The sequence below is a fragment of the Centroberyx affinis genome, unplaced genomic scaffold, assembly GCF_046629955.1.
Source record: "Centroberyx affinis isolate AG114_WGS23_722 - 3 ecotype Tasmania unplaced genomic scaffold, CSIRO-AGI_Caff_v1 ptg000031l_1, whole genome shotgun sequence".
Lineage (NCBI taxonomy): Eukaryota > Metazoa > Chordata > Actinopteri > Beryciformes > Berycidae > Centroberyx > Centroberyx affinis.
This window is the reverse complement of record NW_027278745.1, coordinates 1-68,317: the sequence shown is the minus strand read 5'-3', so window position 1 is coordinate 68,317 and position 68,317 is coordinate 1. Positions and strand designations below refer to the sequence as shown.

General features: G+C 42.7%; 1 protein-coding gene across 1 annotated transcript; it reads left to right on the top strand.

Moving 5' to 3' along the window:
- Positions 1–25,623: 25,623 nt before the first annotated feature.
- Positions 25,624–38,474, top strand: kcnj5 (potassium inwardly rectifying channel subfamily J member 5). The gene is made up of 3 exons (XM_071515721.1): positions 25,624–25,686; positions 27,990–28,863; positions 38,071–38,474. The coding sequence occupies exons 1-3, from the start codon at positions 25,624–25,626 to the stop codon at positions 38,472–38,474; spliced, it is 1,341 nt and encodes a 446-aa protein (XP_071371822.1).
- Positions 38,475–68,317: the final 29,843 nt, after the last annotated feature.

Genomic DNA, 68,317 nt, shown 5'->3' with positions numbered 1-68,317 from the left:
AATTTCAGATTTCACCTGAGTATATGTGTGTAGGGCTGACAACTAACAAACTGGAGATTTTCCAAGTGGTGAGATTAAGATAATCCATAAATAAGTGTGTTGTTTTTGGTATTGTGGGATTTTGTGATTCTGTTTTTTCAGGTATTTTTTGTTTCACTCTGTCTCTTTTTTTGTAATGTATGGTATGCTGTTTGTCATTTCACTTAGGCTTTTATCTGGAAGGAAATCTACTAGCACCTGGGGCAAAGCTTTGTTAAGGTGTTAAAAAAGGAACATCCACACACTTACATCAATGCAGGTTTCACATTTATTAAGCTTTAGGTTTATAAAGAAGTCTATGCTCTGACGAAGGTCATACAGAGTGAAAGCTTAGCCAAAAAATGTGAAACCTGCATTGATTTAAGTGGATATTCATTTTTGAAAAGTTTTTATAAAATCCATTAACCTGCTTGGGGACTGCAGGTGAAATTTAGCCTCATGGCTAAATCTGGCACATTTACAGTAATGTTTATTAATGTGCACTGACCCTGTTAAAATAAACCAAATAGAAATTGACCACACTTAGTTTAAATTGGACTCAAATTGACCTGAAGAGAAATTAAAGAAATCTAAAAGGTGAAACTTCTCAGCATCGTTTACAGTTTTCTCTGTCCAAGCAGTTTAGTTTAGCTCCTCCTACAGCCTCTAGACATTTTCTAGACACTCTCTGCTTGGAAAATGTGAAAAATGCTTTGACCATGGGCAGGTTTTGTCCAGTGCTCACAGATTATATGAGAATCAACATCCTGACACTTGCCAACTCCCACAGAGAGAGACCAAGTGAGAGACACTGGTTCAAACTGTGTCTAACCACCAGCCACCGATGCATTGTGACCGATTAACAGAAGCAAGCTGTGGTTTGATTATTAGGGTTGGTGCACAATTGCAGAGACTTTCAAAATGTCTGAGAATGGCTCATATTACAAAATTACACTGTTCATTCGGTAGCAGCAAATATTTAAGGATGCCCCCCAAGACTTGCAACAGCCAATCTTTTTTTTTTTTTTCCTCCTTTTGTGATTCAACGTTTTATTGATGTGTGTGCAAAGTAAATAGGGTACCACCAACAATACTGGAGAGGTACATACCACCAAATAATTTTAGGAATAATAACACAATAACCCAATGAAACACTGTCACATCAGACTCAGGTGTGCACAGGAGGAGGAGTGGTTGATCCTATGTAAGGCATCGGACCACCATTCATCATTAACTCAACTCTGAGTTCTGACTCCCATTTAATCTTAGTCTTGGAAGCAGAATCACTACCCATAGACATAACGTTACTATAGATGTTAGAGATTAATTTTCGAGAGGTGTGCGACAGTTTGAGAATGTCCTCCCAAACCAAATCAAGGGGACAACATGGAAAAGAAGCGAGCTGAAGTGACGAATCTGAAAGTAGCGGAAAAGGTCAGAGTAAGGTAGACTATATTTAGACCTTAGCTGGGAGAAACTACAGAGTACTCCATCCTCAAATAGATCTTTAAAAGTGTTGATTCCTAGCCTGCCCCAATTACCAAAAGTTGAATCTATGTAGTAGGAGGGAGTGAACATATGGTTGTTGCTTACAGGCCCTAGTAAGGAGGCCGAGCGAAGATTAAAATGGTGCCAAAACTGAAGATTCTAGAGTAAACCAGTCAGTGCTAGGGGAGTGCAGCCAGAACAGAATTTTCTGGATATTGGTGGACCAGTTGTAGGACATGAAGTTGGGCAAAGCTAAACCTCCAGCAGATCTTGATCTTTGAAGCACGATTTGCTAATTCTGGGATTTTTACCGGCCCAAATGAAAGATGAAATTGCTCTGTTTATGTTCTGAAAAAAGGACTTTGGGATGAAGACAGGTAAGCACTGGAATATATAAAGAAATTTGGGGAGAACATTCATTTTCACACATTGGACTCTGCCGGTCAAGGATAATGGGAGATTACTCCATCGCCTAAAGTCTGCTTTCATGTCTGATGCTAGTGGAGGTAAATTGGCTTCGTACATGGAGGCCATTGAGCGAGTGACAACAATACCAAGATATTTTTATTTTTTTTCAAAACATAATTAAGAAGACAATAATACAATAACCAATACAATAAAGTAAAACACTGAAAAAAAAAAAAAAGCCGAGATATTTAATGCCAGAGGAGTTTAAACGAAAGGGAATGTCCGATTGATTTATCTGAGAGGCTTGCTCGTTAATAAGGAGAAATTCGCTTTTTTGGAAATTCAGTTTGTAGCCCAAAAATGAGCCAAATTCTTCCAGGATGGACACCACTTTACGGGCAGAGGATCCTGGATGGCTGAGATAGAGTAAGAGGTCATCTATGTATAATGACACCCTATGCTCAACACCAAAGCAGACAATGACCTTTAAAACTGGGGTTGACTTAAGAGCAATTGACAGTGATTCTATTGCTAGGGCGAAGAGCAAGGGTGACAAAAGGACACATAGGCAGGGTGACATAGGCGAATACTACTTGAGGTAGGTATTTTGGCCAGTTGGATTTTTGTTCAGGGGGAAGGGTGCGCAGGAGGCCATGGAGTGGCCTGTTAAATCGTTCACATTGGCCATTACCTTGGGGGTGGTAGGGCATGGTGTGTGTTTTCCGGACCCGATAAAGGTTACACAGCTGCTGTATGAGAGCACTCTTGAAGTTACGGCCTTGGTCCGAGTGGATCCGAGATGGAACACCAAACTTATAAAACCACTCCTTGACCAGCACTGCAGCAACGGTAGATGCCTTCTGATCCCGGGTGGGGATCGCCTGGGTAAACTTAGAGAACACATCAGTCATAATAAGCACTTGCTCCTGTCCACTCTGAGCCCGTTCCAAAAAAGTAAAGTCAATAGCTAGCACTTGATTAGGCTTAGCAGCCAGCAGATTACCCATAGGGGCACTGGAGGTTGGGTTGACCTGGCTACAGCACACCGTTCACACTTCTGGCACCATTCTTTGATATGTTGGTACATACCTGGCCAATAACATTGTTGCTTCACCAACTCGGTTGTTTTCTCGACCTCTTGGTGCCCATGTCCCTGATGCAGCTGGTTTAAGACATCTCGCAATGACTCTGGTAGTAGCAACTGGTAGGCCTCCTCCCCACCATCAGACCTGAAAATGCATCGATAGAGGACACCGTTCTTTTCTACCACCCTGTCCCACTGCTTAAACAACCCCCTCACCGCAGGGCTAAGCAGTCTGTGCTCGGCATCAGTAGGGCAGCTCTGGCGTCTCCAGAAAGGAAGGAAGTTGCTGATCACTGGGTCATCCTCCTGGAGGTGGATCAAGTCATGGTTAGAGTGTGACAGCAGGACAGAAATGGTCAGCTGGCTGTCCTTATGGCGGCTGGAACGAAAGTCCCGGGGAGGACATCTTTGAGAGGTGCCATCTCAGTGTGGACAGGTTGCCGTGAGAGAGCATCTACGGTGGGGACAGGTTGCCTTGAGAGAGCATCTGTATTAGTATTACTTCGACTAGAACGGTATCTGATGGTAAAATCGAAGTCTGCCAGGGCTGCAGCCCAACGTTGCTCAGTTGCTCCTAACTTAGCTGTATTCAGGTGGCTGAGTGGATTGTTATCTGTCCATACCGCACACTTATGGCCCAATAGATAATCCCGGAACTTTTCAGTCATGGCCCATTTTAGGGCGAGGAATTCAAGTTTCATGGAACTATAATTAGACATATTCCTTTCAGAGCAAATAAGGGGCCAACTGGCATATGCTATTGGCTATACCTTACCCTCCTGCTCTTGGGAGAGAACGGCTCTCAAGCCATCATGTCTTGCATCCACCTCCAGGATGAAGGGAAGCTTGAAGTCTGCATAGGTCAACACTGGAGCTACCACCAGACAAGCCTTCAGTTCACCGAAGCGTCACAGTCTTTGGTCCAACTATCCCCCAGTGGCCTAGTTGAGCCCTTCTTGGTCCTGGTTCCTACCAGGTCAGCAGCAAGACGGTTAAGGGGAGCAGCCAGCTTAGAAAACCTGGGGACAAACCGCTTGTAATAGCTGGCAAACCCTAGAAATGATGCAGCTCAAAAACAGTGTTGGGCCGTGGCCAGCTAGCAAATGCAGTGGTCTTGTCAGGATCAGTAGAAACCCCCTCCCTTGAGACAATGGCTGCGGTCGAATAGTCAAAAAAATACGTCCTAACTCCTATTCCTAAGCACTTTTCCTTGACCTCGTTGGAAAAGGGACGATGTGAAGGAGAATTCATAAGGGCTTAGGAAAAGACAACCGCGGTGTAGAGAATCCGACTGCACTTACACTAGGCTACGTAATTATGCGACAGCGGATGTTAACGACGTGGGTCTGCCGTGGTGAAACTACAATGCTCCGAAGATGGACTACTAAAAGGGCATCTTAGATACTTCGCCCCGTGTGTTCTTACCGTGATGTTTCATGTAGGCTATATAAACGTGGACAACCCGGTGAAAAATATTGCTTCATCACCGAGGTTGGAATTGAAATAAAAAAGGAATATAGGCTACCAGTCACAAAAGTGAAACGAAATGGTTGTCACATTGAGAATGGTTACTCACGCTCACCCTCCTGTCCACTCATATTTATCGACATGAATCCCAATTAGTATGATTGTATGAAAATAACTGTTAAATTCATGCAAGATAGGCATAACATGTTAGGCCTACAAATCTACTAATGTACATATCATCATTCTTAAGTTTCAAACATGAATTAAAAACATCATCTGGCTAAAAACGTCTCATATCCCTTTTTCTTGAAAGACAGACTTCTGTGTTATGGTCGATATGCTGATTATAAGCCTATGTATATAATAGCTTAAGAACCACCACACAACTCAGTTAACACCTTGAAATGTTGACTTTATTGTGCTTTTAATTTGTTCTGGCTGATACAGGCCTTTATTACAGCAAGGCAAGGGTTTCAGCATCTGTGTAAAATTAATGAATGATATTCCTAAAGGCTGCAATACAACAACGCTCAGAATGAAATAACTAATGCAAACTGAGAATAGGTTACGCTGCAACGTTAACTTCACTTTGATCAGTTTACAACAGCAACGTAATGTTTATAGTTTGCCTATGGGTTTAACATGTTGTTTAAAGTTCAAAACATATTAGCAAGTTATGGCATAAGATGGAAAATGCTTAATAAGCAACGGTAACTTGCATGTTAATCTGCGTCCCTTGTCGGTCATGATCGTTTGTTTTCGTGAACGGCCGAATGGTGCGTCACAAGGAATTGTGGGGCGGCAATATCTCCTTTCCTTCCGTAAAGGATGGTCCAGTGTATCCTATGCTAAAGGAGCTAAGTAAGGAAGCATTGAAGCACCTTTCCTTAGCATTTAGAGAATTCGAACAGCTCTTATCATGGCTAACACTTAGGTACTTCCGGGTCATTTCACTCAGTTAGGAACCTTCCTAAGCAAAAAGACTATTCGACCACAGCCAATATGTCCCAAGTACTTCACCTCAGTTTGAAAGAAGTGGCACTTTTCCATCTTTGCCTTCAATCCCTCTTGGCCCAATTTGCTGAGGACTGCATCCAGAGGTTCCAGGTGTTGATCTACAGTAGAGGAGAAAACAACTACATCATCAAGATACAGGAGCAGAGTTTGGAAATGCTGGGACCCGAACATCCGTTCCATTAACCTTTGGAATGTGCTAGGGGCATTACAAAGGCCGAAGGGCATTCTATTGAACTCAAATAGGCCAAATGGAGTGCAAAAAGCTGTCTTCATTTTGTCCTTTTCTGACACCGGTACCTGATTGTAGCCACTGGCGAGGTCCATCGTAGAGAACCACTTGGTGTCGGAGAGGGCATCCAATGATTCCTCAGTCCGGGGCAGGGGAAAGCATCGTGTCTTACTGTTAAGCTGGTGGTAGTCAACACATAGTCGAAGGGTCCCGTCCTTCTTCTTGACCAGTACTATTGGAGAGGCATAGGGGCTACAGCTCTCCCTGATAACCTGACTCTCAAGCAGCTAGTTAATATGGGACTTGACAGCATCATAATTGGATGGGGGGGATTTGTCGATACCGCTGACGTACGGGAACGTCGTCCAGTAGGGGAATATCGTGAGAAATCAAATTTGTGCACCCCAAGTCCCCCTCATGTGCTGAGAAAACAGACTCATGTTTAAGCAGCAAGGAACTAACTCTGTTCTGTTCAGGTTCGGTCAGAGCTGACAAGTCAATAGACTGAATAAGCTCCTGAACACGACTAGCCTGAGCCTGCTGGGAGCTTGAGGTAGCGGTTACCCTTGCCTTGGAGTTTTTGCCTACCTCGGTGACCCCTGTAGGTGAACTCACTACCTCACCCGGACTGAGGAGCCCTAGTGTACAGCGTGGGTATAGTGTAACATCAGCTACCCCTATGTTTAGTATGGGAATGTACACTGTTTCTCGGTTGGCCTGAACCATTGCAGGGGAGATTAACAGGCCAGCAGGTAAAGCATCTACCCGAGTCAGGGGCTCAAAGAGAGTGGAACCTGTGTGGGCTGAGAGTTGTTGGGAGCATGTGGCAGCTACAAATTTGACCGTACCCCCAGGGATGCGGGTTGGACGCCTACCCCATACCCTAGCTACACTGGTCCTCGGGTTCGTAGGACTAAGTTGTACTCTCTGGCAGTATTGAAGAGCTTGCTTCCAATCTTCGGGGCCCAGTTTAATTTGTGGTAGATTAAAAAGGGAGAGCCCGTGCTCCACAAACAACTCCCTATAGCACTCACAGATGACATTCATACCGAGTACACCAGGTGCTTTGGGGGCAAGTAGGGGATTAGGTGAATCTTTGACCACTAGAATCCCCCGTCTAGGTATGACCCTACCCAAGACCTCTACATCAAGTTCCGCATAACCACTATAGGGTATGTTAGCAGCACTTAGTTGCAGCCACTGGCAGGGTTTGAGTTGCTCTCTAAAATGCTGATTAAGGAAGGTTTCCGTAACTGTGAACACCATGGACCCAGTGTCAAGCAAACAGGGCACCCCCACCCCCCCAATTGGGACAGTAACCTGTGGGCATGATCCAATTAACTGAGAAACATCTGGATTTAACTGACCTCGATTGTCTGAACTTAAGGTGGTCCCATCTGCTGTGTGGCTCTGCATAATGGAGGGGATGGAAGTGCCACCCGCCGGCTGGGGATTGGCCTCCCTCCATACTGGGTGAGATGGGGGATGTTGGACCTGAGGAACAACCCTCTTATTGTCACACTGGCTAGCAAAATGACCTGGTTGCCAGGTCTCTTAAGGGGCTTCTGCAGCTGTTTAATGCAGTCCAAGAGCTGACTAAGCTGTTCCTGTTGCTTTTTCATCATTTCCTTTAGCTGAGCCAACTCATTAGCATTAGGGTTTACAGGGGGGTCTACCTGCATTCGGGAGTGTTGCATGGCACAAAAAGAAGGCACAGAACAACTCCTGGTCCGAGTTGTAGAAGGGTTACCCTCTTGCTCCCACCTCAGGGCTTCACTGCGGACATCAAGCAAAGTCAAATCGGGATTTCTACGGACTTTCTGCTTCAGTGCCCTGCAAAGGGCTGGGTCAATAACATGTTCAACAAATTGGTCTCCGAGCAATACAGCAGAATTAGGCACACCACCAGGAGCACGCGTAACAACCTTCTCCATAAGGCAGAATAAAGCATGAGTATTCCTGTAATGACTCTCCTTCCAGTTGCCTCCTGGAGAAGAAATCCTCCTGCAAAGAAACATGACTGGTTACACCCATACAGCTCTTGGAGGACACTGAGGATCTGCTCCGGGTTTTCCCTGTCAACTCTGGGTCGGTACCTAATTTCATTCTTAGCCTCCTCGTCTAAATGGTCATAAATAAAATAAGCTTGGTCAATAGGAGCAAGGTGCCTAGTCATCAAGCCATTCACTTATGCCCATCCCCACTGTACCCCTAAAAATGGGACACTTCCTCTCCCGAGGTATATACAGAAGGCGCTCAGGTGCCACACTTGTCAGTGTAGGTGGCCTAGGGGGACCAAGAGAAAAGTCACTGGTGCCTGGAGTAGGTGTCGGGTTCTCTGTGCGTTGCTGTCGGAGCTGCTCATTCTCCGCCCTTAGCTGCATCACCAAGTCCAGAGTTCAGAGTCCATAGCTGCAAATCAAAAGCTTCAGAAATGTAAGACAAGCAGGCAACTGTAGAGGGGCGGTGGCCTTGTCCAGCAACCAAGCTGCTCCCTCGACGGTATTGTTTAGCCAACTGCTGTTTTGCCCTACAACCTACCACACAAAGACAGTTACAAAGAAAACAACCAACTGCCAAAAAAAAGAAAAACTTGGAAGCCAGTCTCTGCTTTACAACCTCATCCTGCCGACAACACCAGAGTGTGACCATAGAGTGCGAACAGAGGGAACCTCTGGCGTAAATCTGACAATGCCACCCTGGGAATTGCGCCCAGAGAGTTTTACCAAAACCTCACACATGAGAACACAAGTTTGTAAAGGAGGAGCAGGTTTCCAAGGTTAAGAAAGATACTTTTATTTAGGAATAAAAGGATCAAAGGATGCTGCAGGGGAAGACCAAATGAGTATAAAAAGATACCATTTATTTGGTCATAAAATAGTTAAAAATATAAAAATGGTTTAACCAATAAAGAGAATTTGCTTTAGTTGGAGCGGGAAATTACCGACCAAGGCAGGCGGTATGCCGGAGCCGGGGGGGGACCAAAGGCACACACTGGCAATGCTATGGTCCAACTCAAACATATAAGGGCTGACTGTCCATCAATCCTGTTTTTACCTCAACTTATCAGACAAGGGTCAAGACAACGCTCCTTGTGTCTGGTACTCTGGGCAGGGGCTGCGATCCACTCTAGGCTAAAGAAATGTTAGATATGAGTGGCTACCATGACAAGTTGGAAGGAGATGGTGCATGCAATATGTTTAACTTTGCCAGTGGGCCCACAGATACTCCAGCAGGTTTGCTGCAAGTCAGGGGAACAAATAGCCTAAAATACATTAAGAACAGTAAAAAACACCAACTGAAGTGCAAACAAACAGCCACAGGAAACATTACCTTTAAAAGTAGAAAAATACTGCTGCCCAGTTTGAGGGAAAGGCCATACCTAGTCTGCCTAGCAAACTGACAGCTTATATAGGGGGGAGGAGAAGACACACCTGGAACCTGTTAGGAGGGGAGTACCCTTTAATGTGGACCCATGTTCTTAAGGTGGACCAGTTCACCCTGTTACATATAAAAGTCTCACGTCCCAGTTGGGAGCATAAACACTGACAAGCAAAACTGGTTGTTGAAAAAGGAGCCCAGATACAAAAACATATCTACCGTTGGGGTCAGAGGTGATGTTATTTGGGATAAATTGAATTTTTTTGTTCACCAAAATGGCTACCCCTCTAGCTCTAGAGTTAAAGTCAGAATAAAACACCTGATTTATCCAAGCCTTACGCAGCCTCCCATGATCCTTTTTTAGCAGATGGGTTTCCTGGAGAAATATGATATCTGCTTTTATGTTTTTCAAGTGGGAGAGGACTCTTGTTCTCTTCACTGGACCCCGCATTCCCTTCACATTCCAAGAAACAAATCTGACATTATTAAATTGAGAGGAATTCAAGGTATAAGGAGAAATAACTTCAAAGGAGAAATAACCCCACCCCCCACCCCCATGACAGGCGAACAGTCCTAGGATTCCTATCCCACAAAGAAACCCGCAGGTAAACAAAAACAAATGACTAGCCAATCTACTGCAGTTCTTACAAGCAGAGAGCTGCAGTTAATGCAACTGTTCAGTTATTCACTGCTATACTTGTTTCCTCCACACAGTGTCACTGTGTCCGGGCTGCATGTAGTCTCAAGACCAGACCTGAGATCAGTCACTTTCAATTCACTCAATCAGAAATAAGGGTTTTATTGTCACTTCTTTTAGTATTGAATGGATTAATAGCCTTTATATAGCAACAGAGCCACAATATTTTAATTCTGAAAAAAAATCACTTTCTGAATAGAAGCAAATTGGTTACAACCCTGTCTCACACTTTCCTCTGTGGCATTGTACAATATGCAGATGTTCTGGCTGGGTTTCCCCAAAAGTATCTTTGCACATATTATCATTGTTTCATTGTAATTCAGTAGAACAGAGATTTCCCTTATGCCTAGATGTTTTTGTAAAACCAAACTCTGGTAATTTATGCTTGACTGTTAAACTTTTTCAAATAATCTTTGTTCAGCAGTTTGGGTTTTGTGCTGTTCAGCCCCCTCATGCATTGTTATAGCTATTTCAGTATTTAAGTATGAATTTGACTATAGCTTTTGAAAAACTGCTCAATAGTCATGGAATATGAACTTTCATGCCTGTACAGTACATATTTTATTTTAAGACTACCACTGAGGATACTTCAGTGTTCTGAACCATGAGATAAAAACATGTTACAGCAGCTTTCATAGTTCTAAATTAATTATGTATTCACATATAACAAGCACAGAGCTGTACTGTAGATCGTCACACTCACATAATTCATAATTTAAACACTAATAGATGTTCTCATTGCCCTAAAGTTAAGCTTCCCTTGAATGTTACTGCATAGATACACGGTTAATGAGTCCATTTGGACGACCCAAATGTAGTTGCTGCTGTGCTCCTAAATCCTCTTCCATTCTTTTCATTTAGATGATGATCTTTATGACCAATATGTGGAAGGTGATGAATTTGTTGGAGTTAAATCGGCACCAGCTAGCTCAGACGGACTGTTAAATATTTTACACACTTTCCATTGCAAACACACCTTGCTTCTTCATGCGTTCACCAGTTCTTCAAGCTATTAACTTTGGTTCACAGCTCCGCTCTTTGCTTAATACCAAATGCAAAACAGTCAGTTGGTAGAGCAGTTAAATATTTTAGATATTAACACAGAGAGCTGCACCTTAAGAGCAGCTACAACTAAAGCTTGAGCATGGCCGCTAAACCATTCACTTAGCCAACACTTTAAGACAGACTCCCACCCACACCCACACCCACACCCACACACACATACACACACACACACACAAGTCCCTCCATTATGCCCTTGTAGTGATGCGTTTATTGCAGATGTCCTTGGCATCCTCCGATGTTCATGCCTGCTCCCCCTTGTTCCTCACTGCTAGAAGCATTTCAGTTCATTGAGGTGTCATAAGCTCTGACAAGAGGATCAATCAGAGCTAATGAAGCCTGGGATGAGGTGGGAGAAAGCAAAGAAGGATGGAGCTAAGGAGGGAGGGGGGGGGCGTGAGGGAAGGAAGGAAGGAAGGAATTGCTGGAGGAAAGAGAATACTGTAGCCAAGGGAGCAGAGAGGGGATTAAGAAAAATGACAGCGCTCATTCAGAATTAGTTCCTCCTCGCTCCTTGCTGGGCTGACCTTTGAAATGATCATTCCTTTGTAGGATCTTCTCTGATGACTTCTTGGCTTGACCTACAGGATGAGCTGTGGCCTATTGCGGACCAGTCAGGATGTTGTTGGTTTGGACTGAGGCCTTGTGTGTGAGAATCTGTACGGTTAACTTCACTGATATTGCTATCCCCTATGAACTGTTTCTGCAGAATGGGCAAATCAATTATTTACATCACGTATTTCCCTTTTTTTTCCAACCACAGTATCCACTATTTGTATAGATTTGAGCTATGGTATACACACACTGCATTCAATGCATATTCATTTTTCGATCTGATATAGGAAGCACACCAGAATAGCGCAAATCTATAGTGAATATAGGAGATGTAATTCATATGGAAATGTCTGCATTGATGAATATTAAGTTAGACTCAGAACATATATGGCACTGCTCCATTTGCAGCAGGCCTCACTATGCTGTGCAGCTTTGCAGTATAGGATATAGTACAGTTTGAAGATTCTAATGAGTCATCTGTTAATGGACCAATGAAGAGCTTGTCCTAATGTCTGAGGCATATCCCTTGGCATTATGCAAATTAGTCTGCACTGTACTCAAGTTTCCTCCGAGCACTCCTAATAATGAATGTGTCAAGAAGCTTTATTAATGTGAGATGGTACAGTCAAATGAATGGATTTCTCCGCAGGACAAACAGCAGAGGCAATAAGGTGGAGAGGGGTGGGGGGGGGACTTGGCTTTGATCAATAACGGTGTAACCTCAGGAGGGGAAATTATTACACATATCCTGGATCTGAACAGCAGTGGGGCGGGGGGGGGGGCATCCACAGGCATGGCTCACATACCCACAACGCAATCCAAGCAGGAGCACGAGCTGAATGAATTTCTACAATTAAGATCACCGAGACTTCCCGGTCACTGATGAGATCGCGCTCTGCTACCATGGGAGTCATGCCTGAGCGTGAGCCCAGAAACTCCTCGCCCCCCGGTCGAATCCCCAGCTCCTCATTACCGCAGCCCGGCTCCTTGATGTTCCATAATCCGCTGTCATTGGCTCCCTCACCAGCCGGGGCCGGGAGAAGCAGAGGTATCTCCCAGCCATCTCCCGCTCTGCCCTTGCGCCTCGGTGGGGGGGCCCGTGCTGTAACAAAGGGGGCTGCAGAGTCATAAATCACCTCCCCAACTCGATGCAGGAAGCACATGAAGACGTCTCATAGGCTGTCCGCCTGTAGCCACGTCACAGCCGGGCCCCTGCTTCGCTTTGCTCTCCCTCTCTCTCTCTCTCTCTCTCTCTCCCTCTCTCTCTCTCTCTCTCTCACTTATCTCCATCTCCCTCTATCTATTTCTATCTCTTTCTCTCTGTCTCTCTCTCTCATTTCTCCTCTCCTGTATACTGATGTATCTGTGCAATATTCTCCATGCTAATACCCTTCAAGTCTCAACCAAGTCTTTCTCTCTCTCTCTCTCTCTCTCTCTCTCTCTCTCTCTCTCTCTCTCTCTCTCATGTGCGCACACTCTATCTGTCCCACTCTCTCTTTCTCCATGATAGACGAATGAAAACACACAATTCCCAACCCCCCATAGCAGTTGCTTGGACAGAATTCAAAATGTGAGCACAAAAAAGAGAAATCTGAGCCCACAGACTGCATTTTGTTCCCAAGGTTTAAGAATTTATTATACACCCAAACCGCGGCTTTTTGGAGCACACTGCTCGTCATCGGTGCTAATAAATGTATATGCCTTGGGAGCAGAATGCAGTCTGTGGGCTCATGTTTTTTTCCTCATATTTTGAATTCTGTCCAGCAATGGCTCAGTGTGGGAGTGTGGCCATGTTCAGGTCAATTCACTTTCATTTCAATTTACTCAGGAGGCGCATTTTCTTCCAAATTAAAAATTATATATATATATAAATCTTTGATCATAATAAAAGATTCTTTTATCATTTATATTAAGGAATTACTGGGAATGAAGGCTGTATTGCAATTTCAATTTATATTATAAATGGAGTGAAAGTGACCCCAACCCTGTCTTGCGGTCTGTAATTTTTCCTCCTGAATTCTCTAATGTCCTTTCTCAGGGGAAATCCTGGGTTAAAACCTCTCCCTTCCCCTCATTTTCTCTCTCCCCTCCTTTTTTGCACTTGCTCCCCTCAGCCTCATCTTGTTAACTCCCCTCTTCTTGCTCTCTGTCTCTCTCTCTCGCTCCCTCTAAATCTGTTACTGTCTCCCTCTCCTTCTCAGTTTCTCACTCTTGCTCTGTCTGTCTGCATTTTTTTTTTTGCCTGGTTCTTTTCTCTGCTTTGACTGTATATCTCTCTTAAACCCTCAGGGCCTTTTCTTCAACTGCAGTTTTAGAGCAATTGATTATACCGCTCTCCTCTTCACCATCTCTCTCTCTCTTTCTCTCTCTCTCGCTGTATTCGACTCTTCCAAGCATATTCCTCTGCCTTTGCCTGCAGAGGGAGGTGAGCCATGTGGTAGACGTACACACATTGATGCTCTGTGCAAACGGGCACACACACACACACACACACACACACACACACGCACGCACGCATGCATGCGAGCACACACACACACACTTACACAGGACAAATCCTGAGAGACAAGAGGTCCGAGCTCTGTGTGGAAGTGAGAGAAAAGCGGGGTGTAGCGTTCATGAGAGAGAGAGCACACACACATTCACATGCTCTCTCTCTCTCACACTCTGCCTCTCTCTCTCTCTCTCCCTCACTCTCCCTCTCTCTCTCGCTCTCTCTCTCTCTCATTCTCTCTCTCTCTCTCTCTCTCACACAAACACACAGACCCCCTCTCACACAGGAGTAGATAGAGAGCGGTGAAGAGCAGAAGAAGCTGCGTGGCGGCCAAGAGGCAGGAGGGCTATCGTTGAATAAAACCAGGAAAGGAGTGTGGAGTCCTGGGGAGAAGAGCAGCTGTGCGATGCCTCGAAGGGAGCCTGACAGCTACTCCTGCGGAGACCTGAAGGTAAGCCTCATGCTCCACTGGTGGAGAAAAGCGCAGGAGGAGACAGAGGGAGAAGAAGGGGAGAGAGAGAGGAGGGGAGGGGGGGCAACCAAAAGCGGAAGGGGGTGATTTTAAAGCCGCTGATGCATGGTACTACCGTGGTTCCACATCCAAGCTGCCTCCTCTCGATTTGTCTGTGGACGCCGTTGCATGCTGTCATTGCATCATGCGTTTCATTGCACATCCACAAACCCCATCTGGAGTGGGAGCTTACCAAATGAAAAGTGCACAGTAGTGGGAAGGAAGATCATAAACTATGGGGTTGTTTCGCAGCGAGCGATAGTGCGAGAGTGCGAGAAAGGTAGCTGGATAGAGAGAGAGAGGATGTGAGAGGATGCGAGACAATGCGAGAGCGAGAGAGCAGAGATTGAGGAAAAGGAAAGTGGTGGAGGAAACTGATTACCCCCCCCCCCCCCCTCACACCCTGCATGGCTTGTTCCTACATCCTATATCACTGATGTCACTGCAGTGATAGATCATCACCATGCATTTCCTTGCCCTCACGGCGGGGGCAGGGTAATCAAAAAAAAAAAAAAAAAAAAAAAAAGAAGAAGAAGAAGCAATGGATTTCTCTGACGCAAGCAGAGAAAAGCCTGTCAAGACTCCTTCTGCTGCTTTTGGGTACTTGCGTACCGCGCTTTAGTCCTCTTAGTGCAATGCAGGAGGCTTAACAAGCGCAGCAGGAGCAAGCCTACAGCGAATGTGCGTCTGCATGTACAATATGTGTGTGTGTGTGTGTGTGTGTGTGTGTGTGTGTGGAGGAGGGGATTTGTATACTACAGAGACACAGCACAGCGTGTTCCTGCTCTCACACATTTTTACACGTTCAATAAAAGTGGGAGATAGATAAAGGGTCATGGGGGCGGAGGGTAGCTGTTTGCCTCTAGCCATTTGATGCATATTGGAGACTACACCAAAAGCAGTGAGCAAATCATTTATATTGATTCCCTTGAAGCGCTCACTCTCCCGGTCAAGGATTGGAGCCACTCGGTTTAGGGTCTGATGTAGTATACTACTATTGTCTGCTGTTTCGCACTCGCTCCGCTTGAGTGCACTCTGCAGAGCACACAGCTTGCGAGTTGTTGCTGTAAAACTTTGATGACAATGCAGTGTGGCCACGCTTATCCGCCGCCGTTCTCCCCCCCGGCCCCCGTCCTTCGCGATATTCCCTCATCGGGGGAATGTCAAGACGGCGTTCTGGTGTTCAATACTCGTGTAAGAGTGTGGACCCGGTCATTATTTTTTTATGCCTCTCCTCTGGCACAGCGTGGAGGAATAACTTAACAGAGGAAGTGTGCTACAAGGGGGCCGGGAGGTGCAGGACAGAGTGAGCCATCTCTGCTCTCATCAGCATTGCCGCGTTTTTTTTTTTTTTTTTTTTTTTTCTGTACAGCACATTCTCTCAACAGTGTAGGGATTGACTCACCCCCCCCCCCCCTTGAGTAAAATGTAAGGGGAAAGCACAGGCAGGGAGAGTAATTTGCTCACACATTTAGTAACAAAACCTGCTTATTTGCCACACTTCAGGCTACATGTATCACTTTAATCTATCGTGACCCTCCGCCAGAGCTGCTTGAACCATGAATGGCTATTTAATGGTTGCAGGGGGGAAGTGCGAGTTGGCGAGATGTAATGGGTTTTGATGGATGGCCTTTTGACCTTATTAACAGCGCTATCAGTGTAGCTGCAACTCCTCTCCACAGCGCAGCTATCTCCCCTCCTCCTCGGATCCTGCCGGCGTCCTCGTCTCGCTCACACGTGGACAAAGGGGGGCAAAGGGCGGGCGCAACGCTCAGCGGGATCTAAGGAGCCACTGAAATGAGAATACACTGTGAATAATTAATTGGAGCTGTTTATTTAGTCAAGACCGCGCGTCTCTGGGGTAGGTAGGCAGAGCTCCATTCTTAAGGCAGATCCCCGCTCTCTTCTATTGCAGCGGCGCATTTGTGTCAAGAGCTTAGCTGAGCGTGAAGATTTTTTTTGTACGAAGCGCTCAGGAAAATGTGTGTGCATGTCAGGGTATTGGATCAAAATGCTTTATATAGGCTTTAATGGTCAATTGTGGGTAGAGCTACATGCGGTGGCTCCTATTTATGCAGCACTGCTGAATAAGCTGTCATAATTGGAAAAAAGGCAAATATTCTACTTCAGTCTGTGAGATTGTGCTCCAACTCAATTTGAATGTAACTTTTTGTATGACTGAAAGTCATAGCCCAGCACTTTGTGTGCTGTGTATGAACACAATCCCAAATCCTAGCTTGGTAATTGCATAAAACAGATAAGCAGAATACATTTTCCAGCACAATCTTGTCAGCCCCCAAAGAAAATCTTTCTATTTCTGCCCTCATAAATCTGCGACCATTGCAAATTCTGTATTTTAAAGTGTCTCCTACAATGTTTATGTACCAGATTTATGGCTGTGACTGTGCCCAGCTCACTGTTACGGCAACATCCTCACCACGCATGTATTCCTCCTACCGCTCTGTCACATATAAAGTTGATACATGGAGCTGCAGCGCTGGCCTGTTGGCAGCACAAACACACCTTTACCTTCTTGTTATATAGGTTTGGTAAACAGAGGTGACTGCTTCAGGGATCACTTCTTTGTCCTCTAAATCCACCTCCACATCTGAGCATACATCAACACAAATGGACAGTAGCATGTACACACACACACACACACTGCCTCCCTCTTGGATAAGAGGAAGATAAGGGAGTACTGGTGAAAAAATAGCAGTTAGCTCTAGGGGCGTTCATGTAAATGGCTGCTGTCTCTGTAAAATAAACAAAGGAATAAATAAGTAAAATGAATCCTAGTTGTTCCAGGTCACCTCGCCCACAGTGTTCATGTGCGTCTGTCAATGTGCTTTGTTTGAGTCTTGTTCTGCAAAACTATTCAGGTGGTTATAATCAGCGTGGCTTGGGAGGGATGAATTGTATGTAACAAGATTACAGCAACCTGATTACCAGAAAATGGAACTAGAATCACATTTCCTGTGAAAAAACAGATGATTGCTTGGGGGATTACTAAAGGCACTTAGATTGGAAGATTATATACACATAATTTTGCACATCTTGAAATAATGGTTGATACTGCTGGATGTAGATGATGCTAGAACGCAATTAAAATTAATAAAACAGATTGTAGTGGAATATATTCTGTGGATTTTGGGGGGGAAAAGTCATCTAAATGGAATTAGGTTACCAAATTTGAGTATTCCTATGGATTACATTACTAATTATAAATTTCAGCAGTAATCTGTAACACATTACAGTTTCACAGTAACCTTCTCAACCGTGATAATGTATTCCAATAAGCATTCCATGTGCAGGTTAATTGGCTCTCACTGGTACTGAAGGAGAGCCTTCATAATAGCCAGTCCTCTTATCTGGTCTAAGTGTCACCAGCAGGTTATGTGGAATGACATTGAGGTTTTACAGTGTCTCCTCTGGGCTTAGCCACCGGGGCTAAACCAGCCTTTATCTGGAGTTATCTTAATAAGGGAGGATCCCTAGTGTTATTTATGAAGATTGCTTTTTGTTAAGCGTGGTAGAAGATAGTAGAGATACGTTGATGTCTAGTGTCCAGCTGATAAGCATTCAGGTCAGGCCAGTTTAACTATGTCACCTGGGGGTTATTGTGTACTGTGTTACAAGAGCCCTGCATTCATTACATACTGCATGTACTCGTTAATATCATGCCTACATGCATCGTGTAAATATGGGCTGTTTTGAATAGTGTAATTAAAAGTAAGTTTCTTATATAAATGTTGATTTAGATATATTAAAAAAATGTAACAAAATGTAACAAATTTCTGGACAATGTAATGACATCACATCATTATGATCATCACATAAATTATTACTTCATAAGAGGTGTTGTATATTTTTATCTGATGATGTAATAATACTATTGACTAATAATTTAACAAGAATAAGAGGAAAGAAACAACTAGAGTTGTTACATTATGAGCCAATAATATTACATAATCAGTTGAAATATGTTACACCCTTTTTGAAGTAATTATACTGGAATTGATGTATTTTATTACATTAGCATGTATTATTACATTTTCAACCCATTTAAAGGGACATTTATATTACATTTTGACAAGTTATTACATTCTCATTCTGTCAGTTTTTACATTATCAGTTGCTGCAAGGCTACAATCAGAATCACTTTAATTGGCAAGTAGAACAAATGTACATTCATTTAATTTGGTTACACTGGTGCATAGAGACATAATGGCAATTCAAAGAGATTCACTGTACATACTGACTCACATGGCAACATAAACTCACATACAGTGCAAAGCGAGGACATACCATGCATTTAAAGCACACTTAATGGTAAGCCTTGGAAAAAAAATGTGTTGTTGCTAATCACTGCAGTATCATTAAGATGTAGGAAGCGAACATGTCGAGGACTCCTCTACATCTGGAGCTTTTTTCAGTTTTTACGTAAGCATCCGTGAAGCGTGAGCATCCATCACCCCGGGGAAGCACGTCCCCCAACATTTACAGCTCATTAACACCGGTGGGAAAAGAGAGACATATGGTTAATAAGGCTGAGGCCTGCAGAGTGACAGCATGGATTTTCTGATTTGGTATGTTGTTGCTGTGTTTTTTTCCACCTGAACCTAACCGAACCTGAACCTTTTCTTTTAAACATTCATTTATTCCTGAGCACGCATGCACTTTCTCGACACTTTCTCAACACTAATCTGCTTCACATTCATACAGTTACACACATTCACGCCTGGGAGTTGCCCAGCTCCTCTGCTGTCACCCAGCAGAGCAGCTGAGATTTAAGCGCCTTACTCAAGGATACCTTGACAGAGAATGCAGAGGAGAGAGCATTTACTCCCCTGCTTTTCCCAGCGAGTCTGGGGGTTTGAACCTGCAGCCTTCAGGTCATAAACCCACTTGATTCCTGGTATGTGTTGACTATAGAAAAGGGGCTCCTCAAAGGGACAGGCACGGGGACACAGCGAGGCATGTCAGGAATTCCAATCAGGACCGTTTGACCTTTGGCTCCTCCAGCATTCGCCACGCGCTCCCTGGCTCTGCAACCCCGCCCCGCCCTCCTCATATCCCCTCATCTTCTCTCCTCCCCTCCTCTCTGCCCTTCCTCCTCGGCTCTCTTGTCCTCTGTAGTGAGGTAAAGCAGAGGGGTAATGTGTGAACCACATGCAGTATATTCACATCAGCCTTGCTAGCACAGATGCCCATCAATATTTGATGCAGAGGCTTGGTAGAAGCAGATAACACAATAAATGAAGCGCTCATGTTCGAAACATATGTATCCATTTTGAAAACATCATGACCTGACATTCATCATTCAATATCACTAAAATATAACTCAGCTTAAAACTTAAGTTACCTAAGATGCTTTAAAAAGGACTATGATTTGTTTTGAATTGATGCTGTCAATCATTTTGTTGGAATACGTGGCACATTTTTCAAATGATGGACATCTCAATTTGAAAGAAAACTCTTCAGATACTCTCCAAATAATCGAAACCAAAAAGCTCTGCTTCATTAACAGTCAACACATGTAGGTTGTTGCAGAACCCTTTAAAAAATGATTAGCGTTGTGGATTACAACTGTAGTTTATGAGAATTACACTGTATGGAACATTGAACTCATGTTATTAATCCAGTTTCCACTTATTTCCCTCCCCTCCACACTTTCTTCTGTTGTTTAGCCGTCCATTCTTTCCTACCGAGATGGGGCAGTGGCATAGAGAATCTGGGCTCTGAGCCGTAAATCACAGCAAGAGGCTGACAGAGACGGCTGATAATAAAGAAACAGGGTGTTGGAGAGCCTGCCACCCCTCACCCCCACCTCACAACATCTCTCTCTCTCTCTCTCTCTCTCTCTCTCTCTCTCTCTCTCTCTCTCTCTCTCTCTCTCTCTCTTCCCCTCTCTCTCAATCCATCACATCTTTCAGGCCCTAGGCCAGCGTGGTTGGAGAGGGTGTTGTTTGGCTCCAGTACGTGTTGGGCTCTAATCCCGTCCAGCCCCACTCAGCAGCACTGAGGAGTCGTGGCTATCACTTTTTTAAAACATACTCATCTCAGGGCAGGAGTGTGACAGGACGAGATCCAAAAACGGGCACCAACTCAACAGCTATTCTTGGTACGAGTGACTGTATGTTTTTTTTTTCAAGGATGTGTGTGCAAGATGTACTGTAAGAGAGAGAGTGAGGTTGGACATTTCATTAGGCAAATTGTTTCTCCAATGTGAGTTGGACGTCTCAGTCCAGCAATGTCACTCCAGAGAAGGTGAACCAAGAGAAGGGTGATACAAACAGGATACAACTGGATACAATCATAGCTCACTATCGGACATAATAGGACAGTAGGAGCGAGGGATGGTCTGGGGTTTGTGTGTGTGTGTGTGTGTGTGTGTGTGTGTGTGTGGTTGCTGGGCCTGGAGCCAAACTGGCTGGGGACGTTTTTAGTCATTTGCCCTGCCCGACCTCAAAGTGTCATAAGTGAGTAGAGATAGCGATGTAGCCATGTTATTTCGTGGGCCAATCTTAGCCCGGGACATAATCATGACAGGGCCAGTAACCATGACTCTTCCCTTTCACTCAAGGAGAGCGAAAAAAAAAGAGAGAAGGGAATCAAGGAAAGAGAAAGTTCTAGTTGGCTTCCAAGGCGGAGCCACAAAGACGACGGATAAGCTGGAACAATTCGACCAGTGTAGATGTCTATCTTACTGACTGGGTAGATATAGCATCTGTATCAATGCTCCTAAGAGCTGAGCTCTGTCCCACTCTTTGTCTCACTCTCTTCATTTCTTTCTTTCTTTCTTTCTTTTTTTCTTTCTTTCTTTCTTTCTTTCTTTCTTTCTTTCTTTCTTTCTTTCTTTCTTTCTTTCTGTGTTTCTTTCCTTCTCCATTTTTCTCTGCCTACCCTGTGTCAGGCCTGTTTGCTGTGTTTTGATGACACTTCAGAATTGTATTTTCCACCAGAAAACTGCAAGCTATGACCTCAAAATCTATGGATGAGTGCCCACTAATAGTCAAATTTGTATTGTAAACCAAGGGTTACTGCAGAGTGTGCAACTTCTCACTGCCATGGGTAACCCTCTCATGCTCAGCATGCCAATAAGGGCATTGTGAAAACACAGCACTATTGTCAGGTGAGAACTTTGTGACTCTTAACTTAAATTTTGTTGATTTCTCATGACTTTTCTAGAATCAAAACTTTACATGGTCGTTCCTTGTTGTGCAAGCTGCACAACAAGAAAGGCATCGATTCGTAGATTTTAATGAAAAATAAGGGTGTTTTTTTCATTCCTGAAAAGCTGACAATTTGGAGATATGAGGTTTGCGTCTGACAGCAGCAAAGCAGCCAACTCAACACCATTTGCAAAACAAGCACGTCTTGGCAGATTTCAAGCAGGAGGTGTGTCTCTCCCCAGACTAGAAAAACTAAATTGATTACCTCCATACAATGGGGAATAAAGAAGCAATTTAGAGAATGAGATGGTCTACATTTTACATGTTGATCAAGTTTTGTTTTTGTTCTTTTTCCAGAGAAAGAGAGACAGAGTAATAATTCAGGTGGGCAATCTGTTGAACTGGCCTTATTGGTTGTGACTCTTTACAAGAAGGTTTAACTCTCTTGACCGTGTTATTGGAGCAGTAATTGGTATTGATACAAGCCCTCTCTTGGCTCGGCTCATAGCCAGCTCTTACCTTTCAGAATTGCACACATGGATGAGTACATTACTTTCAGAAGTTCCGTAAATGGAGACAATTAAATCTCAAAATAGCAGCCTGTGCTGGTCACTAAATACTGTCCGTAGGGGAAAATTATAGAGCATGCCAGGGGTTAGATGGAAAAAAAGATACATTTTGCTGTGCTCCGTGCAGATTATTGTTTATGGCATGCAGCGTCAGCAAATAAGGAAAACGTATATGCTGTAGATATCCCTTGGGAAGCAAGTTTGCTGGTTTACCAGTGTCCCCTTGGCTTTAAGCACAACAGATGAGTGCTGTTGTTATCAGGACACAAACACAATTCAGCCAAAGCATCCTGTCACTCTCCCGGTAACAAGATAAATGCTTGTTACCCTCTTAAAGCGCCGAGATAAAACACCCCAGCCGGTATCCATGTTCGAACACCTCTCATTTGGGCTTGTTGAGTCTGCTGCCGCGAACAGACACCGCAATCAGAGCTCCTTGCTGAAAATACACACAGGTCTGGAGTTCACAAATCTCCCCGGGGGCCATGTTTAATTCATGAGACCCTAAAATGAGCGAGACCTCACAACCCCTTTAATGTATTCGGCGAGTTTTTTTCGGAGGCTTTGTGTGTGTCCCGCGCCTCTTCTGCCTGTCTGTCTTCTCCCCGCTCAGATGCCTGTCACGTCAGTCTGCCCTTTGCTTTGGACCATCAATGTCAACACTGCATTCCTGTGTGGATCCGATTTGTGACGTGGTCCTCTCACTTCTCCGAGCCCGCTTTTGCATTTTCACTCCTCGCTCGTCGGCGATCAGATAGAGTAGCGTCAAAGACAGATGACAGGGAAGAGTCACGTGTGGTTAAGCTCAGGCACAAGCAGCAATTTATCCATGTTCCTTTGGTTGGTTGGTTGGGTGGTTGGTTGGTTACAGCGCCCTGTGTATCTCTTGTCTTTTGTTAAATTAAAAGTGGTTGATTTTCAAACAGCAACCAGGGGCTCTGTAAGTTAATAGCCTCTTATGGACCTCAAAAGGTGTTGCTGCTAAGATTGCTGCTAAAATTAGGGCCTTATCTGCGTCCCACCCCCCTCCCCTCTTTATATATACTGCAGCAGTGGCTGTTATTAAATCCCACATCATTCAGGAGACATTGAAAGTGTTCCTTTTCTACCTCTCCTGTCAGTTTGGACCTCACATAATTGATGTTTAAAAATACCAGTTCCAGCACACAACTCCGGAGCACAAAAATACTCTTTAAAATCACATCACACATATTGTAGACTGTCATTACATATCCCTTAGTCATTCCAACGGAGCTAAAAACAACCACAAAGAAAACATATTATGCTTGCTCTACATTAGATTAAATGACCTTTCAAAGTGAGAGAAGCTATTAAACAAAACAAACGAAATACACATTTTTCAGTCTCCAAATTACCAACTGATTAAGAAAGCAATCACTGGCTTTGATTTGAAGGATGATGTGGCCACAATGTCCATGTGCAGTGTGTCTGTATGCCTGTGTGCGTGCGTGTGTGTGTGTGGGTATGACTTAAGTCACTTTCAGAGACACATACCAGACTGAAGACCAGTTGATTGGGGACGGCTTGTGCAATTGGGGACAAAAGCTGTGTCCCCAATTGGTAAAAAGCTGATTTTTGGGTCAGTGGTTAAGGTTAGGGTTAGGTTAAGGTTAGGGTAAGGGTTAGGTTTAGGCAAGTAGTGGTTATGGTTAGGGTAAGTCTCCAGGAAATGAATGTAAGTCTATGTAAATACCCCAAAAGTGACATAAGTAAGACTGTGTGTGTGTGTGTGTGTGTGTGTGTGTGCGTGTGCGTGTGCGTGTGTGCCTACACCGCAAAAAATATCCATCTTATCCATCTTAACGAGTCAATTAGTCTCACATTCAGCCTTCAAATCTTACTGTTCTTAAACCAAAAGAAAAATTCTGCCAATGAGGTGAGATCATTCTACTTGTTTCCAATGCAGCTTCTCTTGTTTCAGGAATTTTCTAGAAATGAGTGTCAGTGTCTTGAAACAAGTCAGAATAAGGCAGATCCCTGCACTACTATCAATAAAATGATACTTGATTCTACAAAATTCTTGAAACAAATTGATTTGCATTAGAAACAAGTGAAATTATCTAACCCCAATGGTAGATTTTTTTCACTTATTTTGATAAAATTACGATTTTTAACAGAGTAAATGACTTGTTAAGATGGAGATTTTTTGCAGTGCATGTGTTTGTACGTGTGCACGTGTGTGTCCAGCCGAAGCAACTGGCAATGATGCGCCTGCTCTTTGGGGGAATGACGACGTCAAAAACGCAGCAGCTGAGACTGCTTCATTCTACAGGCAAATTAGCAAACAGAGTGTGCATTGGGTCATCTCCCATGTGAGGCTCACAGCTAATCCCTTATCCTGCGGCAGTCAAAATGGTGCACCTTGGTCATGTTTTTTTTTTTCATGCTCAATTCTAATGATGTAAAAATGGAGACATGTTAAAGCCCTTGGGATGTTTTGCTTTTATGTTGTTCATAGGGCTGTATTCTTGATGGGTAGGACATTCAGATGGAAAATCATCTTAAATTTGCCTAAAATGTTGACCTTTATTTGAGATTATGAGAAAACATTTTTTGACATGAAGAAACATACACATTATGAGAGCTATCTTCACACATTAGCAAACATACTATGGCAGTGCAGGGCTAATATCAGCCATAGTCTCATAAAAATATATAAAGTGCTGTGATTTGTAATATCATGCTGATATTTGGCTTGAAATACAAATTGACTGTTCGCGTTTATTTATTCATGCTGTTTTTATTCACTGCTTTTATTATATCAGTGTATTGTTACAAGGTCAGCTGCAAATGGACTGTTCATTAATACTCTGGTTTCCTATTCCAAGCAAGCAGAGTCTACTTGCACATATCCTGACAAAACATTGCAACCAATACAAATGTAAACAAATTAATCTTTTGAAGGTTTGACCTTTTAAAGCTTATTGGTTCAAACTACCCTCGTCAGTGTCTGTGGGTTCTAATTATACCAGCTGACAAATATTGACATATTGATCAAATTGAGGCATTTTACCTGACATGTTGAAAACAATGGGTCTGGGGGTTTGCAGTATCCATCAATACAACATTGTCAGTGTAAACAACGTAGACATATTCTTTGTAATCCTAACCAAATGGGATCTGTAATTTAAGATAGCTGAGGTTTGAAAGGTTAAAAGGTCTAGCATTAAAAGGTTGTTACATCTACTGCCAGGTAACTAGAACTTTATTGTGTTGGTTGGCTGCAATGATGGTCCTCTAGGAATTTAAGCTGATTCTGCTGCTATATTCGTTGTAAGTAGATAAGAGTGCCAGCGAAATGCCTAAAATGTACAGCATATGCAGATGCTGTTTAATAGGATATTACTAAATTCCAAGTTGGTATGTGTGTATGTAAAGGTGATATACTGTATAAGTGATTAAATTCTGATGTACTTTGATCTGCCTACAGGTGTTGAGCTTCAGCTGAGGATGGCAGGAGATTCTCGAGTCCTCATGGACCACGACATGGAGATAGGAGTCACACCTGGACAGGTAAACTACACGACCACTACTAGCCATTCTTCCCACAACTGGAGGAGACAGGCTGTGATATAGATAGATATGACAGAGAGAGAGAGAGAGTGTGGGTATGGTGGTGGGGACTTATAAAGAGATTAGAGAGGCAGAGAGAGAGATGGGGAATGTAGAGAGAGACGAGATAATGTGTGAGGGAGAAAGCTAGACTGACTGCTTTCAAGAGTCGTGTGAGTGATATAGATATAGATATAGATACAGATATAAAGATATAGATATTGTATAGATGAAATGAACGAGGCAGATTGTAGATCTAGCTTGGCAAAGCGTAATCTCTCTAGGACTTGGTAGATAAATAGATGGCTCGGCCGACTTGACAGTGGAGATAGGGAGACAGGGGAAAGACACTATGCGCGCAACTCCCAATAATGGATGGTGGAATTGCAACGGTTATTTGTCCCGATTCCTCAGCCGATTGGATCTTATCCTGTCTAACCAAGCGCAGTCAGGAAAGCTAAATGAGAGACAACACCCACCGCTTACTACTGCCACACAGCGAGAACTAATGAATTTGTTTATGGAGCATCAGCCCCAGGGACTGTATTGACTACAAAGGCCAAAGATTGGGCTGCACTGTCTGTGACAGCTTCATCTATCACTCAATTAACAACCCGAAGTGTGGAAATGAATGGGGCTATTTGGCCTGTCTTTGATTTAATGGCTGTGTAGTAGCGATTAATAGCAATTTGAAAGAAAAACAAAATACACTAACTGATCAGATCAATGAAAAGTTTAAATTGTAAATAACGGGGGAATGTGGCTTGGGTCTAATTTGGTCCTATATCCCTGAGCACACTTGGTAATAGGGGAGTTCATTGACATTGTCATTGAGTCACTAATTGCTATACTTGTCAATGAGCATTGTCTTTCAATTCTTCATTGTCAAACCTCTCATTACCACGCTCTCCATGCAGGGATCAGTTCAGATCAATACCTCAGAATTCAATACATGCAGGCCTCAACTAATGTGCTTGTACACAGGACGACAGTGAGACAGAACCTAGCTGACATCTCAATGAAAACTCACATGCCTCAAATCAGCTTCCGTGACATATTTTATTGTTTATACAAAAGGATATCGCGGTGCCTCAGATATGTCCTTCCCCATTTGAGCTGCGATTAGCGATTGTGTGTCTTTGTGCAAGAGCAGGGTAGCGCTCGATGCAGCCACAATAGGACATCGCTTTTCTGGAGCAGCGAGCATGACTCTGGAGAGAGACGGATCACAGGTGTCTGATTAGCAGAGAGAGAGAGATTCAGAGGACACAGGAGCTGTGGTCTTGCCTCAACACAATACTACATTTCAATTAACAACTCAGACTGGGACGGCGAGTGTCAATGTGCTGCCAACGTGTCCTTGGGCTGTGTGAAGGGTGGCTCGCATCCTTGTCCAAAGGTGTTTGTGTGTGTTTGTGTGTGTGTGTGTGTGTGTGTGTGTGTGTCCAAAAAGGGCCTAGCAACTGGCAAAATCTTTGCAGTAGTGTGTAGCTTGACCATGTCAGTCATTCGTTTTTGCATCCTTAAATCCTTGGATCATGTTATCCTTCTGTAATATTTGAATTTTGTGTGTGTGTGTGTGTGTGTGTGTGTGCGAGTGCAGGAGAGCCAGGTTTCCAGATACGTGTGCATTGTGTGTGTCTGGGCATATGCCACTCTTTTTTGTGATGCCACGGGGGCCTACTGGGGGGAGGAGGAAGGGGGTTGGGGGGGGGGTCTGTCTCTGTTCCTATCCAGGCCTGCCAGTGTCCCATAGGGGATGAGGGGAGGGAACACAGGGGACTGGGGAGGGAGGCAGGGCACAGCTGTGGAGCCAGATCGCCTCGCTGGAGCTGGGCCAACATAGACAAAGACCTGGGTGTCCTTGTGTTCTTGTTTTGTCCGTTCTCTCTCTCTCTCTCTCTCTCTCTCTCTACACGCACACACACCAACACCCACAATGTCACTGTGGAGTAGCACAGAGCCGTGACTCCATCACAGCACTTAATTTTATTTGGTCCCCAGCGGCACATAGGAAGATGGTTCACCAAAGGTTTAAAGAAAATTACTCATAAAAAAAGCTTGAAATCTATGTTTTCCATGTGTAAGCCTCACTGTGGCTTTAGAGAAAACAGTACGGCAAGGAATAATGAAGGGAAAAAAAGCATGACTGCTGTAAATTATACCTACTTTTGTGTTTCTTTCTGTCTTTCTTTCTTTCTTTCTGTGTTCCTCTCACTTCGCCTCTCTCTACCTCTCCCTCACCTCTCTCTCTCTCTGTCCAGGTGAAGAAGCTTCCCAAACACTTACGGGAGGCTCAGATCTCGACGGAGCGCACCCACTTGATATCCGACCCGGTGAAGAAGCCACGTCAGCGGTACGTGCAGAAGGATGGCAAGTGCAACGTTCACCATGGAAACGTGCAAGAGACCTACCGTTACCTCAGTGACCTGTTCACTACGCTGGTGGACCTCCGCTGGCGTCTTAGCCTGTTCATCTTCACCTTGGTCTACGTAGTCAACTGGCTTTTCTTCGGCCTGCTGTGGTGGCTGATCGCGCTCATCCGTGGAGATTTGGTGCACGCCGACGAGGAGGGCTGGACCCCCTGCGTGGAGAACCTCAACAGTTTTGTCTCGGCCTTCCTCTTCTCCATCGAGACAGAGACCACCATTGGCTACGGCTATCGCGTAATCACTGAAAAATGCCCCGAAGGCATCATCCTGCTTTTGGTGCAGGCCATCCTGGGTTCCATCGTCAACGCCATGATGGTGGGCTGCATGTTTGTCAAGATCTCTCAGCCAAAGAACCGTGCAGAGACCCTCATGTTCTCGCACAAGGCCGTCATATCGGTGCGAGACAACAAGATGTGCCTGATGTTTCGGGTGGGCGACCTGAGGAACTCTCACATCGTGGAGGCATCGATCCGCGCAAAGCTGATCCGCTCACAGCAGACCAAGGAGGGGGAGTTCATCCCGCTCAACCAGACTGACATCAACATCGGTTTCGACACGGGAGACGATCGCCTGTTCCTGGTGTCGCCGCTCATCATCTCCCATGAGATCAACGAGAAGAGCCCCTTCTGGGAGATGTCGCAGGCGCAAATGGAGAAGGAGGAATTCGAGATCGTGGTCATCCTCGAGGGAATGGTGGAGGCCACAGGTATGAAGGGGGGAGGCAAACGGGCACAGAGATGGATGGTGCAGAGGGAGAAAGGGAAGGAGAGGAGTATGGATGGATGGATGACTGATGGATGGATAAATGGAGACAGGGATTGATGAACTGTTGGATGGATGGATGGATGGATGGAGGAAGTGAGTTATCAGTTGAGAAGGACAGAGAGGGAGGGATGGGAGGATGGATGGATGGATGGATGGAAGAAAGAGGGTGGAGACATTGGCTAAAGGAGAAAAAGGGGTGGGAGTGAGTACACTGTGAAGGCCACAGACCCCAAAAGATAATATTGTAATGGATGGAGAGAGAGAGAAAGAGAGAGAGAGAGAGAGACATTGACATTAACAGATACATCAACTCTCAGGTCATAAGGCGAAATATAAATGACATCAATTCATTTAATTTCAAGGTCAGTACAGGTTCTTGATCGCTGATAATGGCAACAAAAGATAATTTCATACCAGCTGACAAAATTGTACTGTAATGAAGGTGGCTATGATTTCTTTATCTAATTCTACAGCTCAATTCTATTTTCATCTATAAATAATTTAGACTTTTTTTTCCAGATGTATATGTCATTTCGATTTAGACATTTGACCAAAAAACACGGTCTATGTTGTCTGCTGCAACTGTCTTGCAAATGTTTCTCTATAGCTGCCACAGCCCGTATTTCCTCTGTTGCTACATCAGTGGTGTGTCTTTGATATTGTTTGTTCCAAAATGACGAACTGTAGCTACCCACGCTGCTGGTTTGTGTTTTGGGGAAAAGGCCAAGCAGTGCTGAAGAGTGCTCCAGGCTAGTTCCATTTATAAGGCAGACATAGCCAGCCGTTCTCTGGAAAGTTCCACAAAACATACCTGTTTTTCCCAGTGCAATTCCATTCATGACAACCACAGCTATAGTGTTGTGTATGTTAGCCTTGAAAGGCCTTGGAATATTTATCGCTTTATTTATCATTTTAATGTGGTGAATACTTGTAGCATGATGGTCGACAGCTAATAGTTGATTTGCTGTCCTGATGTGTTTCTGTGAGGTTCTGGCTAACTCAGGTACTGTAAATATGCACCAGCTGCACTGTTTATTGGCCTTTGTTCAAGGACTAATTATAATGCGCTCATTTGAAATACAATGTATTATACATGTCACTCGTCTACTTTATTGGATATCATCATATTTTGTCTTCAATGGGTGTAAGACACACTGGATGATTAGGAGCATTTAGTCCCATGGACACATAATTATCTTTTTAAAAATGGCAGACATCACAGAGCTCTCTAATACGATCAGGCATGGCCTTTCATGCATCTGAACATTTCTGCTCTATTTATTTTTTTATTTTTTTATTTATTTCATACTTTTTTTTTTCTCCCTCCAAAGCACCAGTAGTCATCATGCTCCTTGCTCACACTGTTGGAGGCTTGACTCAGGCATTAAATCGCCTTCCGCTCCACCAGCAGAGGCTGTAGCATGCAGAGGTTATGGCGTCACCGTCCCTGACCGCTGAGCGCCGGGCAGATCTGACCCGCCTCCGCCCCTCCCCCGCTTCCTGTCCCTGACATCATTACCCTAAAGAGACGTATAGATCCAATCACAGGGTTTTCTCCCAGGAATTAACAGAGGGGCTTCTTCTGGCGAGGGGAATTGTAGCTTTCCGCTATTTCACATTAGATGACATTCATCTACAAGAAAGCAAGTCAATAGGCACAAGGGGGAAATATGGCCCACTATTCGCTAATGACATTGATTTTGTGGACTTTGTGTAAATTACAACAAGTACTGCATTTGACACACAGGCTGAATCATAAGTCAGCATGGTATCGATCAGGAAACAAGACCAGGATCCAGATTAAAGCCTGTAAATAGTACTTCTGGTAGATAATGATTGTTTTATTGTTTATTTTTTAGGCATTTTTCAGAGGTAATGACCAGAGGCCCTTTTCTAAGGTCACAGACATGCAAATACGCAGCTGCATAAGCATCCTCACTTGCTATTCAAAACTGATGAATTTGCTTGTCCAGCCAGTTGTGTTTAGTCAGCATCAATTGATGAGATGGTACCCAAAAAATAATATTTATCTGATGAAACTCTAATGATTTTAAGATGAATAGGAAATCATATCAATACTCTGAGAATTCCAGGCCTATTGCCAAGAGAGGGGTGTACAGAACAGGCTTCACATTCAATCATTTTCTTGTAAAAAAATAAATAAATAAATGCTGCATGGGCATTTATAGCCCTGATGATTGTATGAGCTCAACCCAATTGAAAAAAATCAAAATCGGCATCTGCTGATGTCAACAGATACCAACAGGCTATTAAAACACTCGTAGGGGCAGAGAAGACTCTCTACAAGGTAAAATATTCACCACGACAAGAGAGAGATTCTGTCACAGACTTTGCAATTGACAGATAACTGGGTGGTGAAATGGCTTCATTTTCTCCTTAATGGCCAGCCATCAGTTCTTTCCTCCACTGACAACCACCCTGTGGTTCTCAGCATAATTGTGAGTCAGGCTCAGGAAATCACCGACAACATTCGTTTCTCACGCACACCCACAGCATTTGGGATTGAAAGTGGCAAGCACAAAACAAGATGATGATTTATCTTGCCAAAGAACATTCTGCCCTTGTCCTTCACGCCACAGTAATAGATGAAGATGAATCAAGTTTCTGCCTGTTAAGACACACAGTGTGGACACAGCAAGTTGTCTCAAAATTAGAATCAATTATATTCTTTCAGTTTTCGAGCAATCAAAAACAAACATTTTCTCACCACTTTTGCAGAACAGCAACACAATCTACATATCACAGTTATAATTCCATCTGGTTGAGGTAATGTAATAAATTATTATACAGTATATGTACAGTATATACAGTATATATACAGTATAATTAGTATACAGTATATGTAAAGGAATGTCAGATTTAATTCACCAATGCACATATATTCCCCCTTGTCTCTTTTTCAGTACAGATACAATATAGGTACAGAAGAATCAGAAGTGAATAAGAAGAAATACATTAGAAGATAGAAAGATACTAAAGCCACAATATATCCATAATTGCAGCATGGTGCCCAGTGGCTCAGCTCATGTCGTGATGCACTTTGATGAAAACATCCCTTCACTCTCAAATAGACCAAATACAACATCAATACAAGGACTGCCAGTATTTCTCTACTTTGTGTAACCATCCCTTGCAAAACTAGACCTCTCCTTCATTGTGAACTATTATAATAAGGTGTTTATTAGATAAAATAATGGTTATTACCACCTGCGGGTGCTTAAGTAGCAGCAAGCCTCGGTGTTTAATGGCATCAGCTGAATTCCCTGTCAGCACGGCTGTCTAGAAATAGCCAAGGGAACCCTGGCCTTGAGGTGCTGGCTGAATGGTCACTTGCCTTTTTTCTTCTTTCTTTCCAAGGGATGTGAAAGCACTTGCCCTAGTTCCATTGATTCTCAGGGTTAACACAGGGACACTGATATGTGGGTGTGTGGTTATGTATTTGGCTGCTTTGGATGGCAAATGAATGAAGTGACACTGGCTCTCCAACAAGCTGGCTTTTCAAGCCCGATAGCCCTGAACAGTGAGAGGAAGGAAAAGGAGTGGTGGGTAGAACTCTTGGTGGCTGCATTTTTTATATAATTTTGTCATCAGGTTGAAGCATTGTTTTTAATTAGAAAACCAACCACTTACTTTTGGCAACCCTCTATAGGCTACTCTGTAAAGTTAGAAAACAAAACATTTTGCTCTAAACCAAAGTAATTATGTTACAGCTTATTATAATGTTGCTGGCAGTATCGCCGGTCTTCAAAGTGTATCGATGTTGCCAACAACAAACCTTGTATTCGTTATTGCAGTGTCTCTGAAGATAGCAGGTATGAGACTGAGTTTTCTCCTCTCTTTACAGTGAATTATTTATAGATAAAATAAGGTCTGTTTCATGCCATTTCCAGAACTCTCAGAGCGTCTTGCGTCAGCTTTGTTGTTGTGTAAATACTGGAGCATTTGCAGTCATGTCTTAAGGTTTACCTGCCTGGGAAAATTTAACAGATGGATTGAAGGAGGGCAAGATTGTAGCCTATATACTATGACTTTATCTTTAACACTGTGAAGTTAATACTGATAATAATAAGAGTAAGAACAACTACCCAAACAACTAACAAAAAGACTAAAAATGTATATAAGAATATATCCTTATTATTACACATTTTATTCATGTGATGGATATAGCATAGTATTCTGAAATTTTGATAAGGAAAAGATCATATTTTTCAGGTTATCTGTGGTGCATCACGCATACTATAGCATTTAAGATCTGAGCCTTTTTTTCACCAATTTATGAAATATATACATAATTTCTACTCTTGTTAAATCCAATTCTGCATTGCCAAGCGTGGTCAGTCCCTTTTTCACCACCAGAATCCATTGTGTTGTTCCCCATCCAAGCTAATGCCCCTTCAAAACCCTGGTGTAATCACAGTGGGGTAGCTGCATTCTCCAGGGACGGATTTCATTAGTTCTCTACATCACACCATTCTGCCTATGCTCCAAATGTGCATTTACTGTACACACCGTACTGCACACACACACACACACAAAATATATTGATTCAACTATTCAGGAGAAAAAAATGTCCAACACTAGCATCCAAATGAAATGGATGAGCTTTATCTGTGGATGCTTATTCTTTCTGAGGATCTCAGACACACTATGTGCTGTCATTTACTGTGAGCATTATCCAGTACTTGAGTCAATAGATTAATTATTTGCAATTAGTTGGAACTTACGAATGATAGTTGTGTTGGTAGCTACATCAGTACATACTGTAGTACTGGAATTGAAGTGTTTCGTTTTCCAAAAGCTTCTAGTAGTAGCTTGTCTTTGTCCCCTGCATTGCTTCTCCTTTGCATCTCAAAGTGGTAGTCTGCAAGATACTCAATTTATTTTTTGGCGAGATCCTTGGTGCTAAGTGTTCATTGTTGTGGTGTTTCTGCACTGCACTTCCAACAGATCACCTGTCAATGAAACAGTGTGGATGATATTGTGGCATCTTTTTCTTTTTCAGAGGCATCCTGACCTCTGACATGTTGAGGGGGGCACGCAAAAAGAGAATTTACCTACAGAGATCAAAAATCAAATCAAATTGTTATTATTTTAAATTGAAATTTTAGACAAAGCACACTGAAATTTCCTATGGTCAGTTGGTCAGTTGGCAGTTGGCTGCGTGTGGCATATCAAAACACAAAATATGATTGAACACTTATTTAATGCACAGCAGCAGATACAAACAAATACGTTTCAGCCCTTAGCCTTTGTCAGCATTTCCACCCCCATTAGGGAGTGACACATGTTTACAGACAACCACCGTCATCAATAAACATTAATCATCAAAAACTGCACTTACAATGCACGTGAGCTGGAAATTATAAGGTTCTATCTGGTGAGAGTGCAGTTCTGACATATTGAGCATCATAGATTTGACATCCCAGCTGGCAAAACTGTTATGTAGTGAAATCTATCTTTATAGCTCAACAACAACCGCACCCACATGGAGGTTTGAATGCAAAGTATCAAAATACTAGGACAATTAGAAATTGTATTTTTAAGAGAGAGAATTGTACGGTCGGTCTTGGTTATGATTGTTTACAGTGAGGTAACCTCAGTTTCAATGGAAAACTGGAAGAATAGGATTTAATGGTAACATTTAATTATCAAGTCAGTTTTGAAGCATGTTAATCAAATTCAAACAATGTTAGTGTAGTACATCACAATAATGTAATAATAATATAATAACCACAATAATATCACAATAATATCAGTTTTCAAACAAGAAATTTCGCTTCATATGAAAATAATTTAGAGTATCTTACAACATTCAGTGATATACTGACCAGCATGTCATTGTATGTTTGGCTGCTGTGACTTGTTTCTCCTTTTCTGCACATATTTTTGTAGTTCTACTTGTTAACTGTTTGCATTTTACAGAATTTTATGAGGATGGATTGGATGGCCTCCTCATGGCCTTTTGTCTCCCTCAATCATCAACAACATTGTCTCCGTTTCTCTGTTTCCCTGTCAGGCTATATTAGTTAGCCTGACAGGACATGGCTGAAAGGTAGATGTTGATTGGTCCTTACTGAAATATTTAAGTTGGTTGGGATTGGATGAAATAGTACCAAACTGAAAATGCAGTTTCTAAGATACAACTTTATTTTACAACGCAACAACGCAAGATGTGGGCGGCAGGAGCCAGATTCAGGTCAGCCAGTTGATAAATCATCAGACACTTAACCCCTATATGCCAGTGCACTGTCAAATTGATTTGTGGTACTTGAGAAAATAATTGGATGAGTTTTTTTTCTGTCCTTTTTTTATAGAGTAGTATCTAATTAAGGTTACAGTAAGTACAGTTAAATTATTGTGAACATTTAACAGTTATAAATTTTCAAACAGCCCAACTGAAATTTTTGTTAAACTCCGACAATCCTTCTTTGTATTAAAATTCATATGTTCTATAAACTACATTTTATTGATTACCTTTAAATCACTTTTAAAAACACACTTCTCTAGACTTGCTTTCACTTAAACTGTGCTGGATTTTCTGTTATTTTGCTATTTGTACTTTTAACCTTTAGTCCTTGTTCCAGGCCGTGCTTTTGCTTTCACTTTTGCTTTTACTTTTACCTTTACTTTTTCCTTGACCTCTGACCTTTGAATTTCTCTGTTTTAATGTATTTCAAACTTTGTTGTCTTAATCTATGTGAAGCACATTGCAACTATGTTTTGATAAATGCTGCTTTGATAAATGCTGTGTGCAGCAACAGTTTATGCTGCACACCTAGCTCGACACTACTGGACTGTACAGCATTCAAAGATTAAGAATATGTGGATAGGTCAATTTTGATTAATAACCCAGACAGAACTTTATAATTCCAAGCTCACAAAATCTAGATATTTACATAATCACAATAATCAACAATATTCCAATAGATCAACATAGATTATGTCATATAGGATTACAAAAACCACAAGAGCTGCACCAATGGAAACTGTGCAAGCTATTTACAATAAACAATTCAATAACAACTGTTCATTTGTTCCATATGGAAACTCGATCTGTAGAGAGTGAAACCAATTGTCTCTCTCAGTAAAAGCAAGTGGTCGCTATCACCTCCCCTCCTCCAGGGCTTCACCATCTCAGTGCCTACAGTACATAGGCCTACATCATGGCCAGTGACACTGAAGTCTCTGGCTACAGGAGACTATTCATCATTTATTCTAATTTTGCTTTTACATTCAGAGATTCTGATCTTCATTTCTCATGTTTTTCTACAACATAACAGAATCCCTATGGATATTTCTGGAGCTTCACAGTAGTTCAGACAGGATGCGGCAGTCATATGTCAGGTGCTCTAGATGTCCACCAATCACACACCACCATGACATAACTAGGCGGTCCATATAAACAGATCTGGCGCTCTTCTCATGTTATGCTGCTGCATCTTATTGCTGCCTGCTGCCACAGTGCTGTAACTCCCTTCACCTCCCCAGCCTCCTGAATTAGCACTTAGAAATTTATACTATGTTGGCTTAGTATGTCTATTATATTGTCATTATAATTAAGTGATGTGCAATTCTCAGGCTCTGTCCCGTACGCAGGAGGGGTTCGCGTGCTCCCAGCCAAATCTGTGTCATGCTTGCATAGATTTGTTCTTTGAGCATCCTGGGAGCAGAGCCACACCGCCAAATCCAACTGTATTACCATTTGTTGCAATAAATGGCTTTATCTCATGCAGAGAGTGTTTTGACTGAACAATAAATACACCACATACTGAGTTCTGCATGAAATCCTCCCCCTTATTATGTCCTGCCAGTGTGTGCTGTGCGTGAGTAGACACATTTCTCTGAACACAGTAACTCATGACAGAAACTTTATACTTACACAACAGATTCCCCCTATAGAGAAGATTATTTGATTTGATTTTGAAGCACCTTGCTGCATAAATTTGCATATTAATAAGTAAAAACAGATTGTCTTGAAACTACTATAACTCCGTAATGCTTTAAGATACAGAGTTCATATTAATACCACCCACATGTTATGTGACAACAAGTGTGTTGACAGAAATATGTGGTTATTAATTAATAAATTAGCATAATGAATGGCCTCATTAGCATAACTGGTCAATGTTTAATAATAAAATGTTTAATATATCATGGTGATTATGACAGGGCATTAAGCAGCTCAAGTGCCTCTTGTTTTTATACCTATGTGTGGGTGTTTTATCATGGCATTACAGTTAACACAGTTAGAACATTGGAAATTACAACCAAAGGCCAAAACATGCTAAGGATGAACATAAGAGTGATTTCTTACCAACCTACATCTCTTAGATTGTTAATAACATCAAAATACCAAAACCACACACCGCTCTGGCTACACTTCAACAGATTGTGCTCTGAATGGCTTTGCCTGGTTACAGTGCTTTGACTTTACTAATGAAGTGGCTCATCCAATGGGAGCCCGGGTTGGATTCTCTTCTGCATGTTTCCCCCGTGTCCATGTGGTTTCCTCCCATGTTCCAAAAACATGCCAGTCAGGTGGACTGGAGACTCTAAATAGTCCATAGGTGTGAATGTGATTGTCTCTGCAATGGACTAGTGACCTGTCCATTTTGTCTCCCTCAACTTCTGCCCAATGAGTCAGTGGGGAGAAGTGCTGGATTTCATCTTGCGCCTTATGCTAACATGCTATCAGGAGAAGGGGGGGCTAATTCAAATCAGGTCTGAAACAAAGAGAGGGTCCCTGGTGTAGTAACACTGTGGACTATACATTTCCAGCTGCTCATAGTTTATTCTCACTAATGACTGTTACTGTTTGTAAATTCGAAGACCTCAGCATGTGATTGATTCAGGAGTGTAGCCCTGTTTCTGAATAATTTACTGTTGCTTGCTCTCTCTTTCTCCCTACTCCCCCTTCCATCTGTCTCTTTCCACTGTGTGTGTGTGTGTGTGTGTCTCTGTGTGTGTGTGTGTGTTTACCTGTCCACTATGCTAATTGTGTGTGTGCTTGCCTCATGTGGATGTGCATCCATGCCTATGTGTGGATGTTGTGCGCTCGCATGTGTGTGTGTTTGTGCGTGTGTGTGTGTGTGTACGCATGCACATGGCCTACCCATACCTGTACCAGGGATGACGTGTCAGGCGCGGAGCTCCTACCTGGACACAGAGGTGCTGTGGGGCTACCGCTTCACGCCCGTCCTCTCCCTGGAGAAGGGCTTCTATGAGGTGGACTACAACAACTTCCACGACATCTATGAGACCAACACGCCCTCCTGCAGCGCCAAGGAGCTAGCCGCCAAGCTGCGGGAAGGCCCGCTGCTGCCTCAGCTCTCCCTCCTCAGCCCCGAGCCCAAAACGCACACCCTGGACCCCCTGGACCCCCTGGACCCCCTGGACCGCCTGTCCACCCGGGACCCACTGACCCGGGATGAGGACAAGGAGGAGGGAGAGGCGGGGAGTGATAGAGGAGAGACCAACGGCTCGGCCGCAGCTTTGGAGGAGCCGCCCCTGGCTGACGGACTGCCTGGCTGATTGACCGCCCCAGCGAAAACCCCCAGGAGACTGGACTAGTGGACAATACAATGCTTCATTTAGTCAATGGCCAGCTTGTTCCATTGCATTGCTTGGAGATCCAAGATATCCTCCCCCAGCCTCCAACTCTCCTCCATGCAATACTCCTCTACTAGAGTGTCAATCTATAGCATAGATTGGTTTTGTAGACACACAAGTACACATACACAGACACACTCGTATATCTATTATGTACACTTAAAGGTCCGCGGTGGGTCGGATTGTCTTTTTATAATCTTAACGACCACCTATTGCTATAATAGCTCAAGTTATATAATGTAAACTTGAGCTGAAACTGGTAGCCATGAGAGAGTATCATGGGCTTATTATGGATACTCCAATATCCTCATTTTAGAGTGTGTTGATTCAGCTTCATTTGAGCAGAGTATCGATCTCATAACGCTAATGCGTCTGACAGCGGCTTCTGCGTGGTTCTGGAATCTTGTTAACGATGATTTTTAAAATCTATGGGAGATTATAATTTCCAGTCTCTGTCAGTGTCGTTATTACTCTGCGTCGGAAAAAAAAACCCTCACCCGGAGGCAATATGTAAGGCTTGCTGTAGTTCACATAGGCAAGGAAAGATGTAGGAAAGCGTTCTATAACAGGCTCTGTGTACCGGGTAGCACCATCCGGCTTTGTTTTCTTTGTTGGAACCCTCCTCATGGTTGTACTGTCATCAATACTGTCATTGTGTGCATCTGATCGTCTCCCAAACACACTGGGAGCCTTGACCCAAAACTAACCAGCAAGTACCTCATTTTGATACTCATGATCAGGGTTTGGAATTAACTGTACCCACTAGGCAACTGCTGGTAAAACTCGGCTGTGGCTTATAAATCTATCCGTTCTATAAGCCACTTTGCCTGGTAGCCAATCTGGGTCTGACTATTCCAGCCTGACTATTCAGAAAACGTCTTTGGCTGGTGAAATACTTGCTATAGCTGACTAAAAAGTTAATTCCATGCCCTTTTCATGATACATAAAGCACAATTTCCCAAGAGGTGACCCCGCAATAACCTCACCACCCACCTAGCCACTGCTATTGGCTGATGCATGCCACTCCTGGACAAAACTGAAATTCAAATGTAGATTCAAATATTTATATTAAATATTTATGCTCAACTACTATTTGAAATGTGCTTGATTTTATTCACCGGGCACATGAATATTTCAAATGCTCCCCAAGCTAAATCAAATACTCCTTGCATCCTTTTATGTTTGTTTTTTTTCCGATTTGTTTTGTTTTTGTTTTAAATATTAAAACATATTCAACCTCGATTTTTTTTCAGTTGCATGAAAGCTGAGGATACTGAAGATAGGAGCAGGTTTCTATGATGTCCAATATCTCATGAGTCTAAAATTGCCTGTCCTTCTTTCCATCCACTGTGATATTTTGTCTTCTTTGTAGTTATTTCCTCTGACTTCACCTTTAGATTTGTCCTTATGATTAGAAGTCTTCTTTGTCCAAACACATTTGGTTCAATCTGCACTTTGCCCCGTTTCACAAACTGCCCCTGGTGTCTTTTTGCTTGATATAAGTGTATGGCCCATGTGACCACTGTTTTGGAAGCCCACACTTGTCCTGTGGCGGACATAGCCTACAGTATTTTTAACTTTTCTTTCAAAGGACACGTGTCAGAGCTTGCATGCACAAACCAAACCCCCATGCCCCCCTTCGCATAGTAAGTTTAATACAGTACTAAATACAGGGTATTTTCTAGGCATGCAAATTATGAGAGATTTCTACAATATATTATCAGACAATGTGTTAATAGCCAAATATCATTCGTTGAAATAAAAAAACAATGAGATTTCTGATACTTCAACTCTCCCACTCCCCGATTTAATGTTAAATTGCATTTTACAGATGCTTGTCCAATCAATGTATTTATTTTCACTGTGACATGCTATACATCTTATGTATTCCATTTGCAAAAAGATACCTTTGTCATTAGAGAGAGATCATCTTCCATTGCTGGAATGTCATCTGTTTTCTGTGTATTCTCATGGGAATAAACATAATATGGCCAAAAGAACAACATGTTCCTGTTAGATAATGCGCTTGCATGCATGAGTGAGTGTGTGCATGTGTGTGCGTGTGTGTGTGCGTGCATGTGTGTGAGCGATCGTGCGTGCGTGCTTGTGTGTGGCCCCACACACACGTGCATATTTGCAACTTTCTAACTGAGGATTGGAAAGTACCTTAATTTAGACCAAACCATGGTTGTAAAGACAACTCACTGATTGTGAGCGTGAGTGAGACTGCAAAGCGTGACAAAACCACAGCTTTAACCTACTGTATGGCTCTGGGTAAAACAATTGTGACTTATACCCATGCTACCTGAAAAGTGGATTAACTGTGCATCAAATCATGAAAACCAGACTCAAGCAACCATTTGTAATTAGTGTGGAACAATCTTGTCTTGTACTAAAGCTCGAGGCACCAACTGCTCCATGCAGGCAGCTAGGGAAACAAATACGGGTGATAACATCAATTACTTTGTCTCCCCCTTTCCAAGCCTGAATTTGAATTCACACTGTACAAACAAAAAAAAGCTAGTTTTTCAACTTTGGGTTGACAAAAATGGACACTTAATTCTGGATACACATCAGCAGTTACCCAAAAACTTCCTGTGCTTTATGCCAAAGCATGACAGTGCTTGTCCAAGCCTGTGCAGTTAAATAGCTTATGATTTCCCATGGATTAGCATGGTTGTGAGCTGGGATAGTAGCTAACCACTCAGGAGCTAAACAGACCCCCCTCCTCCCTCTCTACACACGCACACGCACACGCACACACACACACACACACACCCAAAAACAGCCAGCAGACTGATTAAGAAGGCCGTCACAGCTATTAACTAGCAACGGAGAAAACACTGCAGAAGTCACAGGAGTAATCGCATTTATTCAGTGCCTACAAAGTAAAATACACCAGTCAGAAAATGGAACATGGTGTTTCATTTGGTGGCCAGTGTGCCATAGAAATCCACTGAATCATAGCAATTTGCTGTCAAGGCTATTCTCGTCCAAGCTATTAAATTTGGAAGCTAGACCGTCAGTGGGCTGACAGTCCCTGATTCAAATTTGAATAATGTAAGATGATGAATATAATGGATGTATTGAATGGTGCATTGAAATAGGTACCCAAGGCAGGTGTGTGTACGTGGGTGTATGTGGGTGTGGGTGTGTGAGAGAGTGAGAGAGAGAGAGAAAGTGAGGGAGAGACATCATCAGTCATCACACGCACCCATACACTCACACACACACACACACACAATAACACACATGCACACACACACACACACACACACACACACACACACACACACAAAAAAACCCACAAACACATCCATTTTTACTTTTGCCATGTTAAACACACCCTCTTTACAGCAAGGAAATTATTACAGGAAAAGAACAGAGAAAACACACATTTCTAAGACTGATGAATGGCTCCATGCCGACCGAGTAACTCGCTATTGTTCTTTTCCACGGCTACAGCTAATACTCTTCCCCTCTCCTTTAAATAATGCATGCTTGTGACGAAGAGGGAAGCACATAGGCCATTAACAATTGTGTAGTCGGAAGAGAACATCCCGGATAAGAAAGAGAATTAAAGTCGGAGAGAAAAAAAAGCAAGTGGGAGGCATTTTGCTCAGCATCTGCTACAGCACACTCTCTCTCTCTCTCCTTCCTCTCGCTCCATCCCTCTCGGCCCCCCTCAACTTCGCTCTGGCCGACTGGCTGACTCCCACACAGAGGGAACACGCACGTACACACAAACAGACACAATAACAGACACAAACAAGAGTATTACAGTGAACGAGGGCTCCACTCGCTTTTTTTTCCCTCCACGGATTGCCTAGTGATGTTCTCCTTCCCACAAACCATCAGCATCCACAGCAACATGTAAAATACTGGATATTTTTAAGACGAAAAGACATCTTCCAAAACCCCAATGCCCCATCTTCAGCAACTGTGACTCCCCAGTACAATTACACCTTATTAATCATTCAAATCTATCCTTACATGGTGCTGTAATGGTTCCCCTTTCCCCCTTTGAAGCGTCTAGTTGCACAATTCTCCTGCAAGAGTAAGACACTGGTGCACAGACTGATAAAGCATCACCTTCCAAAGCTTTGAATGCCCCAGACAGACAGACAGACAGACAGATAGACAGAGAGCGAGAAACCTTTGACTTTGCCCAGTCAGGAGACAGAGGTCTGCCCTTTGATGTGTCTGGGCGATGGCAGCCTTTGAAGGAAACTTCTATGGCCTCAGTGCTGCGGCTTCCAACTGAGCTGGCTGAGCTGCCTACCTGCTGTGAAACACAGGCAACAACACCCAGAACACGGGAATATTCAAGTGTACAAACCATATAGTCAACCCTCAGAGAATCCTCAATAAGGAAGATGTTGAAATAATTTGCTTGTCCCATTTCATCACTTGAGAAACTTTTGGAGCTGTGAGTTACTTAGTGCCATCCGAGCCAGTTCCGTCACCGCAAGACTTGTGTAAGACACAACAAGCCATCAGAGCAGAGAGTTTGGATTAATTAGTGCTGACCTTCTGGCATCGTAGTGTGGCATTACTTCCACATTAATACTGCAGTGAAACATGAATTGAATTCAGAGCTTTTTGGACAAGGTGGAGAGGAGTTTTTAATCCGCAAACAGACGCTTCCCTGACTCATCATCATGCAGCAGCAGAGAGCAATGCAGCAAACTCCTGGATCCTGTGCTGCTGGGTCCTGCCTGGGATTCAAGCGGTTAAAAGAGTTGGGGAAATAAAAGCTTACGTTGGGGGTTTGGTTATGTTTTTTTTTGTTTTCATTTTGTTTATGAGGCAGAAAACTAAATTTGTCTGTCAGTGCCTTCTGTCTTGGAGATTTGGATTCTCATAAGAATAGGGGGAGTAAATGGAAAAGGGCATCCAGATGGCTAGCGAGGAAAGAACTCTGTCTCCCTTCCTTTATGATTTTGACATCTTCAGAGCATGGGAATTCAAATGAGCACCGTCATTAAGAGGAAGTTTGACAATTTTAGAAGCATATGTCGATTTTTCTTTTTTTTATCCTTTTTTCAACCTCTTCCCATCCAGATTTTCCAAGCCGGTCCATGAATTCAAACCAGCAACCTTTCAGTCACCAGCCAGCTTTTTCTGAAACTGTTTCATCTTGAGAGCACTTCAGCGTTTTACTGTTCAAGCAGGCAAATGCTCCCGATTTTCTCGAATATTTTGCAACCAATTACGACATAAAACATTTTCTCTGACTCTTATCTACATATCGAAAATGGTAAGGGTGGAAAAAAACAGGCTGGAATTGATGCATGCATTTGAACTGATGGTGGATTTAAGCCCTCTTGAGAACCTTTGAATGTGTAGGAGAAAGCGAGAGGAGTCTTTGTGAGATGTGAGGGATCCCACATCAATGGCAGAAATAAATCAATAGTTCCCCACAATGGCTCCAAATGAAGGCATCAGTTGGCTTTGTCTGGGAGGCCTATTATCAAGAAGCACTTTGTTCTAACTGGGTTTCAAACCTCTGCAAGACCTGCTGTGTGCGCTGGCAGTGTGGTTTATATGGGTATTGAAACTCTCTGCCATTCAATAGAGACACAGCCTTCTCTATGTTGTAGAATGGGAAAAGCAGATATCAATAAGTACAGATAAATGGCTTTGGGGTGGTTTGAGGGTTGACTGATTTAGAAGCACCACAGAGCTAATAGTCGCAGAATCAATACGTTTCCATCTAAGTCAATGAAGCAGTGTGTGTAGCCTTCATTTTCTGTGAAAAGCATACCAATTAAATAATTTTAGGGTTATTCAATGTGTTTAGAGAGAGCAGTGTACAGTGTTACAGTTACAGAAAAAACATACAAATATTCATTTGAGGAAATCATTAAATGAGGTAAGTGGCTTTATATTCTGCATTCAATAGAGGGGATATAATATAATGTAAAAAGTAAAACAGTATGCCTAGACTGTAATGAAATACCTTTAGAAGGGCCTAGTATACTGTACACTTGCAGGCCTAATGTATGCCTCAAGGTGCAATTTCCTCCGCTACTCAGGCTAATATTTTATTGTGAAAATGTGTATACTGTGCAGTTTGCCAGTTTGTCTGTATGGAGTAACTGCAGGAAACCAAATTACCTCATCATAGGAGCCCATTTTTGCGTTGAGTTAAGTTTGTACTGTCTATATATATCTCTCCATCTCTCTCTCTTTCCCTCTCTCTTTCTACCCATCTCTCTTGCTCATTGAGTGGGTAACCCTGATGGCTCCTCTCCCACCTACACACTAAAACACTACTAGAACAGGAAAAAGTACTGTGCCGTTCTCACCTACCTGTGATGCAACACTGTTTGGATGACTAAACTGTTTAAGGGCAACTAAATCACACAAACACAGACACAATCACGGATGCAATTCCAACACCGACACCCGCGTCATTAAAATCAATATATAATTTAAAATGGTATCGTTACACATTTTTTGAAAGAACTTGAACATACCCACAAGTGTTATGAGTTATCATAGTGTCTGGGACATTGTATATTACCAAGCTGAACGGACTGAGTACAGGCTGTCCACGGTGTATTGCTGTGTCATGCCTCAAGCCATAGAGGAAATTGTGAAACAATTGCATTGACTCCACACGCTCCACAACAGCACCTAGTTAAGGCTTTTGCTTAAATTCTGTAATACAAAATACAACACTCTAACAGCTGACAGACTGTGTAGCCAGTGGGAAAATCCTCGGCGCTTAAAAGACATGCTCAGTGATTACTCATAGAGCCAAATCACATCGTTAGTACAGTATGAACGCTGCCTCACTTCAACTTCTGTTGGCTCCTTGGGGTGTGAGAGAAATACCAAATATTTATAGACAGGAGATGCGCTTCGTTGTGTTGAATTGAATGGAACTGAATTGAAACGAGGAAGCGTTCAACCAGGGCTATTGTCTCCTTTGGGTCCTGGCATTTACATGCATCTGTGAACTGCTTTGTACTGTAACTCTTCATGCATTAGGCAGCCATCCTTTATGAGTCATATTATAATCACATCAACCATATACTGCACTACACATACGTACATGGGGCTGCTTCACATGATGTTCGTAGCGGGCCGCTGAGAGTGCACCGCAGAGGGAAAATGCTCCCTTCGTCTTTTTCGGCTCTTATATGCAAACTAAGCCGATGAGTCCCAAAGACTCTTGAAGTCCCAGAAGCTTTATGCATCTTTAACACGTGCTTCCTTGTCACTGCATGTCCTCCCTCCAGCCAAGCTAGTTGTTGTGCCTGTGACCTTTTAACAGATTCCCTTGGCATCGCTGCAGCCTGCAGTCATTTGCAGTGTGCTCTGTCACAAGCAGCATAGTAAACGTTTCCAAAAGGGTCATATACTGTATGTCAAGCGTCAAAGGCAGGATTAGATGATTTTTATGTAGATTGTACATGTTGTAGCGGTAACGAAACACTGCAGGGGCGAAGCGTCAGTAATTTGCCCATACACTGTGATTTGTTTGTTTGCCCTTCAGCGTTGGATTAAGACTATATTTAGACGAGTGAAATATGCTAATGAGCACCTAGCTTCTGGAAGGCATATCTGACAGCCTACACCGCACGCCCTGCCAAGTCCATAATCTTTACCCCAAATCCCTTTTTGCTCAGCTTCTATTTTTTCCACACTGTATTGTGATCCCATTGTCCAAATGCTTCTGGAAATTACGTAACATAAGGTCGGTCCACATGGATATGGGTGTGAGAGGTGAGGTGAGTTCTCACATTCACTGCTCGCTGTAACATGCATCTTAATTTGAAACTTAGCGGGGGCCCTGAAGAGACAACAGGTCAAGACACTTGCATAACTGTGCTCTCTCAGATAGACAGATAAGACATTTGCCCCCTGTTGGGACTGTACTGGCTGTCCTGATGAATCACACTCATGGCCACATACCTTTGTGCTAATTCCATGCGTGAGCCTGCATGTACAGTACATATGCGTCTCACTCGATAATATTTATTCTAGCAGACAATTCCGATTTTATTATTTTTATATTACAGCTGAAGGATATTTTTCATCTAAGAATAATTCACCTTATTTATAGATCACCAATATCATTAAAAATAGCCATAAAAACCTAAAATGATGGGTGTTAGTTGAAGGAAGAAAGGAAGAGCTACTCACTGTTTGTAATTAAGAGGAGCTCACATTTCTCCAGAAATCAATGGAAGTTTGGCAGAGTTGTTTTCAATAGTAATCTTTTAAATCTCTGACATTGACTATGTTTAACCATCTGGATTAGCTTGAAAAAAGGGTCGACTGCTTAGATCAGGGAGAATAGGAAATCATTATAATGAGCTTTTGCAGAGGTGGTACCTTTTTACTAATTGTCAAGCTGACAACACTCATGGATTCAACTAAAAATGAAATTATGGAATACATGCCAACAAACTGGTAATTGACAAGTATCACCACCAAAAAGCCATAATCAGAAAGCCTTAAATCCAAAGAAAACAATTGGTTCGAAGGTATCTTGCGGTATTATGAAATATCCTGTTCCAGCTTTAGCAGATAAAGATTTAGCCTTGAAGAGACACTGAATTGATAGTGCAGCGTACAATATCTATATTGTGCCTGTTATTCCCTGATACAATCAGGTGCTAGCTCTTGACTAATATCAGATATGTTTCCAAAGAAGGTTAGCTTATCTAAAACTGCAGTAATAATTTTTTTTAAGGAAAACTCTGGGAAACATCTATATTGTGGCATTGCATTAGCATCAGTAGGCCTACAAAAGAGGTGGTAAGAAGTGATGGCCAAACTTCTTTGTTTGGTTGTTGATCTTGTGTGAGGGAGAAGAAAACGCCATCAAGTGAAAGCAGAGGTGTCAAGCAGCAAACCTCCAATCCCCAACAGACTTTGTTAGGAAAAACATACTTGAGACACCTGAGGCCATGTGAAACAACGGGGTCATGTAGAAGAAGAAAACTATTCTTCTATTCTCACAATGACAGCTTTTCAAACATTTTTCACAAAAGGCGCTATTAACCATTTCATGACTGCATAGCAGCTATTCAGTTTGCCCATGTGATGCTGAAACCTAACCACTCAGCGGTGGCCTAAATGGATTCTGATGTCAGTGTGAATGACAAACAATTCAATCTCTTGCTTGAATCAACCATTCAGTTTTCACCATGTTTCTCAATCTCAGCACAACAGAAAAAAGCGATTTCTCCGCTCCACAATTTTTCCATGCTGTATTAAGTTGTAAAGGTTAATGGTGCATTTTATGAATGTACTTTTCGCTAGCAAGTGCCTGTTTGCTTTGAGAGATTAGAGTTAGGGATTTCTCTGAGCATGAAGACTGTGGTTCCTGCCTCAGGCAGTGAAATCTCTGGTATTGATTTTTGGGGTTAGAATGTGATTGCCATCCGGTATTATCATACATTGCTACAGTACAATTTGTGCTAATAAAACTCCTTCAAAATTATCCTCAGGAACCCTCAAAGGCCACTTCCTGGTGGCTCAGGAGGTTAGGGCATACCGTGTGTCATGGTAAGTCATGGGCGGCATGTCAAACCCCATGCTCCATCTCCTCTCTCTCTCTACACCATCTAATAATGGAAAAGTGCCGAGACCAAAATCTCACGATGGCCCTCAGGAGATGCTGAATAATGTTCAATTAATCTTTCAGAGTCCATTGATATGACATTTACTAACAGTCTTCTTTGAAAAATGAGAAACTGATGATCAGTAAAATCAATTTAGTACCTCATAGAACCCCTTAATATGTTACTACCTGGTTTTATTAAATTGACAGCTTTGGATTCTGAGAGGCCATGGTCAAAGGATGTTTCACTGAGGAATAGCAATGTCTACTTCCACTCTAAAGCTTGTGGATGGTCAGCTTTAACTGGTTTTCCCTCAGCTCATCACCATACCCACAACTTGGTCCTCATATCTCAACCAATCACTGTGCACACACAAGCTGATCCAAGTGAGCTCAGCAAAGAATTCTGGCTGAAGCCAATCAACCACCTAGACTTGAAACCAATCATGACTGTATTTTTTTTTCATACCAACTCTTTTTTTTTATTTATTCCCATTTGACAATGGCTCCAGCCAGAATTTTCTCCTGAGCTGGCACAGTGCTAAAACAAGGTGAAATGAAGTGTGCAGAAAGGTACACAAGGCTAGTCATGACATAGCTGAAATGTGTTGGTTGCAAAACTGCAAGAATTTAAAGCTGAGTGAGAAAAGTTTGAAAATAGATAAAGAAATTGGGGTGGTGGCACTTTCCAATAAGAGCTGTGTTCATCTGATGTTTTTAAGTCGGCTAAAATGTCTCCAATATCTTCTCAATGAAGAATACTAAATTGAGGAATTGCTTACTGAATTGATATCAGTACTTCAATTCAATTTGTATCCCCAAATTAAACATATTCAATTTGGGAGATGCAAATTGGTATTTTTAGTTGATTTGTTTTTTCACGCTCCTACTTGGCCTGTATAGATGGGTGCCACCCGGGCAGCCAGCCCTGGCCGTGTGTGTGTGTGTGTGTGTGTGTGTGTGTGTGTGTGTGTGTGCCTGTCTGTGCGTGGCTGCCTGTGTGAGTCTGTGCATGTATTTGTGTGAGGAGGTCTCAGCTGTAAAGAAGTCTTTAATTAGGATTGGATGGCTCCTTGTATTCTGGGTATTCTCAGCTATTACACAGACAGACCGACCTCCTATGGGACAAGCGCTCCTAAATTAGAAATAGAGAACTGCTTTTCACTAAGATTCATTCAACCATTTCGTTTATTCATCAAAGAGCAAAGGCCGCACATATTTTTTTTTTTTCAATTCTCATATGTAGTGCATCTGGGACCATCTTGAGGCCATTCAACTAGAAATTTTTAGATTAGTCTCCAATATGAGACAATGTCTTAGAGTTAATTGCTTCAGCCTTGGTTCTCCATCAAGGTGGCAATCAGAATGATGACAAAGCAACATTGGCATCACATCGTTTTATAATTTGCAACGCTAATGTTCCATCTGACAAATGCTGCTCGATGGGTCTCGCTAATGTCACTCCTAATCCACACATATCCCCACTGGGTAGCTGTTATGGGTGAAGGCACTGTCAGCCATCTGCAATATGAAAGAATCATCAGGAAAATGCCATGTGACTTGATGAGCTCATTTGAGACCTTGGTGACTATGTGTGACACATTTATTTTTGCATGACATTCCCTGGCGGGACTTGAAGGGGGCATTTGACAAGGTTTTACTTTTGTGAAATACACTGTTTATTTATAGTAGGCTTTGGAAGATAAATTGTTAAAAGCCAGATTACTGGGGGAAAATCTAAGGTTTTACCTTTATTTTCCCCATTTACAGCACAGTGTTGGTTCATGCCGCATCTATTGTCTGTTACTGCTTTTTCCAAAAGTAAGATTTGTCAATGTTAAATCCATTCATAAATTACTCCATTACTTTATCAGGCTGATTTGCAGAGCAACAAAGGACAAAGTCAAGTACAAATAAGATCGAGAGAAAAGAAACGCATCGCATTATGTTGGAAAAGCTTGTTTGCATGCATTTGTGTTTGTGTCTGCGCAGTAAGCGTATGACGCCAGTCCTGAGATTACTGTCATCAGAGATCAGACACTTTCCTGGCACAGAATCATCACTTAACAGTCTCTGCTCCATGCAGTAGAAACGGTAATATTCTCCACAACAGTCTCCTCTGCTTGATATGCCAGCTCCAAATGGTTGAAATTCATGCCCCTCATAGTACTAATGTGATCTGCATTGTGTAGACTTCATGCCCCGACAACACGAGATTCCTACCTTTTTAAAAAATGTGACAGATGCTTGGACAAAATTATTTCTGTCATGAGGGTAACACTATCCAATATTACTGAAGCTAAAATTTGTCTTAAAGTTGCAATATGTAGCTATTTCACATTAAACCTGCAATAAGCGATATCAGACCTTATAACCAAACCTGAAACTAATGTGCTATGTGGAGTGTGCCAGCTGTGTTGCTGTTTCTAAAGCTTGTCGTCAAATTCCGCTCCTGAACGAAGCTTCTCCCGGTCCATAGCTTTCCATCATTTTTTTAAAACTAGCTTGTCTTCTCCCTTGCTGTTTAAAAGCAGCCCTCACCCCCTCCCATTCCTGAAAATGTTCTCATTATGGTGGAATCGATGAAGCGAGCGAGTAAACTTAGTAAACTAGTAAACTTGCTACCTACCTCTTCACTCGTTACTGTACACGTAACCTTCAGCAGGAGGATCTGCCAAAGCGGTTAGCTTAGTTGTTAGCCTTGGCTTTAGCTATTAGCCTTGTTAGTAGTGGCTTTGCAAATGTTTTGCAGTTTCTGTCACCCTCTAGTGGCCAAATTTTGCTTATTGCAGCTTTAAAATGGCAATAAATAGATAGGATACAGTGTTTGTTTACATGCCTAAATTTGTCTGTTTGCTTGAAATTGGCTTTTCAGTGCTCTTTATTGGGCATATAGCGTCTGGGTGTGGTCAGTGGTGAAGTGGGTTGTGGCTGTAAAGGTGAGGCTAGCAGCCATAGCACAAGGAAGCCATAGCAACAACCACAATGGCGGAAAGCAGTACAAAACTACAATACAGCGAGCCTGAATGTGCAGCAGACAAGACCCGTTCACAAAACACCGGAGAACATCGCCATTGCTTTTTTTAACTGCAGATTCTCATCTGTTTCTTCATCGCCTGTGGTGGCGTACAGATGTCAGTTAGCTCAGCCTCAGGCTGGCAGCCGTTTCAAGGTAGACAGCTCATCAAGATGAGTGGCAAGTGCTGAGACGTGAACTTGACCAACTGAAGGGAACGAGAGCAGGAGTAGCAAACACTATGCTGCCTCAAGGTGAAAAGTTGCATATTGTAGATTTAAGCCCTGTCTTGATAAACCATTTATGTTTTGGAGGATGCAATCAATGTTTACATAATGCTGAGCAATGAACATCAGGTCACGTTTCTGTTTTTTCCCCAAAATGGATGTTGTGGAATGAAACCCTTCATTTGCAAACTGGCAAAATCGCTTTCTGAAAATTGCAACCATGGACATTATTTTTCTGTAAATCATTAGATGTTTGTTTCTTTTTATGGGTGGAGGAATGTTAGTCTGATTCCCGCCTCTTCTCAAGGAAATTACAGAAAGTGAAGGGGAAAGGAAGAAGGGTATTCACTGTCTCTAAGCACTCACTGTCAGTCTTGTGTAGTTCAGTGAGCAGAGCATGGGACTGACACTCCACTTCTCTCTCTTTAGTTCTGTAACTGTCTCACTCTCTCTACTTCTTTGTCTCTTACTCTATCTGACAGCTGTGCTTGGGTAAGTGTCAAATGGCTTATGTTATAACTGCTGTGTAAGTTCTAGTACACAAATGAATAATGTCTCTGTTACATTCACATCCCCTTTATTTTGAAACTGCCGTCTTCTTTTTTAATGGCCAATTGGCTGCTTGGCTCCTATCCAACCGTCTTGCTGCTGTTAGTGCTCATTGACTCGATCTGTTTTCATCTGGGAGGAGGACCTCAGTGTCACATCAAGTCCATTGTCAGCCAACTCAGCCGACAGATCCCCCTAACAAAACTACAGTGAAGAAAGCTAACTCCCCGTGACAATATCAATATCTGGACCGGAGCCCAAGCGCTCCCACACTTTAAACTGCTGCGATTCTTTTGACACCAGCGTCCTTCCAACAAAGTCAATTAACCGTTGAAATGATGAGTATTTCTCAATTTTCTAATAGCAGCCCTCCCACACTGGCTCTGAATAACGTCTCCTAATTAATGGTTAAACCAGCTGCAGCCGACAGCAAGCCTTTGATGCAGGGCTATCAGAATTTAATGTGCCCCCGTGGCTGAGTTTTTATTGGCTAATGTTTTGATTGGGCCTCCTCCGGCGCTGCAGTGAGCTGAGCTTGAGGGGCTCATTTGGCCCTGCGTCGCTACAGGGAGCCCGTATAATAACCATGATTCCACTCTCCACTCCACCCTAATCTCACACATCTAATCTGCTGATGGTCACTCAACAGATTTTCTTCACATTTTCTTCTACATCTCTCTCTTAAATTCTGTCTTAATAGGCATATCTGTCTCTCTCTATATACATATACTGTACCTGTCTGTCTCTTTGTCTCTCTCTGACAGCTGTCAATTACAGGCAGAAGATGGTGTTAGTTTATGATGAGCCTTGACAGAGATGTGTCTGAAACGGTGCATTAAACCCAAACCTTTCCACCAGTCACAGTTGGGTTCCTTTGAATCAATATGTACCTCTATGAGGCTGGAAAGTTATTGCGGGTTTGGGTTAGTGAAAGAGTCGGTGAACCCAAATTGATAACGTTTTATTTTACAGTCTGCTAATTACAGTGTAACTAGTTTGTTATTATGGGGTACTAATAAAATAACAATGCTGTAGTTACAGGGTAAGAAGATAAGAAGTCAGGGAATTAAGGGGGAACAATTTTGTAATTATGAGAGATTTATAAGGTAGTTATGGTGTAACTATTTTTGTAATTACTGCATACTTCAAAAATAATTACAGGGTACAATAATGTAATTAGGAGGGACAAAACAAATGCTATCAGTGCTTGCTCCCTGTAGTTATGGAGTAGACCCTAAATTGTTTTATAAAAGGATTACGAAGGTTTTTATTTTACATTTTATATTACAAAATTTACATATTTTGTATTTCATCTCAACATACTGTATATACTGTATATTACATTCAATCAAGCTCTTGTATGTCCCATATTTTTTGTGTATGCTATATTGTTACAGAAATGTCACCAAACAGCTGGTCTAGGGTCTCCTCTCTTAACATCGATTACCAGATGGACGTATGTGTAATAGAGGTATAGAAAATGGTAATGGCCAACATATGCAGTATTTGCAAATTCCATTACACTTTCACTGCTTAACTGCAGGAATAAAGGTGTGTTTTGAAGAAATGTAACACTGTAACAGTAGTGTGCAAATAGATGTATTCAAATAAAATGGAGTGGATATGAAGATGACAGGAGTTCAGAAGTGGACTGCAAGTGAGAGGGTGTTCAAGCAGGGCTTTGGCTCATCTGCTTCTGTTTGGCAAGTCTGTTGGAGTGGCGTCTCTGCTGTTGTAGCCATGTTGTTAGCAGATTTCTTGTTCTTCCCCCGGAATATGCGGGATAGCCAAGAAAAGAAGCCACGCTTCTTCTTCTTTGGTTTTGTCGACAGGCTGTCTTTGGCACTGGAACTCTGAGGTCCTGTAGGTTCAACCAGTTGGACGGGTGAAAGTGTCTTTTCCAGGGTCAGACAGGACAGGTCCTTGGTGTCCTTTACAGTTTCAACCACAAGGCTTGGTGGAGTTTTGACCTCAACCTGGATGGCTGGAGCCTGGGACTCCTGATGCAGGTTGGTTGATCCTTCCTTAAGCAGGTGAATCAAGGTGTATTCAGCAAGAGAGACGGGGAGAGCCTCCTCTGAGGTGGAGATATTGTCAGGTCCAGCAGAGAGGACAGCGACTTTTGTTCCCTCACAACATTCAGGTTGATGCAGGACCATGACAGAGCTTTCAGTAGCGGCCTCAATCTGTGCACAGGAGTTGACCGTTTCCCTCTTGATGATAAAAGGACACTCCTTCTCCAAGTCCTGGAGGAACAGCATCAGTTTAGAATCAGCTTTGACAATTGGCTCCCATTCATCAAGATGATCTTGAGTAGGGCCATGCTGTGCAGCGCAGGCACCCATAAATGTAGAACTCACTGTTGAGGAAGCATTCATGTGCTTTTCACCAAGTTCCTCCTCCTCCAGGAGGACTGAGAGGAACTGCATCAGGTGAGAGTTTACTAGTAGACTAGTGGTTCCCATTTGCCAAGCTGGTCCAGAGTTGGCCCATGTGGGATGCAGTCAACTACAAATCTAGAGATATGTGATGAAACATAGCGGAGCTCCTCACCAAATCCCTCCTTCTCCAAGTCAAAGTAGGATTTGACCAGTGGCTCCCACTCATCCAGGCAGACCAGAGTAGATCCGCAGAGTGAGCAGCAGTCAGCCACAAATCCAGATGTGTCACATGAGGGAGCATAGAAGTATCTCTTTCCAACTGCCTCCAGGTGGTAGTCATCATCAAAACCAATGGGGGAGTGCTGAAGCAGCCTCAATCTCTCAATGAGTTTGAAGTCATCAGTCATTTGAGTCTCATGGGATGGACCCTCAACAAGGTGGAGCAGGTTGGATTGAGCCTCAACATGCCGAGCTGGGTGGATGGATGCTCCAGCATTACCTAATGCTGTGTCTTCGGTCATGAGAGGAGACTCTTTCTCTGTGGGAGGAAGGTCTCCTTTGTCCATATCCATGAGAAGTTTACATGCTGATGAAGCTGCACTGGCTATTGGTTCCCATATATTGAGGCTCTCAAATCCACAAGCAGGTTTGGAGCCGAGACCAACAGCAGACTGAGGTGAAAGGTCAAAGTCGAGCTCAGCAGTCACACCAGAGAAACTAGAGGCTTCAGCATAAAGGTACTGCTCCTTATTCAGGACTTTCACAAACATGCAGTTGATGTTTTCATGGCGATCGTCATTAAGGGCATTGAGTCGAGCGACCATTTGCATGGATGCTGAAAGAAATGCAATGGCAACATCTTAATAATCAAATAACCATAAGGCCACCTTCAATCGTGTCAACATGCTTCATCATAGCTTCATCTTATGCCTTTCATCATAGTTTTGTTTCAACAACAAATCTAACTGTTACGTATGAGGGATAAGGAGGCTGGACCCAAATGCAAGAACCGGCAGAGAGGGGACTTAGCTGAAAAAAGGCTTTAATGAAAAAATTAAGGCAGAGTCCAGAACAGGAAAACCAAAAAGCAAAACTCAAACTGGCCGACAGGCAAATGGGAAACAAGAATCAAAACCTGGCAGGAACAGTCATAGAAGACCTCAACAGCAACAAACACAGGTAACTCAAGAAACAGGACAGGAACAAAGCAGGTAACTCCACATGTAACAAAACACAACGAACTGGCAAGGACTACAAGGAACCAAGACAAGATATACACACAGACTGATTACACATGAAGGACAGCTGGCTGGCAGGGGAGAGTCCGGGAGGTGATAGGCTGAAGCAGGCAGGAATAGAGGGAACAAGGCAACAGGGCTAATGGGTGATGGAATACAGGTGTGTGGGAGCAGGAGGGGGGAACAGGTGATGAGGGGAAGTTCGAGGACATCTGGTGGACAGGTGGAGAATGGCATCTGACAGATGCCAGACTGTGACACTAACTGTGAATTTACAATGTAAATCAAACTAAGGAAGAACTGGACACAAATGCAAATCCTTCAACACAAACAACTAGTCTATCCTGACTGTCAGTCTCTCGTTTGTCTGTTCAGCAAAATCCTCTGTACTAATATTTCTCTGTTAAATAATAAAATTATAAATACATGTGGCTTACCAAGATGGAAATCACTCTCCATGGTTTCCTTTCTAAAAGGTAGATATTGTTGATGTTTCTCCAAATGAATGCAACAAATGTGAGTTTTCTGTCTCAATGTGCAGGTGAACCGATCAGAGATGAAACTGTGCGTCTGAGTCTGTGTTCAGGTCAATCGCTCCTTTATGACACTGACATTCTAAATTCTCTGAACTCTGCTGCATTCTGTCCAGCTGCATTATGATTCATCAGATGAAGCTCAGTCTCCAGTAAACTTTGATGACAGAGATGTCCCACTTCGTACATGGTTTATAAACTACACATGATTCAAAAATACATAAGCGAATATTTGGAATTTGTATTAAGATACCATATTTTTTATGCTGAAAACTTTTTAATTGCTAATTCCTATTGCACTTTGACTGTTTTAAGCCACAAGTTAGCTTACTCTAATCTTAACGTTACTACTACCTACTACTATTACTGCTATATATTAGTGCCATATCAGAGGGGATACTGTAGGAAAATAAAAAGAAAAGTTATTCATCTTCAAGTCAGCGCTTTTCAGGTGTAGAATTTATTTTTTCCAGAACAAGCTGTGCACCCATGTAGTTAATAGAAACATGGGTAGCACTTAACAATGGCCTTTTTCCAGTGCATGAACCTTAAACACCGATTTGTTTAGTCCCCCCCAGTCACGTTATCTGTAATTATTTTTTAAGTAATTCCTAAGTAATTATGAAAACAATTACACCATAACTACTATATACAGTAAATCTCACAAAATTGTTACCCCTTAATTCCTAGACTTCTTGTTTTGTTACCCTGTAACTACAGTACTGTTATTATATTAGTACCCATAATTACAAACTAGTTACACCGTAATTAGCGGGCTGTAAAATACAAGGGCAACTGAAGCCTCCAGACAAAGAACCACAAAACTTCAAATTTTCAAATGTTTTGACCATATAACATAATTGCAAATACAAATCATTTAGTCTGAATATTATGCAACCCCCTAAATTAATATCCTCTACTGCCTTTTCCCTCAAATGTATAAAACATTCAAACATACAGTCTTAAGATTATAAGTTTTGAAAACCACAATCATCTGAAAACTTCAAAGGAACTTATTTGGTTCTTCGTCTGAAAGATTCAGCTGTATCTAAGTGTAACATTGAAATTCATTTTTGCCTTCTGCCATAACCATTTTTCACTGCCAAGAAAAGCTTGGTCAGGTCCACCCGCCAGAGTCCTGGCTGGGAAAATATCCCACTGATCCTTGGCTGCTCTATATATCTATTTTTTAAAGCGCAAAGACTGGCAAGGTTGCCAGAATGCTCTGAAAAAAATAAGCTGAGGACACTACTATGATACAGATTGTCAAACAACTGAGGCAACTGCCAAGCGAAAAAGCAAAAGGGGACTTAGATAGTCAGTCACACAGAAAGGAGGAGAGAAAGCCTGTCTGACAGCACATGCCAACATGGTCATTACTGCAGGGGATGCTCCCTTTCTTAATGAGCCAGGCTCTGGAACGTTACTGTGCTACTATTATTAATGACTCCTCATGCTCCTTCATGCAAAAAACGCAGAGATTGTGTGGCGAATACTGAATTGTGTTTTTAAAGATATGTGTCTGGGTAATGCATCAACGTGACATGAAATTGCATCAGGTATTGCATCAGGATTTTGCAGGAGTATTTGCCAATAATTTAATAATAAGCACCAGATGAGTGGGGTTTGCCACATAGGATAATGCAATGAACGTCAGACAGGTTAGACTTAAGTTAATTTAGTATACCTTTCTATGTTTGACACTTATCTCACACTGAATTGTGAATTGTCCTGATGCAGTAAATCCCACCCATCTGGTGCACAAAAACGGTGAAACCAAACGCTAAGGGCAACTCTCTAAATGTCCAACTATACAGTCAATTTTCAGTCATTTTTTTCAGTTATGAAGTCGCAAAAGGTTTAGCACTTCAGAATCCCAGGGGTCAGGCTTGTGTTCGTGTGCATGTGTATGTGTGCGTGTGTGTGTGTGTGTGTGTGTGTGTGTGTGTGTGTGTGTGTGTGTGTGTGTGTGTGTCCATGCTAATTGGGACAGGAACCAAGGGAGAGTGGATCTCCAGCTGCTCCTCTTTGCCTCTGTACCCCTGGGTTAAGTCACTCCTCTGGGATCAACACACTCGCATGTACACGCACGCACACACATGCACATGAACACACACACACACACACAGAGCTTCATGGGTGTCACAAAGTGGCTGTAGGGACGTGGGGGAAGAGAGGGAAAGAGAGAGAGAGAGAGAGAGAGATTCAGAGAGTCGGAGATAGAACAAGAGGTTAAGAGTGATAGAGTTTAGAAGAGGCTAAATGGGAGCCAAAAGTGACATTTGCAGCTCCACACAGACCAGTCAACTTGCTGTCAGAATCTTATTGAGAAAACAGCCCCCGGGATACTACTCAACCAGCTTGGTACTGAATACAAAACTGCACTGGCACTGCACACTTTAGATATACAGTGATAAATGATGCTTTGTGGCTTTTTGCAGACTAACCCTAGTCCAATTATTAGGATTTTCAGTTCTCAACAATGAAAGTGTAACATGTAATATTACCAGTGGCCAGGTTACACATGTCAGTGACATAACAGCTGAAATGACAGCCCCCCTGAAACTGAAGTCCTGTTAAATAACAGGTTTTATCATATTTCCAGGTCATAAATGACTTCACTGTTTGGTTTAAATAAAAGTTAATATGTCAAGAAATATGCTTCAATGAAAAAACTAGTGTAAAGTATGGCTATTCTAGTTTAGATGGGACCTCAATTAATTTGGGCTCTTGGGCCAAATATACATGATATTCACATGATAATCTTAACAAATACACATCAGGCACTTCATTTTCATTCATTTTCAGCCCTAACCTGAAACCAGCATAACTCTACACTGGAGGAAAATGACAAAAGCGTTGTGCTTGAAGGCGCAAACAAAGGTTTTCAAGGGGAAACGGATTGGAATTCTTTCAGTGTCCATCAGGAAAGTCAGAGCAGACAAAAACACATTCCCTGAACTTTGAAGTGTGTTTTGTCACTACAACAAATACAAGACAGTCCCCCAACTACTAGGTTATTTTTCAATGCAGAGATAAGTCCTTAGGATTCACTGGCATCTGACAAAACAAGGTTAGCCTTGCATCATCGCCCGGAACCTCAGCAAAAAGCAAAACCTGAGAGACCCACAACGTGATTTATTGTTGACTGGCTCCTGATCGTGGTTACAGGGGGCAAAAGCATTGCATTACGGATCCTTTGAATCTTATTAACTTAGTGACGCCTGGGGTGCTTCTTTCTGGGGCCACCGAGATGTAAAGCAATACTGGCTTCAGGTATTATTTAATTTGGTGCCTTGAGATAAGACTCAGATATATAGATTCCCCAGCCTGCTCCTCTCCCTCTCTCTGATGCACACAGTCTCACATAAAAAGCGCCAAGCAGACAATCTCTCGCCAAGGTCCTTTTCATTGCCACAAGCCAGCTTTAGCATAAGGCCAGCTAATCAAGGTCCTGTCCCTCAACTGCTTACTGTAGCACTTTTTCTCCCCATTGAACAGGGTGAAATACATTCAGGTCTGTCAGATATGGTCTCCTTTTGAAATAATCTGCACGGGGGTAGGAGAAGGCACTCAGTGGAAAATGGATTACTTGTCCAAAGCAAAGTATGTGTACCCCCTCACTCCACTGAGCGGATTGATGTTACCCCCCTGCAACCCTGACTCTCATTCAATCATGTCTGGCTCAGACTAGTTTCTTCCACTTTTCTTCCCACCAAGACTCTTGCCTAATCATATAGGAGAAGTATATAGAATCTACTTTGGCTCGAATTTTGATCCGTAAGCATGTTAGTACAAAATGAATGACTATGCCGCACCAGAGACTTGGAAGGGGGGTACAGCCGTTTCTCCACAACTTGCCGTGCTTTCTGTGGAGCCGGGTAACAAGGGGTTAAGTTCACAGAAGTCAGCCAGTGGGGCCAGTGGATGAGCTCTGCTGCGTCTAATGACAGCATCATCTATCACTGTCATTTAAGGGCTCAGGGAGACGAGGGCTTGCATCACTCCCAATTCAGACACAGATGGCAAAAAACTGAACTTGCAGTACAGTGCAGTACTTGTTCTCCCACTGAATATGTGGCAAAATTGAGACAGACATATATACGGAAAAAGGACGCAAAGAGACAGTGGCTGTTATGACAGAAAGAAAAAGCAAATAGTCTCGAAACATCTTGGTGGCTCAACACATACTACCATATGGCGTCATGGATGTGAAGTCCAGTTCACACCCTTTGACACATGTCATCACCTCTCTCTCCACTTTCTTTCACGTCATTTTCCCCCTGCATACTAGCCAGAATGCCTTTGAAATAAGCAAAAAGTAAACAGCCTTCTGGTGACATTTGTACCTCAGCAGTTACAGCCAGGTTTCAAGTGTATGGTCACCAAAACAACATGGAAGTTGTATACAAAACAGAAACCGGCATTACCAGGAGAGTATTGAAGAGTGGCTTGTTAAAGAAGCTCTGTTTCCCCAACTCAGAGTATCAGCAGATGAATATCATCATCACAGGAAAAACATCATTTTGAGGCATTATGAAACCATCCACTTCTGGCTGGTATTTTTACACTGTTTTCTATGGTCATTATTCAAGCCTCTGTATTACCAGCAGACAGAGAGAGGGAGCGAGTTGACCTCTTGATAACGTGGGTGGGCATTACCACATCAAGAGGTGGTTGACAGGTACAAAAGGCTTCGGCTTGCTCAAAAAAAAAAAAGTGGATTGGATATTGAAAAAGTGACAGCACACCATTATGTAAGTACACATTATAAGCCCAAAACCTTTTCCCATAAGAGTGAAAAATGCCATGCCATTATACATACTGTAGTCTGTTTCAGAGAGGGAGAGAGAGACAGAGAAGCACAAAGAGGAAGAGAAAAAAGGGAGTTTGCTTGAAGTGTACAATATTCGCATGCAGACATTTATTTACCTGTATATAACCATAACAGTATGATCGTGCATTGCATGACAACGCACAAACATCAATCTTCCCCAACCATTGGTCTGGATTTACAGTCAACACGGCCTGATGAGTGAGGTGCTGCACGTGTCAGCAAACATTCTTATTTCCAAGAAGAACAATTACTCATGGTGTGTCATAAAAGAACAACGTACATAAGGGATTGTGTCCTGCTGGTGTCACTGTATCAGTCACATGTCAAATGTAATATAAATGTATGACAATAACTGAATGAATGAATGAATGAACAGATCAGTGAAGTTAACTAAGTACATTTTCTCATAGAAAACGTGTTTGCTTATAGTAGAACCCTTTGTAATGGGTATTGTACGGTCTGCTTGATGAGCACTGGCATAGAGTAGAATTTGTGTGTGATATAGTGTGCAATTTACACGTCACTTTACATGATTTCTGGGTACTGAAATTTTTCAAACAGCTTCCTCTTGCTGCCATTTGGAGCCACCATGTCACATACGAAGCCTGGTGCAGCTTTAATGTGATGCAGGACATGTGAGGTCCTGCATGATTTGTGCTTATAACTACTATCATTTGGTTTGCTGAGCACCACCTTATTTGTCTGATGGCTATATACGGCAAAATCACGATCACCAACACAATAGCCAAAAATCTGCCATAAGTATGAGAGCAGCCAAAACCACCTTTGCCCCGAGCCCAGTCAACAAACATAACTCGCCCATAGTGCAAGGTTGAATAAAATTGTCGAGGAACAATATGCTCTGCAACCTCCAGACACCCAGTCCTTGAGGACGAGCAGACAGATGTACGGACAGACGGACAGACTGACAGACAGAGTGGTGCCAGGATGAAACTCCACCCTCCTGGCACAACAGAAGGAGGACGGGGTTGTCAAGTCACACTCCATGTGTAGGGCGAGATCAGCGGCTCACAGGGCATTGGAGATATAAACAACCCTGAGATCCGCAAATGGAGCCAGAACAAATCAGTACACACACACACACACACACACACACACAGGGTCAAGGTGATTTATATTCATTAATGCACCCTGGGGTCATCCAGGAAGGAGCTACATAGTGTTTATAAAAGCAGCACCCGTTCCCTTCTCTGACCTGTAACCAAGGCAGCCGCTGTAAAAAGTGCTGAAGGCCTCACAAACATTTTTAAACTGTTCAAACAAGCCTGGGTTCAGAATGCATCATGTGTCTGCATCACTGTCACCAAAAAGATCCCTGTGCATTTATTGTACTTGTCGTTGAAAGTGTTTCTGATTCTCCATTTCTACAATAAATGTACACATTTACTGTACAATGATCTAATGCCTTTACAATAATAACATTTGTTAAAAGAAAAAAACGTAACAGAACATAACCCTCGTACACCCTGATAATAAAACCTTCACCCTAACTCTAAACTACATCTCAGCTGCCCATTTATAATGAAATATGATGCTTGGATTGTGTCACTTTTTTGTCAGTTCACTGCAAAAACAAATATTCAGCTACCATGAAATGTTCCTTTGGGCGTTTATGAGGAAACAATTGTGGCGCTCTAGCCTTTAAATCAGTTGAGACGGCTGACCTTTTTGGTTGCGCAGCAGATACATGGCACCACTTGGCATAAAGTATGATGAATTAGCCTGTCTCCTTTAACAATGCCTTAAATGTTTAGCGGATGTAAACATTCAAATGAGACTGGAGAGTCCTGAGCCACCGGGGAGATTTCTTGGACACCACACCGAGGAATAAAAAATCACACTAACTGCCTTTGACAGTTGTCCTTTTCAGTTACAGCTGAAATTGTGCAATACACATAATATCTGCGATGCGCTCCTTTCTCAGCCCAAAGCCTCACTGCAGGGAGGAAGGGATGGAAATCACACAAAAAATCCGACGTCACGTGGAAGCAGTGCCCACGCGAGAGTCAGGGAAGGGGCTTTGTGAAGGGAAAGCAGAACCAGCGAGACTCGCATTGGAGAAAAGAGGCTTATCGTTATTCTTTTCCCCCCTCCCTCACTCTTCTTATTTCCTACTCATGCTCCTGGTTCCCATGGCAGCGCTGTGTTTGCATGAGCACCTGACTCACGGCAGCTCTCCTGGCTGTGGGGGAGTAGCGGTGAGCCAAGCCAGATGCCCTCTCTCTAGGTGGCAGGCTACACACCTCTTCTGCTTCTTCCCACACAAAACCGGCCACCGGGCTTCACACTCACACACACACACACACACACACACATACACATACACATACACACACACACATGCACACAGACACACTGAGCATCTTCATCTTTCACATGAAAGATGAAGAAGTGAGGGAGCAGAAATAAGGAAGAAAGAATAAAAGGAGGCTTAAATTGACCTCAGGTGTCTTCACTAGGGAGCTGTGTACTGGACATCTTCAGCTCACTGACTCGAGGGAACTGGCCAGACACCAGCAACGGTTCCCAAGCTTCAAAAAGTGCTCCTGCTTCTGATCACCTGCAGAACTGATACCAACTAATGCATTTCCATTTGGTGAATTGCTGTAAAATAATTAAAATTGCAAATATGTGTGTGTGTATTTGAAATGTATTATTTCCACATTCCACAAATCAATGCGCAACTCCTCCAAAATCATCTTGTGATCTCCCAGCGGGGGTTGTGACTCCCAGGCGGAGACCCACTGCTTTAAAGCAAGATGTTAGACAGGCAGGCTCAGCGCTCTGCATGTAGAGAGCAGATGGTGTAATGAGATATGATAACAATCACACTGCCAGAGCCTCTGCCTGCATGAGATGGTACTTACACAGCGGCACAGTAATCATCATGGACCATGCATTTTTCTATCAAATTGCTGCGTTGTAAAATCCAAACCATTGCATAAGGGGTCATAGTGTACAAAGGGGTCTCCTTGAAAGTTCAAAGCTATGCATTTCAAATGAATCTCACCATTTTGTGCAACGATGAGTTCATTTGGTCGCTATAAGGTGTGCATGTGGGCCTGTGGAGCTCAGTTGGCACAGCATGGTGTGATCACCGCCAGGGTTAGGGGTTCCATTCCCACAGGAGCCGCCCATGCTAAAAATATATGCACTCATTGTACTTTGGATAACAGCGTATCCTAAATGCCATGTTAGTTCTCTAGTATTTATGGCACTTTCTGGACCGGGGGGGTTGGAAAGTGTGCTTACAGTACAACACATCCTCCCAAAAGTCTGACCTGATTTCCAGTTGTCGTATAAACAGCCTGCAGACTCACACCATCCTGCTCAATTATGTAACTCAGGGCTGTTGCGTAAGGGAAGTGAGCATAGCCCATCGAGCATGATGCAACGGGGCTTTCTTAACACTTCACCATGTTGTTGGGAAAAAAAGGGCATATCAACAGCCGATCTGATGCCACATAATGACCAGTTGTCGTAGAGAGATAATAGAGTTGAGGTGTGTTTGTACGTCTGTGAGTATTTATGCCAACACATGTACGTACAGTAGGTGTGTAGTCGTGTGTATGTGTATTGATATGTGTGTGTGTGCGTGTTTGACTGCATGCATGAGTGCATGTGATGGGGGGATGAAGAGGGATGGTTTTAACAGACAATTCCCCTCCACACATAATGGATGGCTCTCAGAACTGAAATGGATGGGCTTGAAATGGGCTAAAAAGAATGCTTTGTGTGCTGTCAGATTGGCTTTCAATTGCATGAAAATCAGTTAGTACCAACAATCGACAATTCCAGTGCTGAATACAGGGGGGTAGGCGTACGATTGTAGTCTTTACCCTACTGCAAACAGGATTGCTGCTCAGTATCAACAAAGTGAAGGCATACAGCACGGATCAAGGCAAAAACAGAGGAAACAACTAAACTGAACTGAGCTGAGGCGCAATTGCAGGATTAGTCCATGCTAGTAAAAACATCTCTTCATAGTCATACAGCAAACCAGCAGGTAGCACATTAGTACAAAGGAACATTTGTCACAGGTCTGACCTTGTGGTGAAGGTCTACACCACTCTTCAATTGACACAACATTGCGTGCCTACCACTCAAATGCTTATCTTTTGAGACTTTACCTTAACAAAGGAACACTTTCACACAAGGATTTCTGAATGTAAACTGTAGATTTAGGGAAACCCTGGTAAGTAGTAGAGTACATTTAATATTATTACAGCACATACATCCCTTTGATTGAGGGTTAAACAAATGCACAATGTCATTATGATCTCAGTTGTCGAAGTAGACAGTGTCACAGCTCATGTTATACCACTGTATGTAGGCCTAGTTTATTAAGTGCCAAGGGCACAACTCAATTCACGTCAACACTAATAAGAGCCCAGTGTTTACAGAGGGTAGAAGCCATCATTAACATCTGTCGCTAGGGGCAAATGTACGTTAGTCATTCTCAATAAATAGGATTGTGCGATGTTCTGGTCTTCCAGATGTTCATACATGCATTCTCAAACACATGTGCTAAGCTAGTTGTGCTGTTAACATTGCCCCAGGCAGTTTGAGCTGTGCTGCTGCATGACTGCACCATGTGCAGTAAAGTACAGTATCAACAATATCCATGCTACCAGTGGAAGCTCTACGCCCTCTAGTGATCAAAGGTGATAATGAATTGATGCCAAGCAGCAGCTCAGTGCAGGTTCCCTCAGGTGAACTAATCCGACTTTAATGATTTCCATCGCTACATGAGCCTGTTCAATAATTCATGTGGGCATCAATAACCTGACAACAAATCCGAGTAATACACAAGATGAAACATGGGTCTATTAATGAGGATTCAGGTGAAATTCATTTGGAATTCATTTTAATAAAAATTAATTTCGTACTGTACAATAAAAAATATCCAGTGGTACCATTTTACCAGTATTGTTCTAAAAAGAAAAAAAGAAAACAAAACAATTAAATTAAAAATCAAGACAACTGAAGTCAGAATTCAAAGAAATCTCCAAAATTTGTGTGTTATTTTCACCTCAAGAAAGAGTGAGGTGATTCTAATCCAGCTAATTGAGCAAGTCAGGTTTGGGGTCAATGAATTTCCATTTCACTCAAACCAAAATGTAAATTGAAACTGCAATTCAAGAAAGATTGACAGATCCTGAATGTAAGAAAATTCAATTGTTGAACTGATGAAATTGAAAGTGAATCGCTAACCCTGGTGACAGTACTGCATAGGAATTAGTTAATGATGCAGGAATTTTTCCACCATGTTCACTGATATGCATGTAAACTCTGACCAAAAAGACCCACTAGCCCTCCACTCAGTCTACACTTATAGCTGCAGATCTGAAACTGCTTGATTCATATAATTGTGGTAAATATAACCCTATACTATCACATGGCCCAAACAACACTGAAGGTTGTGAGTTATCCAAGGATCCCTATGCCAACAAACCTCAGCGGTGACCTCATCGTTTGCTGGCATCGGGTATCAAACATACGCCACTGTGCGAGACTTTGCAGCACTGAGTCGTTACATGAATAAAGTCAGTCTCCTGCTCATTAGCTTGGAGAGTCATGATTCAAACCTTTTAAAAGATAAGGACATTCTAAGGTTATGTAGATGACACAGGTTATTCCACTTGACCAATCAAAGGAAAGCTATTAAAGAACCAGTTAAAATCATTTACACATATCTAAGTTTTTCAGATCTACAGAATACGAGGTGCCAAGGCAAGGAGGTAGGGGCTAAACGTTTCAGAGTTTTCAAATGTTTGTCGTGCAGCCAAATGGTGATTTAATACAGACAGTCCAGTAAAATGTCTTGCGCCCCAATGCTCAAGGCACATTAAGATTTGATTTGAATCTGATGACCCAAACCAATTCAAATAAGAGTTGGTGTTGAGGTTAGGTCAGGCTTGGATTAAGTCAACCTGTATACAATCCAGATCTCTTAAATAACACATAGTTAAGTGTCAGGTGTAAGGTGTTTGTCTGTGTGTGTCATGTATGTGGGTGCAGGTACAAAATGGCTCCCGAGTCCTCCAGTCTTTTTAAGGCTTCAGCTTCGTGACTGAGGTCATGGTAAGAATCCTGGAACAGAGAAGAGGTGATTGAGTATTCAGAGAATTCCCCATTAAATTCTCTACTTTGGCACTTGGATCACTTTGGTTCATTTAAACAATTTTCTTTCCTTAAGATTTCCATCCATTTTCAAGAGAATTCTAGATAGCATGATCAGACGCATTAACCAAATGAGGCAACTGCATTACCAGCAGCACATGCTGCAACACAGACTATATCGGAAATACAGGATTGCTACCCACCTTCATAGACTTCATAGTGTCGTATCCATAGTAATGGATGGGATGCCTTTGGTTCCTGGAGGTGGGGTATCCAAAACCAGCAATGTGGACCACATCACAGTAGTTGAGAGCCATGAACACAGCCAGGATACCTGTGGTGGGATGCACCGGCTTCTGAAACAAACAAAACCTAATGACAGCCTCCTAGAGACATCCCGTTTGTGCTCCCTGCCAAAACATTATGATTAATAGCGTGACCAGAAGATCAGCAGTTTGAATCCCTGGACAGGCTGGGAAAATCTGAGGGGGAAGGGAATGAATAACGCTCTCCCCTCCATCAACAACTATCGTCTCTAGGTGTCTTTGAGCAACGCATTGCCCCAGCTGCTCCAGTGGAGATGCTCTGCAGCCAACACTAGAAGACTGAGGTTTTACTGGGCAGCTCTCAGGTGTAAGTAAGTGTAACTGATTAATGGAGTAATAGTGTAATGTAAATGAATGTGTAACAAAAATGTGCATGCATTCTCAGCAAAATCCTTTGCTAGAAAAATACAGGTTATGAAAAACTGTCTCTCCATTTTTGCTTCCCAATATATGAACATTTATAGAAAACAAACTACAGATTGGACACCTTCTTTGTACTGAGGGCTGCAGTTGAGTGTTTCTCAAACTCTTCAAGCAGGCAGGAATCCTGTGACTAACATGCAGCCCCGCATTTAGCCACTAGATGGTAGCAGAGGACTGCAGAAGCTGCTAGGTCCTTCTGTCCTCCACTTTCATAACCAAAAAACAAATTTCTGTGGTCATCAATGCTAGACGATACAGCAATCTTTAACATTGTGGCACGGCTAGATAATGAGAACCAGACAATTTTATATATCTAATGTACTCAGTAGCTAGCATATTCTGACATCACCTGTCAACTTTAATCTTTTTACCAGCCAACTGATTTTTACTGAATTAAAATAATGTGAAAATGCTGCTTGGCTACCTACCGAAACAAGGAACACTGAACACTGGTTGATTGTTAATTTCCTGTTCCACCGTACACTAGAAAATGTAAAAAAAAATCTTA

Excerpts from the sequence above, each read along its gene's own strand:
- kcnj5 (XM_071515721.1), top strand. The coding sequence starts at position 25,624 with ATGGCAGGAGATTCTCGAGTCCTCATGGACCACGACATGGAGATAGGA. Across the intron at positions 25,687-27,989 it reads TAGGAGTCACACCTGGACAG|GTGAAGAAGCTTCCCAAACA; the intron begins GTAAACTACACG and ends CTCTCTGTCCAG. Across the intron at positions 28,864-38,070 it reads GGGAATGGTGGAGGCCACAG|GGATGACGTGTCAGGCGCGG; the intron begins GTATGAAGGGGG and ends TACCTGTACCAG.